Source organism: Eubalaena glacialis, chromosome 13, assembly GCF_028564815.1.
Source record: "Eubalaena glacialis isolate mEubGla1 chromosome 13, mEubGla1.1.hap2.+ XY, whole genome shotgun sequence".
In the NCBI taxonomy this organism is placed as follows: domain Eukaryota; kingdom Metazoa; phylum Chordata; class Mammalia; order Artiodactyla; family Balaenidae; genus Eubalaena; species Eubalaena glacialis.
In genome coordinates, this window is record NC_083728.1 from 28628950 (window position 1) to 28699304 (window position 70355).

General features: G+C 51.1%; 2 protein-coding genes across 2 annotated transcripts; both read right to left on the reverse strand.

The window, feature by feature from the left end:
- Positions 1-10668: 10668 nt before the first annotated feature.
- SRXN1 (sulfiredoxin 1) lies at positions 10669-17310 on the reverse strand. Its single transcript, XM_061208153.1, has 2 exons — positions 17076-17310; positions 10669-13004 (listed from the first exon to the last, which is right to left on the reverse strand). The coding sequence occupies exons 1-2, from the start codon at positions 17283-17285 to the stop codon at positions 12801-12803; spliced, it is 414 nt and encodes a 137-aa protein (XP_061064136.1). The 5' UTR covers positions 17286-17310; the 3' UTR covers positions 10669-12800.
- An 11635-nt stretch (positions 17311-28945) lies between these two features.
- Positions 28946-40526, reverse strand: SCRT2 (scratch family transcriptional repressor 2). Its single transcript, XM_061209636.1, has 2 exons — positions 40394-40526; positions 28946-29736 (listed from the first exon to the last, which is right to left on the reverse strand). The coding sequence occupies exons 1-2, from the start codon at positions 40524-40526 to the stop codon at positions 28946-28948; spliced, it is 924 nt and encodes a 307-aa protein (XP_061065619.1).
- Positions 40527-70355: the final 29829 nt, after the last annotated feature.

A 70355-nucleotide genomic window follows, 5' to 3' on the forward strand; every position in this document is an offset into this window, starting at 1 on the left:
TTATATTTGCACATAAAGAAAGATCTCTTGCTGATTTTAGAACCTTATTTCCACCTGAGATGCAATCCCTTCATGTTCACAAATAAGGAAACCGAGACCCAGAGTGGGGAAGGAACAGGTCCCCCAAATTAGAAGATGAAGCAAACCTGGAAAGCAGCCTGGGACCCCTCCACAAAAGAGTGGCCGGGTCTCCCCACTGGGGAGCCAGGCCTTCCAGAGGCTGCCCCAACGAGATGCCAGACCCAGGCTCACATCCCTGTTCTCCTTCTTAGCTCTCGTTAGGGACTACCCTGCAGCTTCCTGCTGGGCCGGGCCTTGGGAGCCCCATTGATCCTCTGACAGCCCAAGACAGATCGTCGGGGAGTGTGTATTCAGGTGCAGGCTGAGCACATGGAGGCCAGATGAGAACGGGGTGGGGGGGGTCAGGGGCCCACTTGGGTGGGGGAGAGGCCTGAGGAGGCGAGGAGAGAGGATCCCACAGACACCTGCCTCCTCTCTCCCTCCCGTTTTATCCTGCCCTCCTCGGGGCTGCTGCTCCCCCAGCCTCCTCTCACCAGGCAGGGCCGTCCAGGGGGACGGGGCAGGGCTCACCCACATCCTCTCCTCTCCCTCTGGCCTGGGTGTAGTGGAGAGAAGTTAGGATATGGAGTGAGCCCGGCTTGGTTTGATCGCAGCTCAGGCTCTCCTGTGAAAAGACAGCCTCAGTTTCCTCCAGGCAAGGAAGAGGGAACACGTTTTGCACGGCCCAGCAGGCAGTGCAGCAGGCTGGTTACCGTCTCCACAGCCGCCCCATCGGCCTCTTAGAACTCCCACTGCTCGTCCCTCTCTGGTTATGGAGACTCGCCTTCCCTCCCCAGAAGGAACATGGAACTGGGCCGGGCCTGCTGACCCAAGAGGCCTCCTGGCACAAGTCCCCTGGGGCCGCTGAGTCTTTGTGTTCGCAGCCATGGGCCAGTCTCTGCCCCTGAGGTTCAGGTGATGGGTGCTCACTCCCTGGTGAGGCGGGCCCTCAGCCCTGCCTCTTCTCCTTTCTCCTTCGCAGAAATCTGCCCCCCTGTGGCTACCAGAGGGCAGTGTGGACCCCAGAGTGGAGAAGGTCTATCTAGATGCCCCGTGACCCCCGAAAGCCCTTTAGTTGGCACGTGCATCCCAAGTGAGTACCTGAGCAGTGTGTGGTGTGCAAGGGGGTGGGGGGATCAGGGGGGACAGGCTGGAGGCGGAAGTGGACTGAGAGAGAGGGATGCCGGGAGAGGAGTGGGGCTCAGTGAGAGAAGAGGGGCTTCAGAGGAGATGTGAGTGCAGAGAGGAATGAGGATTCAGTGAAATACACAGGGACTTGGTGAGGGTGAGAGGGTCTCAGAGAGAGGCTGGGGGCACAGAGAGGAAGCTGGCGGAACAGAAGGAGACTCAGACGGGGAGTTGTAGACTGAGAGGGGAATGGGGCCTGGGGGCATGAAGGCTCAGGTAGGGGAACAAGGGACAAAGGGGAGAATCAATCTGGGGAGGGGTGGGTGCCCACCATCCACTGCAGCTCAGGGAGGAGGAGGCCGGGCCTGTGGAGGGCGGCACCAGAACAAAGCCCCGGGGAGCAGCCCGTCCTGAAGCGCGCCTTCCCAGCTGACAGACCCTGAGCTAATTATCTTTAATGAGCAGCTGGGCCCCCTTTCCTGGGATTTGCATTTGCAGTGGTAATCAGCACAGCAGCACCTCTGTGGATGGCAGCCAGGACTAGTCTTCCAGTGGGGGACGATTCCAGGAGCCGAGGTAAAGTCGCAGGAGGGGCTTCCCTGGCCTCGTGCAGGGCTGGGGAAGGTGTCATTTTGCCTCCCCTGCAGATTAGGGGATTTTGGAAGGCAATGTCCACTGGAGACAGGGGCTGGCATCAATTATCCATCTCAGCCATGGCCAGGGGTGCCGGTCTTGGGGAGGGTACCAGGGTTGTAGCCCTCACAAATCCTAGGATATTAGGCTTGGAGTCCCTTAGATAGTGCAGCTAGCCACCGTTGCAGAAATGAGGGAATGGACCAGAGAGGGGCAGTGTGTTGCTCAAGGTCACACAGTACAGCAGAAATGCTTGTGAGCCTGTCTGCGGCAGCCACTGTCCGAAGTGCGTTCCTGAATCCTCACTAGCAGCCCCATGAGTCGGTAAAAATAGTAGTCCTATTATTAACCCCATTTTACAGATGAGGACTGAGCAGTCACATAGCCTGGAGGCCTCACAGCTGGGATTTGAACCCAGTTATCCTGGCTGGTCCCTGCAAGGGTAGTAGGGCTCTCAGACCTGGGCTTCCCCTGGCCATGGGGGCTGACAGTGCCTCTCTCCCCCTCATTCCCCTCTCTGCAGGGATGCCAGTATGTTTTGTGCCCCTGGCAGGGTTGGGAGGTGAGACTTAAGTATAAATAAATAAACAGGGAGCAGATGGTGGGGGGGATGGGGGACAGGCAGGGGCAGGGCCAGGGCCTCCTACTTCTCCCTGGGAAAACATTACTGGGCCAGAGCAAATGGATTCCAGACTTAGGGCCTAAGAGCCCCCTCCTCAGCCCTGCTCTCTTGTCTGCTGGTCTGGGACCTGGCCCAGCCCTTGGGAGAAATGGTGGGCTGGGGCCCCGAATCCTAGGTTCTGCCCATCTCTCATTTCCTCTCTTCTTCCTGTGTGACCTTGAGAAAGTCATTTTACCTCTCTGTGCCTCCATTTCCCGATCTGTCAAATGAGTGGAAGGAGAATGAGTGGAAGGAGGTGGTCAAGTTGCTGCTCAAGGGCCACCTCCTCAGGGAAGCCTTCTTTGATTTCCTCGGGAAGACTTTGTTAGAGCAACAGCTTAGAGTATCAAGGAGAATATGGGTATTTGTGTCTTTCATCCCACAACAATCTATTCAACAGATATTTGCTCACAGTATACTATGTGCTGGCCACTATGCTACCCTCAAGGCTGAGAGTTTTTCTCCATAGCTCCAGCAGCTGGCCCAGAATAGCTACTAATAAACACCTGTTTTGTAAATGAATGAATGAGTGGGTGGATGAAAGTGGAGATGAGAAGCTGTGATGTTTCCCAAATATGGAAACTGCATCAGTGGGGTGATGGTGGGAGTGGACCAAAGATGATGTGGGTGAACAGCAACAAGGTATTAAATAACAAATTCACCATGAGAAAGTCATTCACTGTCTCCCAGATTTTCCAATAGGCCAAGGAGAAGTTCTCCAAGGATGCTGGTAACACCTTTCTAACACCTGTGGATCACTTGTGTGCTCTCATTCTCTCTTTCTCTCTGTCTCTCACCTGGAGATAGCTGGACCCAGAACTTCTACAGGCAATGGTATTCAGCTAGAATTTGAGAATATTGTTTTGTTTCCATTTTACTCATTTTGGTCACGTTTTATTTGTGGTAAGGGATTCTGATTTTTCATTTATGTTTGGATAGTGCTGGTGGGAATGCAAACTGGCCCTGGAGAAACTTTGGAGAAGTGCTGGCATTTTCTGATAACGTGATTGTCTGGGACCAGGCTGGTGCTGGGGGCCTGGTGTCACAAGGGAACTTGTGACAGTGATGGAAACGTTCTCTGTTTTGATTGAGGTGGTGGTTACATGGGTGTGTATATTTGTCAAAATGTGTTGCACTGTACACTTTAAATGGATGCATTTTATTGTGTGTAAATTATACCTCAATAAAGTTGATTTAAAAACACATATATTGAACATATTTAAATTTCAGTCGGCCTCCCAAGGCTGACTGAAGATGTTATGTACATAATATATATATTTAAGATATTAAGCACAGAAGCCCTGTGGGTGTGGCCAAGTCATGAAGGTTGTCCATCACACAGCACAGTTTGGGAAACATGGAGTCAGTGAATAAATGGATAGATAGAAGACAGAATAGTGAATGAATGGGTAAATGAGCAAGTGAATGAATATCTACCCCATTTATGGTAATGAGTCCATTCTCCACAGCCCCAACATATCACGTGGTCTTGATCAGGGGTTGTCCTTTCTCAGCTTGCCTAGCTCCTGTGATGGAGAGCTCACTACCTGATGACATAGCCCTTTCCAATGTCCGAACATTAGGACTATGTGAAAGACCTTTCCTCATATTAAGTTGGTCTTCCTGGTGACCCCCTGCCCTCTGTGGCTCCACAGACACATCTGCTCTCCTATCTGGGGACAACCCAAATGCCCCCTACCTCAGTCTGCTCTTCTCTTGGCTCTGCACCCCAGATGCTTAGCTGCTCTGGTTCCGCTTGCACAGAGCTTACATCATAGAAGGGCAGTAGGACAAAGAACATGTACACAGGCAAATAAACAAAATAATTACAAACTATGAAGGAAAAAAGCAAGGTGAGAATATTGGGGAAACTATGGGGGAGATGAGGGAGCAAGGGAAGGCCCTCTAAGGATTTGATATTTGAGCTGAGTCCTAAAGGATGTGAAGAAGCCAGAAGAACCAGAGGAAGGGCATTCCAGGCAGAGGCAAGAGCAAGTGCAAACGCCCTGAGGTCAGAAAGCAATTGGAAACTGTGAGGCAGCCAGCCTGGCTGGAGTGGGATGGGGGGGTGTGGGGGGGTGGGAAGGGCAGGTCATTCAGGGCATTGATGGTGAGGAGCCTGGAATTGTTTTCTAAATTCGATCCTCAAATACTTTTAAGCAAAGGGTGTTATAATATGACTTACATTTTAGTAGACAATAAATACATACAGAATTAAAAGTAACTGAAGACCCTTCCAGTTCCAGTAGTTCGGTACTTCCATAGTGATAATGATATGCCTTCAAAGGACAATGAGTGGCCTCCAGAATGGGTCTGACTAGGTTTGAATCTTGGTTCTGCCTCATCCTTGCTGTGTGACTGTGGGCAAGGGGCCTTATCCCTCTGAGCCTCAGCTTCCTCATCTGCAAAGTGGGGATAAAAGGTGTACCCACCTCATGTGGTTGTTGTGAGGATTAAATGCCTTTACATTTGGGAAGCATTTAAATAACATCGTAGGTGCTTTCATTTGTTAAATAAAACAAAAAAAGGTGAGGACACAGAGAGCAAGATGATTAATCCTTTTTCAATCTCTTCCTGTCCTGGAGAGAGTCCTGGATTGGTGGAGGTGGGGTGGGTCTCTCAAACAGTTGCTACTGAGAGCTAGAGGAAGAGAGAGAGGGAGAGAGAGAGAGGGAGGGAGATTGCACAGCCTCAGTCAGATATGGACAAAGTTAGTAACAGTGTTATATTTACACTGTTTACATTGACAGTCACATTTATTTATGTCACGTGCTACTGATTTTCCATTTAGTCCACCTATCTCAAGTTTCCTTAAAAAAATATTTGTTTGTTTAAGTAAAACAGAAGCAAATAGATTTAACAGTTCAAAAACAGTGGTCCCTGAAGGTGATACTAAGCACTCCTGTCCCAAGTGGCCCAAATTGTGAAGGAGGCTCTTGACAGAATTTTAAGAAACATTTTTCTAACTTCATCTCCTCTTTGTGCCCTTGAGGAACTGGAGGCCCTACTGTGTGTCCTGTGCTTGGCCGAGTCCCCGAGGACACCAGCAGCAGAGTGGGATTCACCCCGGGGACTGTGTCTACATTCTGGCCTGCAGTGAAGTTTCTGGAAAGGGCTGGTGGACTCTCAAATCTGGGGGTCACCAGAGTCCTCCCTCTCACTCTCATCCCTCAGATCCAGTTCCATCCGTTGGAAAATTCTGGGGCTCCATCTTCAAATTACATCCAGATTCTGATCACTTCTCTCCACCCTGATCCAATCCACCAACCATCACCTGGGGCCCTGGTGACAGAGCAGCCTCCGCTTCACCCCCTTCCCATCCCTGCTCCACTCAGCAGCCAGAGCCACCAGGTCCCTCCTCTGCTCCAAGCCTCACATGGCTCCCAGCCAAAGTCCCAGGCTGACGGTACCCACCTCTCCCACCTCATCAGCTGCCCAGCCCAGCCTTGTCCCATCCAGGCTGCCCCCACCACACTGGCTGCCTTGCTGTTTCTTGGATCCTCCAAGCAGGCTCCCACCTCAGGGCTTTTGCACGTGCTATTCCTCCTGCTTGAAACACGCTTCCCTCTGACATCCACAGGGCTTCTTTCCTCTCTGTTCAGGTCGATGCCCCCTCCTCAGAGAGGTCCAATACCTTAATGAAGTTGATATTTCCCATCTCATTCTTCTTCCCCTGCTTTTCCCTCACAGCCCTTATCACTATCGGATATTGAAGTTTACATTTTATATATATTTTGTGTGTTTTTCTTGCTCTTCTCCCCTGAGTGGACTTCAAGAGAATGAGAGTTTCCATCTGTTTAGTACTCTGATGTTCCCAGCACCTGGAGCAGTGTCTGGTGCCCAGTAGGTGCATGGGAGAATGAACGTCCAGGGAGTGTGTGAAGGGTGGGGGGCAGCCACTCCCAGCCCCCTCTGTGGCCCCTTGGTCCCCTCTCTGGGCATGGCATCCCTCTCTCCCTGCCCTCATCCCCTCAACCCTCAAGGGCAGCACAGGACAGCGAAGCTTCTCTCACAGGGGAAAGGTTTTCAGATGCAGGCAGACCCTCCTTCAACTCCTCCTCCCCCTACAAGCCCAATAGGAGCCAGCAGTTGCGGTGCCCTCCACAGAGAGTCCTCAAAAGATGGGGGGAATTGGGGCGGACACATGCTGGGTGCTCCTGGGCAAGCCAGGAACCTGCTCCCAGCCCTGTGTCCTCAACTGGAAGGAGGTAAGACCAATGAGCAATGAACAGCTCTTGGGGAGCCTATTTTACAGACAAGGAAACTGAGGCTCAAGAGGTGAATTTGTCTCCAGGACAACTGGAGCCAGGGTTCCCTTCTCTGTAAAAGGGGTATGATAACTCCTCCCTCCTAAGTTTGATGTGAGGATTAAACGAGTTCAATAAAGCCTTTAAGCCTTTAGTAGGGTCTGGCACACAGTAGGTGCTCAAGAAATGTTGGCTACTATTGCTGTCGTTCTGCGAGGTGAACGTGCTCACCAAGGTCCCATGGCCAGCAGGTGGCAAAGCCAAGATTCAAACGGAGGTCTGTCGAAAGTGACTCCCCCTCACAACCACAAAATAATAACAATAATAGTAATGGCAACAACAACAATAATAGTAACACCATCACCAGCATTTTCCACCCCATGCTGTAGCTCTAAGATTGTCAGGTGGCAGCACCTGCCCCGCGCCTACACCCGGGACCACTGGCGCCGGTGCCTCCTGCCCTCCCGCTCCCTCCCGGGGGACAGGTCGGCGGCCCGCACAATCTCCCGCTGGGGGCGCCCCCAGATCCCGCCGTCCGGGGAGCCCCCGCGGGGGAGGCGAGCCCGGCTCCGGGGCTCTGGAAGGAGCCGCGCGGCCTGGAAGACATTACACGGCTGTCGGCCGGGGGGCGTCGCGCGGAGTTCCGGAGGGGGTCCCGGCGGCAGCGCGCCGGGGGAGGGGACGGCCCCACCACAAAGCGCGCTTTGTTCTGCGCTCCCCCTGGGAGCTGGAACCAATGGATTGGCGGCAGCTGAGGTCATCTGTCAGGCAGCGCCGGGGGGTCAGGCCCGGGGAAGGGGCCGCCGGGGAGGGCGGGGCGGATGGGACGGCGGAGGGTCCGTGTGTGCGGCCGATTAACCCGGCTGCGCCCGCCAGGCCTCTGCGGCAGGTCGCTGCTACGCTTCGGGCCTCAGTTTACCCATCTGTCCAACAGGGAAGATAATTTCCTCCCTGTCCACCTGTCGGGACGACTGCATCCGGTATGGAAGTGATGATGACGGTATGATGATGATGGTGGTGGTGGTGGCCTTTCTGTAATGAGCACTCCCTGTGTTCCTGCTCGACAGAAGATCTGGAGTCGGGATGCGAACCCCAGAGGCTGCCTTGGGAACATGGGAGCAAATGTGGCTTGTCTGGGAGGCAGGGAGGGACGCCTTGCAGCCCCTATCCGGACCAGGGCAGTCAAGGCCTCTCCCTGGTTCCCAGCTTTGACCCTGGATGCCAGACTTGGCCTACCTTTTGCCAGGGCTGACAGGTGGAGCCGCCCAGACCTAGCCCAGGGAGCCTCTGGAGCTCATCCTTGGGGGCCCCCTGGTCGAGGGTAGAGCAAGGCTGCACGCCCCCACCCTCTCCAAGACAGGTGTTTTTTCTGACTGGAGACAGATCAGGGTCTGACCACTTTACCCTCATAAAACTAGATCCCATTTATTAATTCATTCACACCCCCATCTGTGTGTGCCTCAGCATTCCTGTGCATGCAATGAGACAATTAGGATTCTAACCATTTGATACAGGGACCCCTGGGGGATGAGGCCATCGAATCCCCAGAAATTGCCCGAAAGATTTGTGTGTGTGTGTCTTTCTGGAGAAAGGGCTCACGGATTTCTTTCAGATTCTCAACTGTGTTCATGACCCAAAACAGGTTAAGAAGCACCGGCTGGAGTGCAGGGATGGAAAGCTGCCCCACAAACTCTGGGAAAGGCACTTGGAGCAGCCAATCTGGAGAGCAATTTGCCAGCACCTATGCACCGGCTAGGCGGTCCCACTCCTACGTACACAGTTGAGTGAGCACAGAGTTGATGGCAGAAGGTGTTCACAGCAGCAAATAACAGTAACCCCCTAAATGGCCATTAACAGGAGAATGACTGATACTTGGTTATATACAGACCCTGGCATGCCATGCAGCAATTCAAAGAATGAGCTAGACCTATGTGGAATTTATTCATTTAACATAGTTATTGAATAACTGCTATGTGTCAGGTGGTTCTTGGCACTGGGCCTACAGTCATAGGACAGATCAAGTCCTGCCTCAAGAACTTACGTTCTAGTGGACGAGACAGTCATAAACAGAAACAGAAGATAATTTCAGGGAGTGCGATAAATGCCATGAAAAAAATAAAACAGTGCAGTGATAAAATGATGGGGTAGGGGGCTGTTTTAGACAGTATGGTCAGGAAGGCCCCTCTGAGGAAGTGACCAGAATGAGGAAGCGACCAGAATGCTCTGGGAGAAGAGCAAAGGCACTAATGAGGTGGATGGCTAAGGCGCATCGCCAGGGAAGAAATGTGATCTGCAAAAGAAAGTAAAAAAAGAAAACATTCCTTACTTATACGCACACACACATAACTAATAAGTTAGAAAAAGGTCTGGAAGGGTATATGCCAAATTCATGAAGATAATTGCCAAGAGTAGGGAGGCACTAGGACTCATGGTGCATTTTTTTTTTTTTTTTTTTTTTTACTGCAGCACTTTTATTTCCTCACAATGACGCATTGCTGGGGCCTAATGTTCTCACATGACAGTAGAAAAACAAAATCTGTTGTCATCTCTTAGAGAATTGAGAATTGCATACAAAAACCTTACATAAATTAAAAGAATGAATAAATTTACAGGTGTGAATGTACAGGGCTTACAGGGCTTCTGCTTGCTTCTCATATTTTATTTTGTTAATAATTATTTAGCATTTTGCTATCTTAATGTTTAAAAGGTGAATATATGCACATATAACTTGTGAAAATGGAACATTAAAAAAGCCTACCATGGTGAAAGGGTTGGTCCCAGGGCAGTAAGGGAAATAAGGGGTCCCTACACACTGCCTTTCACTGGACCCAAGTTCCCTGGGGCAGTAGTTTGTTTTGGGAGGGGACACGCTTTTGGATCAGGGGGACCCCAGAAGAGGCATGTAGCTCAGCCTGGAGGATCTGGAAGCTTCTTGGAGGAGGTGCCACCTTTGCTGAGCTTGAGACAATTTGGCACAGCACACCCCGTGTAGAGACCCTAGTCTCCTAAGACAGGCCTGGAGAGGCCATGATGTGTACAAGGCCACAGAGCAAGATTGGACAGGTAAGTAAATCTGAAACTCCAAACTCCCAGCCAGGTCTCCTTCTCCTACCTGAACCCTTGGCTCCTCTGGGCCGCTGATGGGCATACCTCACAGCCAGACACCCTCCATCCATCCCCTTCCCACAGCAGTTGCTCTGCCGGCTGGAGGCCCAGCCTAGCTCGGGCAGGCCAGAAAGCAGCGCCACCTGCTGGCCTAAGTGGGAAGTGCAGCGCGCAGCCTCCACGGAGAGCAACCAGCAGGTTTCACCCTTCAAAACCCAGCTCCTCTTCCTTAAGAACGACAATCCCTCCCGCTCCAAGTCTGTTCTGCAGCCTCCTCCCAGTGCCTAGCAGTATGCCTAGCACTGCCTGCTTGGGCCTTATCTGTATGAAGGGAAAGTCCTTTCAAGGAGGGGTAACCACTGTGCTACTCTACCTCAGTGGGTGCAGGTGTCTTACATGAAACAGTGGCACCTGACAGCGGCTTACAAAGCATGCCCTCAGCTTCCTCACCCTCACTACAAACCTCAGGGGTAAAGTCCATTAGACAGCTTGGAAAAAGCGCCAGGGAAGGGCCTGTCCAATTTCATATGGAATTGGTGCACAAGCTGGTTCCAGAACATGGATCTCCTGGGACCCAGCTCTTTCTTCTCCATTGGAGGTGAAGGGGCTGTCACCATATCTGAAAATAATTGATGCCATCTAGATCAGTGGTTCTCACCTTGTGGTCCCTGAACAGCAGCATCAGCATCACCTGGGAATTTGGCAGGAAAGCAAATTCTCAGGCCCCACTCCAGACCTTCTGAAACAGCAACTCTGGGGGTGTGGTCCAGCCATCTGTGCTTAGCAAACCCGTTTGAGAACCTGAACCATTGGTCTAAAGCAATTATGCCTCCCTTTTTATTAAATAAACTTTTATTTGGGAATGATTTTCAATTTACAGAAAAGTTGCAAATATAGTACAGAGAGTTCCCATATACTCTGCACCCAGACTACCCCAATGTCAACATTCGTAAAATTATCTAAAATCCAGACCTCATTCAGATTTCCAGTTTTTCCATTAAGGTCCTTTTGTTGTTGTTTTTCCAAGATCCAATCCAGGATATCACACTGCATTTATGACTACATACCTTTTAAATTCCATTGGTCACCTCAGTCATCTTTCCCTGGGACAGAGAATGGGTGGGAAAGCTGTTGTCTTCATTACTGATCAGGAGAAACTGAAGCTTGAAAACAGCAAGTGACCTAGTTCCCTTAGCAGGGCAGTGAGAGCAAGGCCCGCCTCACTCTGCACCCTTCCTCTATCTCTTCCCTTCCCCCCAGGACTCTAGGATTTCATTAGTCCCTTTGGAACGTCCCACCTGGCCTACCCATTCCCCCTAACCCACCAGTACAGATGATGAGAGATGCCCCTCCTAGAGTGGGCCCAGCCCTGGGAGAGACCACCCACTGCCCCATCACTTCCTTCCCTCTGCAGGGCCAGGACAGTGTCTAGTGTCTTAGTGACCTCAGCCTGAACAGAGCAAGGCTCTGTACAAGACAGAGAAGAACAGTGAGAAAGAAACACTGTTATTTGCTTATCCAAAGTCATCTGTGATAGGTGGAAAAAAATGCCACAAATCCTGTGTAGTTTCTCTAAGAGGTTTAGTCTGTTTCCCCAGCCCTTGAATCTAAGCCAAACTTTTGATTTGCTCTGACCAGAAGGACTTAGCAGAAGTGACGTTGTACCAATTCTGACCTAAAACTCAAAAAAGCCTTGGAGCTTCTCCTCTCTCTCCCCCTTCCGCTTCCCCTCCCTCTCCACACTCACCTCCCTCCCTCTCCCTCTCTCTTTGAGCCCTGAGGATATCATGAAAATAAGCCTGAACTAACCTGCTGGAGAGGACACATGGAGGAGAACCAAGTCACCCAGCCAATAGCCTACCTACTGCCAGACAAGTGAGTCAGGCTATCCGAGACCATCCAGCCCCTTCTAGGGTGACAGCTGATTGCATACAACCCCATGAGTGACCCTAAGCAAGATCAGCAGAACTGCCCAGCTGAGCCCAGCCCAAATTGCCAAACCAAAGAATTTTGGGCAAATAAACAACTTGTTTTTAGCTGCCAAGTTCTGGAATGGTTTGTTGCACAGCAACGGCTAACTGATACACAATTCCTCACTTCTCTCTTGGTAATGGGATTCCAATATTACTTAGGAGGCAGTGTGCCAGTTCTAGGAGATGTGATATGATTGATTTACTAAACTGTGACAACTGTGTTCCTGCCGTCTTAGCTTTCTTTGCAGCTAGGGGTGGCAACTGTACCTGGTTTGGGCCAAGGAGACCTAAGTAGAAATACACAGGGGAAGAGAGCAGGAAACAGACCTCTGAAAAAGGCCTGAATTTATGATAGAAGTTGACAGGTCCAGCTGGCTGGGCCCTTCCTCCTCCCCAACTCCGTTCTTCCTTGAACACAGTCATGATTGCTGGAGGTACAGCAGCCATCTTGTGACCATGAAGTGACATGCAATGTGGGAAAGGCCGAAAGGATCACAGAGACGTGTGCCATAACCTTGCTGAGTTGTTAAACGAATACCATTAGCCGACTGTCTCCAGAATTCATGCTATGTGGAAAAACAAACTTCTCTTTGTTTAAGCCACTGGAACCTAGGCTTTCCTTTACTTGCAGATGAATGTATTCACATGATATGATATATAGAGACAGAAATGCAAAAGGATCCTTGTTCTTGGGAATCTGGAGCCAGCAGCATGTGGCTCTCCAAACCCATCTCCTTTCTCATTTCACCCTCTCAATAATCCCTCAAGAGCAAACACACGACCCATTTTCCCTGAGGTGGGAAGTGGGGCTCCCACACTGTTCAGTCATGAGTCCAAGGTCTTACAGCTAAGAAAGAGGGTGCTTCAAGTTAGACCTGCCCCCCCAGGCACAAAGAGAATGCACCCCTGCTACACCTTTGCATGGCTCAGCCCACTGGAGGCCAGGTGTGTCTTCTGGGTTCGTGGCAGTGGTGGTAGGTGCCAAGGAGGCTGTTACTGCAAGTCCGGCGTGGAAGCGCCCAGGTACACCCTTAGGTCCGAGAGGGTGGACTGGACAAGCTTGGCAGGGATGGTCTCTCGCTGCAGCTGCTGGTAGGCCGCATAGCGGTGGCAGCCCCCAAAGGAGTAGAAGTAGTCACCACCCTGAGCCCCTTTGATCCAGAGGACGTCGATGGGGGGCACGCTGTCTGGATCCTCCTGGAGAGAAGAGGGCTCAAGGTGAATGAGCGTGGCACAGTGCTGGACAGTTTGCAAAGCAGACTTTATTAACCTGGGCTGAGCTCCTCCAGGTGCTCACACTGGCTCATGCTGGCTTATGAGAGGCAACTGTTACACAGAGGCAACTGTGAGTTGGTTGACATCACCTTGGTAGCATGAAAATCAGCCACGGTGAGAGTATTTACACCAGGGAAATGGGCAGATGCTACAAATCAGGGCTCCCCCACCCAGGTTGTTAACCATTTATCAGACCACATGTATATTATCTGTCACTGTTTTAGACTCTGGGAATAAGGTACAGACACAGCCCCTGCCTTCATGGGACTTTGCTCTAGTGGGGCAGATGGAATGGAGAAGTGAATGTTAGAGTGATAAATGCTATGAAGACAATGACGCAGGTTGACATGACAGGGATGGGGGTCCACAAGGCCTCTCAGAGGTGACAGTGGAGCAGAGACCTGAACGCAGAGAATTCCCCTGGGGAAGATAGAGAGGTGGAATCATTTAAAGAAAGAGCCTGACTGCCAGGTTCAAATCTCAGGTCTGACACTTAATTGCTCTGTGACCTTTGGCAATTCTTATTTGTGCCTCAGTTGCCCCATCTATCAAACGGGGATGAAGATGACACACCCACCTCATAGAACTGTTGGGTTTAGTGAGTTAATAGACATAAACTGCTTCAAACAACACTTGGCACATGGAACGTGCTCAATAATACACACTGTGTATTACCCGTGGGAAGGGCATTCCAGGCAGAGCGAACAGCAAATGCAAAAGGTCTAAGGCCAGAACAAGCTCACTGTATTGCAGGCATGGCAAGGAGGCCAGTGTGATCAGAGTGGACTCGGGGGATTGAGAAGTAGAAGAGGTCAGAAAGGTAGCAGGGGGTAGGCCCTGGAGCGTTTTATTTATCTTATTTTTTTCTTCTAGTTTTATTGAGATATAATCGACATACAGCACTGTACAAGCTTCAGGTGTACAACATAATGATGTGACTTACGTACATCATGAAGTGATGACTACAGTAAGTTTAGTGAACACCTGTCATCTCATATAGATACAAAATTAAAGAAATGGAAAAAAAATGTTTTCCTTGTGATGAAAACGCTTAGGATTTTACTCTCTCAACAACTTTCATATATAATGTACAGCGGTGTTCATTATGTTTATCATGTTGTACATTACATCCCTAATACTTATTTATCTTATAACAGAAGTTAGTACCTTTTGACCACCTTCATACACTTCTCCCTCTCCTTACCCTTCTCCCCCCAGTCAATCACAAAGCTGGTCTCTTTTCCTAAGAGTTTGTTTGTTTATTTGTTTTTGAAATATAATTGACCTACAATACTATGTTAGTTCCTGGTACACAACACAGTGATTGGATATTTCTATACATTTCAAAACGATCACCATGATTAAGTCTAGTTAATCCTCTGTCACTATACAAAGATACTACATAGTTATTGACTATATTCCCCACACTGTACATTTCATACCCATGACTCATTTACTTTATAACTGAAAGTTTATACCTCTTAGGCACTGGAGTGTTTTAAACAGGGGAGGGTGACATGATCTGAAGAACATTCTAAAAAGTTGTCCTGGGAAAGCAGGCTTGGTGAAGTGGACAAAGGCAAAAGCAGGGAAGACAGAGGCGAGGCCTCAGCAGGTATTCACCAGAAGTGGCTGTCCTGGGTGAGGGCATGGAGGGGTCAGGGAGAGGTAGACAGGTTTGGGACATGTTTAGGGGGAAGATCCCAGGGGAGGGGTGAATGTGAGGAGAAGAGAAAGAGGAGAATATAAGTTGACTTCCTGTTACGGGCCTGAGCATCTAGATGGAGAATGGGTGGTCCTCTACATAGGGAAAGCCTGGGGCAGGGAGGGATGGGGTAGGGGGGAGACCGAATCAAGTGTGAGCTGCTAGAAGACCTCCCACCACTGGCTCTCGGGTGGTCTCTTATTAGGCTGCTTTGATGGATTCATTATTCCATTTATCCTAGAAATGATTAGTAAGCAGTAAGACCCAGCAGTTATAAGCTGGGGCTCTTGAACCAGGCACACCTGAATTTGAATCTCAGCTCCTACACAGAGCAGTGGGGCAGGGGGTGGGGGGAGTGTGGGCGGGGGTGGTAAGCAAGTGGCCTTGACACTGGGCATTGTTCTTCATCTGCAAAATGGGAACAGACACCCTGCAGACTGCTGATGAAATCAGGGAGCTGATGCAAGTGAGGCGCGGAGCACAGCTTGCCCGGCAGTGGAGCAGCAAAGAGAGGCAGCTGTGCCAGGCAGGCCTTGTGCTGGGCACCAGGGGTGTGATGATGGGTGGGCAGAATAATGGCCCCCAAAGACATCCATGTCCTAATCCCTGGAGCCTGTGAATATGTTACTCACGTGGCATAGGAACTTTGCAGATGGAATTAAGTTAAGGATCTTGAGATGGGGAGATTATCCTGGGTTATCCAGACAGGCCAAATGTAATCACCAGAGACCTTAAACGTGGAAGAGAGAGGAACAAGAGGAGGTCTGATGTTGCTGGCTTTGAAGACGGAGGAGAGAGGTCATGAACCAAAAATGTGGGTGGCCTCTAGAAGCTGGGAAAGACAAGGAAATGGATTCTCCCCTAGAGCCTCCAGAAAAGAATGCAGCCCCGCTGATACCTTGATTTTAGCCTAGCGAGACCCATTTTGGACTTCTGAACTATAGAACTATAAAATAATAAAATCTGTCTTTGTTTTAAGCCACTAAGTTTCTGGTGTTCGTTACAGTAGCCATTGAAAGCTAATACATATGGTAACCAAAGAGAGGCCTGGTTTTTGCCTCACAGAGCATATCGTTCTGGCTTGGAAGACAGGTGTCTGAGGCCATTACAAGCCAGTAGGATCAGAGGTATGCTGGTGGGCACGCAGGTGGCTGGGGGCCCACAGGAGGCCCCTAACCCAGCAGGGGCTGTCAGGGAAGACACTGACACTGACAGAAAGAGCAAGGAGTTAGAAACATTAAAGAGATGAAAGAGTTTTACTGGCAGGGGAAAAGCTTGTGCAAAGGCCCAGGGTGAGAGAGTGCATCCCTGGCCAGATCCATCACAAACAGCCAGGCACCGTGTTAGTGTTATGGAAACAGTCAAGACAGGACAAAATCCCTGCTCCTGTGGAGTTCACAAGAGAGGCAGAGGAGAGACAATAAAACACAAACAAATGTGTAATATAACTCAGGTGGACATAAGTGCTTCAAGGAGAAATACCTCAGGTTAGGGGGAGAGCTATAGAGGCCTGGGCTGACGGGAGGCGGGCACCTGACCCAAACGAGGGAGCAAGCCCTGTGGCTACCTGGGAAGCAGTTCCAGGCAGTGGGAACAGCAGTGTAAACTCTAGGACTGAAAGACAATCGGGCTAGCAGTAGAGGTGTTTGGTAGGTCACACATGGCCACCTTCCAAGGGTCTGGGGGAGGGGGACAAGATGCCATGCAGGCCTAACCTGACACACATGTCCCCTCCTTCCCCCAAATTTTCTGCCAGGATCACCCCAGCCTTCTTGAGCACCCTCTCTGTGATGCAGCTGACTCCGTCCTCCCCCATTTCCAGTTCAAACAAGGCCCTCCCAGCAGACAGGACACCCCCAATCCCACTGCCACTGCCTGAAGTGACCACATAGGTTATCTCAGGACAAGGTGGTGGCCATGCATCTGGGCACTGGGGACAGGCTGTGCCACTTTCTAAAGTGCCTGACCTTGGACAAGTTGCTTGAGTCCTCTTGTGTCTCATTTCCTCGTCTGTAAGAGGAACAGTAGTGGTATCTACCTCATAGGGTTGGCATGAAGAAGCTCAGGCACTTAAAACAGCTCCTGGCCACTTCAAGTACTATATAGGAGTCAGGATCGTTATTTTAATCATCTCCTCCAATATCGAGGCCCAGAGAGGCCCAGCCACTTGCTCAAGGTCACACAGCAAATGCCGTGCTCCGGCTGAGACTGAACCAGTCCCGTCTCGCGTCCAGCGCGACCTCCCTCCTTCGAAGCCCTCCTAGCGGCCGGCTTCCCCGGGGCCTCACCCGAATCGTGTCCACGAGGCTCTGCACCTTGGCTGGGTCCAGCACAGACGGCAGCGGCCGGATGAGCACGCTGAGAGGCACGTTGTGCACCGCGGTGATACAGCCCGAGTGGATGCTGCCGCCCTGCGCGCCGCCGCTCTGCCCAGCTCCCTCGGGCGCCCCCCGGCCAGCTCCGGCTCTGCCCAGAGCTCCTCCCGCGCGGAGACCCATCGCGCAGCCGCCGCCGCCTGCGCGGTCTGGGGACGCGCCGCCTCCTCTCAGGTCTTTAACACCGGTCGGGCCGTACCATTCCGCGCGGGCGGCGGGGGACGCAGCCGCACAGAGCCTCTCTCCCCTGGCCCCACAGTGGTCTGGCCCACCCCCGAGCGCCCCTGCGGGACCTTCGTTCGGTTCTCCCGGCGTTGCGGGACGCGTGCGGAGCTCCGGCTCTCCGCTGGGGGGCGCTTCGCCGCCTCCCCTCTGCCGCGCGGCGTCCCGGGAGTGGAAGCGCCCGGGGAGGCTGACTCAGGGTGAGTCTGCAGGTCGTGGGGCGGGAGGGGCGCGGGTGGCGCACAGTTCGGGGTTGACTCAGGGTCATGGGTGGGGGGGGCGGGGACACGGGTTGGAGGGGGCTGGACCTGCCCAGCGAGGGTGAGTCGGCAAAACCTGGCTCTTGGCTGCCCAGCCTTTGGATCCCTAGTGGTAATAGTCGTGGAGGTGATAATAATACCAATGACATTCGAAATACTACGAATCTGCTGAATCTGGTGCTGTGTCAGGCACTGTTCTAAACACTTTGCATGTACATTAACTTATTTAAACCTCAAAACAACCCTTCAAGCTAGGTATGATTATTATTCCCATTTTACAGATGAGGAAACTGAGGCACAGCGAGGTTTTTTTTTTTTTTTTTTTTTTTTTTTTTTTTTTTTTTTAAGTGATTTGCCCAAGGTCATGGAGCTAGTAAGTGGCTGAACCAGGGTTCAAATCCAGGCAGTCAGGCTCCAGAGTGCTCTCTCTCTCTCTACCCACCGCTGGTTGCCTCAGTTCAGCAAAAGTAACTGTAACAAGGACCCTTTTGGAATCATGTTGACAGTGTGTGGGCACTGCCCTGGAGTTCCACAATAATAGTCTCGTTGCATCCTCACAGCGCCACTAGGAAGTAGGTGTGATTGTTGAAGCACTTGTCCAAGATAGGGCCGCTGAAAATGAAAGTCAGATTATCTGAGCTCAGAGTCCCAGGCCACTAAACACCTGCTTACAGATGAGGACACCAAAGCTGCAAGGGGTGGTGGTGATGACTTAGGTCCAAACATGCTGGCTACCACCCCCACTCTTCTGTTTAAAACTCTCCATCCCCTTGAGCCCAGGTGCAGCACCCAGTGTCCTCTGGAGCCAGAGGGAGGTAGGCTCCTGGTTTAAATCTCAGGTGTTTATCAGCATCTATGGCAACATTACGGCTTTGGCACAGATTGACCTGGGTTCAGATCCCATCTGGCCACTCACTAGCTGTGTGGTCTCAGGCAAGTTCCTTAACCTCTCTGAGCATCAGCCTTCTGTAAAATGGTTGTGAGGAGATTGTGAGGACACTCAGAGATAATGGCTGATAGAGGGCAGGGTTGGGGGTAAATCAGTGCTTACATAGTGGTAATCAAGGAAGGTGACTGGGGTACTTCCCTGGCCTTCCAGTGGTTAAGACTCTGCAGTTCCAATGCAAGGGGCGTGGGTTCGATCCCTGGTCAGGGAACTAAGATCCTACATGCTGCGCGGTGAGGCCAAAAAAAAAAAGGAAGATGACTGGTTTCATTACAGACACCCAGAGTGCTGAAGAAGAGGCCGTGTTGACTGAGAGCACCAGGAAAGGTTCCCTGGAGGGGTGGTATTCACACTGGAAAATGGCTTGGTCCTGGAGAGTGAGAGGGAAGAAGCAGGTGATGGTTTAGGGTAGGATCTGGAATCACTTGAATGGCATGGATTTAAATCCTGGCTGCATCACCAACTAGCTGTGTGACGTGTGTGTGTGTGTGTGTGTGTGTGTGTGTGTTTTTGTGTGTGTGTGTGTGGTGGGGTACTCAACTTCTTTGTGCCTCGGTTTCTTCTCTCAATTGCCAGGGAGAGTAAATGAGAATAACACATAAAGTGTTTAGAAAGATACCTGGCATATAAAAGGTAGCTGAATAAAAGGTAGATAGGAGGGATATTCCAGCTAAACAGCTTGAGCAAAAGCGGGGAGGTGGCACAGCCCCAGACCTGGCTGAAGACAGGCAAGTCTGGTTTGGTGGTTCTTCTCACCCTGGTTGTCACATGCATGGGGAATGCATACTCGCCTTCTCAGCTGGAGAAAAACCAGAGAAGTTATCCCTGGGGGCGGGCTGGGTGGCTGTTGTACCGGCCAGTTGCGGACACTTTCTGAAGCCTCTGCAAAATGGGGTAATGCTGCCCATCACTCAAAGTTGTTGAGTGTGATTTGGGAAGAAGCACATAATAAGTGCTCTGTGAATTGTGCAATACCCCATTTTGCTGTTGAAGATCATTCATGTTGGGTTTTTAATCTCTTGCAAACCTTGGAATGCTGAGGCCATTATGAATTTGGCTTGAACCTTTCTCTTTCTGCAGTTCCACAATATAACCCCTCTGAGCATCTAAACCATACTTTGTTTCAGGATGTAGAGCTAAGACCCACACCTCAGTCCCAGAATTACTGAGAATTAGAGAATTTCAAGAGGGAAATTGTCCCTCTTAGAACCACTTCCTAATTTCAGAAAGTAAGAAGAGGCAGGGGGAACAGCTTCTGGGATGGAAAAATGGAGATTTGTCCTGAATCTCTCATCATGGTATGCCCAGTGAGACCCCCACTCCTGGCAACAAATTCTGTATGTTGAGAGACCTATGATTCAACTCAAAATGGCTTAAGCATTAAGAAGACTTGTATTTCCACATAATTAAGATGTCTGGAGGTAGACATATCCAAGATTGGCGAAGAGGTAGTTGAACAATGTCAGGTTCTTTCCAGCTTTTTGTACCATCATCCTCCATATTCTGGTTTTTATACTCAGCCTTGCCCCTCTTGGTCCCAAGATGGTAGCTGTAGCTCCAAGCATCACATACAACAGCTTTCAAAGGTGGAAGTTAGGACATCGACATCCCTTTGTGCCTCTTTTTAAGAGTGAAGAAAGCTTTAGTAACCATCCTCTACCTCCCCACCCCCCTGCCCAGGAGCCTTTTCCTCATGTCTCATTGGCAAGATTATATCACATTTCCATGCCTAAACCAATCCCTGGCAAGGGGAGTGGAATTACCCGGATTGGCTTAGCTTAATTGGCATTCACCTCTGTGCTCAAGAGGGTTTACCCTCCCCTGAAGTTCATGGCCTCTGATCCCTGAACAGAACTGGCAAGGCCTGGTGCTACAACCTAGTTTTCCTGTATGGTTCTTGAGCAGACCCCATGGAGGGGGAGAATTGAAGGGAAAGAGGACCTGCCCAATCAGCGGTTCTATTATATCGGCCCATTTGTCCCTAAACCAATGAGATGGAGACTTAAGCCTCGTGTTGGGATTAAGATGAGGTCCCTTCCACTGGGGCTAATGTAAGCCTGGGACTGGAAGCTGGAGAAATTCTGGGATCTACACAATATCCTTTTGTTTTAGTTTGGATTCTCCTAAAAGTAGACCCTGAGACTAGGACTTGTGTGCAGGTAGTTATATTTGGGAGCTGCTCTAGTTATTATCACTGTAACATAAACTGATCCAAAATGTAGTGACATAAAACAACCATTTTATTATCCTCACAGATTCTGTGGGTCAGTTATTCAGACAGGGCACAGTGGGAACTGGTTGTCTCTTCTCTGAAATGTCTGGGCCATCAGCTGGGAGGTGACTCAATAGCTCGGGGTGACTTGATGGCTGAGGCTGGAATCATCTGGAGGTGACTTCACTTACACATGCATTGGACCATCCTGCCTATCAGCCAGAACACCTCCACGGGGCCTCTCCATGTGCCCTGGGCTTGCTCATAGCATGGCGGCTGGCTTCCAAGAATGAGTGTCACGAGAGAACCTGGCAGAAGCTTCATGGCCTTTTCCAGTCTAGTCTTGGAAGTCATATTGGCATCATTTCTGTGGCATTCTGTTTGTGGGAGCTGTCACAACACCACCACTCCCCCCCACCAGGCTCAAGGGAAGGTACAGAGATTCCATCTCTTGATGGGAGGAGTAGCACGGTTCTAAAAGAGCTTGTTTCCACCAGGGAGATATTGTTGTGACCATCTTTGGAAGACAGTCTGCTGTAGGAGGTGATCCCAGGAAGGACTGGGGAAGGGAGAAATGCCAATACAGGGGATTCTGATGAGCAGGTTAACATGGTGGTTAAGTGGGGCTTACTCTTGCTGGAGACTCTGAGAGGAAGCATCATGCATCAGAATCATCCCTCTGACCGCCAGGGGGGCTGTGTATTTTTATCCACTGACTCCTGTCCCTCACTGGTTGAGGGTGGCCTCAGGATGTTAAGCCATTGCCATTTGTGGGCTGCTCTATACTCGGACTGAGCAAGCACCTGAGGACCTGGAGGAAGCTTCCTGCTTCAGAGGTGGCCCAAGGGAATAAGGGGCAGGACATCGATAAATGCCTTTTCTGTCCAAACCAGCCAGAGTCCATGTTTATGGTTTGCAACCAAAGGCCCTAGTTACCTGCTCTCCCCGTCCTGCTCCTGGGCTCCCTACTCTTCCCCTTCCCTTTCATTTTTGACAAAGAATCTTATACATCAGGTAATCAGGTATGCAGAGGACTTTCCTGAGTGTTTGGAAAGAGGAAAGGATTTCTGTGCCACAAAAGGAACATTAAATCTTATATTTCTCTACCCCTAAAATGCTCTTGTCCATTTCTACGGCTTGGCTTACAGAATTCTGCCATGTTGCTTGGTCCCATTCTCACTTTCTGTTTTCTCCTCCATCTCCTCTTTGTCCCCTCTACCAATCACTAAGTTCCTGTTCTTATTTTATGCAGAAAGTTTGCCTTTTTCTTCTGCAGCTTTGGTACCTGCTGAGCATCTCCTTGGGGCCTTGGGGTGGCTTCACACTTTAACTGCTTCTCCTCATAGTCACAAGATGACTGCCAGTGCCAACTGGGGCAGCCTCCTTCTTTGTTCCTGTCAGTCAGCTCAGGCTGCTATAACAAAATACCTTAGACTGGCTGGCTTAAACAACAGACATTTATTTATCACAATTCTACAGGCTGGAAGTCTGAGATCAAGGTGCTGGCAGATTTGGTATCTGGAGAGAGCCCACTTCATGGTTCATAGATGGCCATCTTCTTGCTGTGTTCTCACACGGTGGAAGGGGTGAGAGAGCTCTCTGGGGTCTCTTCTTATAAGGGCACTGATCCTATTCACGAGAGCTCCATCCTTATGACCTAATCACCTCCCCAAAGTCCCACCTCCAAATGCCATCACGTTGGGTGTTAGTCTTCAACCTATGAATTTTAGGGGGACATAAACATTCAGGCTATAGTAGTTCACATCCAGGAGAAGAGAGAGAGAACCTCTCCCATAGCGAGATGGAATTAAAGCTTTTCTCTTTGGTCTGATTGAGCTAGCTCGAATCACATGACTACCCGGGATTAATAATATTCTCCAGGAACATACCATGTTCCGAGCTGCTTAAGTATGGGTGCTGGAACCTGTCTCCCACTGGGATGACTATGATTGGCTTGGAGGAGACCAATCAGCAACACCCCTGGGGTCAGCCTCCTTTGAGGCCCCGGATGGGTTAAGTGATGGGTGGATGTCTGAACAAATGTGAGCTTTGTCGATGAGGAAAGGGCAGAGCAAAGACCTGGGTGTCAGTGGCACAGCCCCTTGGCCCACCTTTGATTTCAACTGAAGTTGTGGTGGGAAGGTCCGTGCAAACCCAGACTCACCTAGCACCACTGGCTTCCCAGCTCAAGCTTGCAGTGTCTTCCATATTTTCCATCCCTGTGAGAGTCTCCCAGAGGTGTTGGCTGATGGGGACAGGAGCTGGTGAATAAAAGCCAGTCTTCCATTGTCATAGGTGGAAAATTGTGAGAAGCATGCCAGACCATTTGGACCTTTCTGGACCCTTCTCAGAGAATAGCAGTACCCAGCCCCATTGCTGCAGCAACAACCCCACTGACACACCCTCTGTCTCATTCTTCTTGCCCCCTCACTCCTGCTTCCTGGAATCACCTCCCAAATAAACCACTTGCACTCAAGCCTTTGCTACTGGGGAGCCAAAGCTAAGGCAAAGGGGGAATTTCATGGGTCATCCCCAATAGTTCTGCACCTTGCCTGGGTTAAAATTACACACATCTTATTAGACATGTGACCTTGGGCCAAGCACCTGTCTGTGCCTTGGTTTCTTAACCTTCAAAATGGCCATGATAATGGCACCTAATTTGTAGAGTTGTTGAGAGAATGAAAAGAGGTGATGTAGGTAAAGTCCTTAGAACAGTGCCCAACACACTGTAAGTGCTCAATAAATATGACCTGTTTGATTACATTTTAAATTAATAATAGATCTCGAAGGTCTCTCTGTGTCTGCACTTCTAGACTAGTGTCAATGTATTTGCCCAGACCCTTGCTTGCAAGTGAAGAAAGCCAATGTGAATTAGCTTAATGAAAATGGAACACTTGGTTATGCCCTTGACTGTGGGGTGAAGGTGGGCCTCAGGGAAAAGTGGGTTCAGAGACTTTTTTCTGTCGCTTGGCAGAGGGATTACTTCCACATAACAGGAACGTGGCTGTCAACAGGGATTATATTTGGCTTTTAGTAAGAGAAGCCTGACAAGAGAGGCTTAAAACACCCTAATGTGTTTCCTCTCATGAAAGAGAAGCTGGAAGTAGGAAGTCCAGGGCTGGGGTGACTGCTCCACCGTCACTAGGGGCACGGGTCCTTTCTGTCAACTCCATCATTGTAGAGTAAGGTGTTTATTCTCAGCGTCACCTCCTGGTTCAAGACTGCTGCTGAAGTGCCAGCCTGGAAGAAGGTGGACAAATGGAAAGGCAAAGGATATGACCCCCCCTCCTTTTTAGGGTGCTGTCTCAGAAGTTCCACATAACACTTTCCCTTGCATGTCATTGACCAGAACTTGGTCACATGGCCACCACTGGCTGCAAGGGCAGCTGGGATATGTAGTCTTCATTCAATGTGGCAATGTGCTCAGCTAACAATGGAGTTCTCTTACTAAGGAGGGAGAGAATGTATGCTGATAAGTAGCTAGCAATCTGAGCCACAGCTCTCAAGTTACAGGTCTTATGACTCAGAGAGAGGGAGAGAGGAAATTTCCAAGTTCTAGTCAGATGCTCACATCTGAACCAATCATCTATGGCTATGAGGGACAAAGACTTTTTTTTTAAAGTCTTTGTGTAGTTCATTAAAAAAATAATTACTGGTTATCTGCTATTGGCTAGGTACTGCACTAGACCCAGGAAATTTAATGATAAGCAAAAAGACACTGTCAGTCCCTTTCTCTTGAAGCTTGTAATCTAATGGGGGAGACAGAGAATAACCAAATAATCACACTGATTAAAGGGAAAGTGTGCATTGACGGTAAGTGCTGTGAACCAAGATCATGTGGTCCTTGGGGAAGTGATCATCCAGCTGAGAGATGAAGGATGAAAAGGCAATAACTAGTCAACAGTGGTGGTAATGGTAGTGCAAAGGGAGTATGTTACTGGTGGTGAGAACAGCTTATGCAAAGCCCCTGTGGTAGGAGGGAGCAAAATTGCTAAACAGAGGTGGCTGGAACTCAAAGAGCAAAGGGGCTCATGGCTGAAGGTTCAGCTGGAGTGATGGAAAGAGTCAGATCAGTTAGGTCTTTGAAAGCTGGTTCCTCTCCCCCCTCCCCCCACACACAGTGGGAAGTCATTGAAGCATTCAAACAGGGAAGAAGAATGGGAGTGACATGATCAGATCTGCATTTTTTAAAAGATCCCTGTGGTCACTGTGGAGAGAGGGAGGGAGGTGGTGGAGGTAGAATGGATCCAGAGAGACCAGTGAGAAGGCTGGTCCAGTTGTCCAGGTAAGAGATGATGGTAGCTATGGACTAGGGTGGAGACTGAGAAGACGAAGAGGAAAAATAAACAGAACCTGATGGATTGGATGGAAGGGTAGGGGAGACAGATGCAGGAGAGAACCAAATCATGGCTTCAGACTTGGGCTGGGCTATGGGACTTTTGGGATATCCATGTGGCAGTGGTTTGCAGGCAGATTTGCAGCTCAGAGAGGAGGTCAGAAATGAAAATGTAAATGTAAATTACATTACATTTATCACAAATGTAAATTTGCGAGTCATCTGCATGTGGGTGAAGACTGAAGCCATGGGTGTGATGAGATTGCCTCATGAGAATACACAGTGAGAAGAGGAGTCTGGGAGAGAACCCTGAGGAGCACAAACCACGACAGAAGAAGGAACAGGAAGTGGGTTCCTTCCTTGGGCGTAGGAAGGTGAGGCTGCAAAGATGCTGGATGGAGCAGCCAGACAGGGCAGAGGAGAGCCGGAGTTGCATCCTAGAGGGCTTCCTTTGAGAGGACTGTGAAAAGCAGACTGGATGATATGCTAATTGAGGTGCTCTGGGCTGCAGGTAACAGGGACACGGGCTTTCGTATCTCTGCTCTGCTGTCTAGGCTGTGGGCTTCGTGCTAGGGCTGGTTCCCTTTAAGGTCACAAGATGACATATTAGATGTTTATAAAATGTTGATCTAGAGTGGGTTCTGTTCCCTGGACCTGAAACAAATGTAATTGATGCAACAGCCAATTAGGGGCAGTGTGTAGCTACGGAGAACTGCGGGTGGATGGCTAGGGAAGGCATCAGGTGCCTGGGCCCCTCAAACCCGCTTTGGAAACTTTATAGGGGATTTCCACACTGCTGTCATTGCTGGAGACACCTGGCACATAGCCCAGGATGCAGCCAGCCTGTCCAGAGGTGTGTGAAAGGAAAGATGGACAGGTTCTAAAAGTGCAAGGAATGCCCTGGCAGTCCAGTGGTTAGGACTCTGTGCTCTCACCGTTGAGGGCCTGGGTTCGATCCCTGGTCTGGAACTAAGATCCCACAAGCCGTGCAGCGTGGCCAAAAAAAAAAAAAAAAAAAAAAAGCTGAGTGCACTGCCTACAAAAGGAAGAAAACCGAAAGGTGGCCCAAGGGGAGATGGAGTTCCAGCCTACACCCCCAAGCCCCCAGCCTGGCATCGGGCCCTCAAAGCACACAGCCCCCTACCCCCACCCCGTGAGTCTGTGCTGGGGGTTGGAGTTAAGCGGCATGGTGCTAGTAGTCCCCAGGGAAGTTTTTAGTAAGGCAAGGGCAGAATTCGTATTTTGAAAGATCACCAAGCCAGCTGGCAAGGAGGATGGACTGGTTGTCCACTGTCTTCCTGAACGGTTTTGGTGACAGGTAGCTCACAGGCTCTAGGGGCAGCTCATTGTTTTCGGACAATGTTGCCTGCTGAGCCAAAGTCAACCTTTTTGCATGCATGCACTTGCTGCTTGTATGACCACTAGGGCTGGCCAGAACCCCCCGACCCAGAGCAGCAGAGGGTGAAGTGGGGAAGGATGTAGGGGTTGTAAACTGGCTGTCAAGGGACGAATCTGACCCACGGTTGTATTTGTTTGGCAGGTGCAGTTAATTTGAATTGCAATTCTTTAAGGTGAGACACGCTGTTTCCTGTCAGTCACAGGCACAACCATCCCCTAATGTCTTAGGGCAACCTACTTCATTCCCTTATGTTATTAATCTGGGTCTTGAACCCTTTCAGTTTGCATCCCCAGTATTTGAGGACTGTTTAGGACTGAGGATGCCTGGGACCTTGTGGATGTCAAGGGACCCCTGGAACTGTGTGACTGCTGGTGGCAGCTACAGGCTCTTGAGACTACAGGGAGGGAAATTGAGTGGAAAAAAATCCAGCTGCCTCTCAGATGCCCCCCACCCCAAACCCGTCCCCATCACAAGGTCTAGAAGCACTGGTGAGTGGCCAAAGTCCCTTTAATATCCCTGAATTGCCTTACAGGTAATACTGCTGGAGGCGAGGAAGGGATGGGGGTCTGGGGTAGGAGATGGGGGAGGAGGAAGGAGGGAGAGCGCCAAGCGCTCATACAAAATATGGCCAGAAGGCTTAGCATGCATGGAAAATTATTGCTGTCGGAAGTTCCTATTTACAGGATCAACACCCTCCGTAATTGATTCTGCAACCCCTCTCCCTTCCCGCATCCCTGCCGCCTCGCTTCCCCGGGTGGGCCTGGAGCGGAGAAGCCCTCGAGAAGTGCCCCTGCTCCAGGGGTCCCTCCAGCCTCCACCCTCCACCCTCCTTTGCGGCTCAGGGGAGAGGGGGAGGGTCGGAGAGTCCGGGACTCCTGCCCCGGAGCTGAGCGCCTAGAGATGGGACAGAGGCGTGTGCTTAAAGCAGAGGGGGCCAGGGTCCGCGAGCGTGGAGGTGTGTGCTTCGGTCCTCGCCCGGGCATGCAAAAGCGCGGCGGGGGAGGTAGTGGCGGCCAATGCGGGGCAGCTGGCAGCCCCGGCCCCTCTGCCCGGGAGAGTTGCATAGACGTGGCCGGGAGGGAGCGCTCCTCCCGTGGAGCGGAGCGGGCCGGAGGCCCCAGCGGGTCCGGGGCTCAGTCGGTCCCTGGAACCTGGGGTCCCTCGAGAAGAGGCATAAATAGAAAACACATCGAGGAGGCTCCTCCCTCCGGTCTCCCTGGAGTGGAAACAGAAGGCTCAGGAGGATGGGGACCTGCCCCATGACTGGGCCTCCTGATGTCTCCCATCCCCCAGTTGAGGGTCATCAGGCTATCCCTCCCATTCTCGCGCCCTCTTCCCCAGCAAGTTCAGGCTCTGATGAGGGTGGGGCTTCTCCCTCACTCCCTGAAATGGGGGGTGTTGGGGTGGCGGACAGCCCCCTATGGCCTTTGCTGTCCCTCTCCTTGCTTGGCTCCCTGACCTCCCAGTCCAGCTGGGAAAGCCAGACCATCCCTGGTGAGGCCAAGAGATTAAATAGAATAATAAATAGATAAATCAATAAATACACAAATAAACTGGAGAGGCCCAGCCGGATGGGGACGAAGGGCATTTGTGAGGTGCCCCAGACCTCACCCCAACGAGTAAGGAGGGGTACCTGTAGTCCTGTGGGTGGGGAAAGTGCTCAGAGAATCTGGGGAGAGGCTGTCCTGGGGTGAGAGAAGGGCTACATTAGGGGGCAGGGCCCTGAACTGCCCCTCAAGTCTGCCCCAGGTCAGGTGAACTCAGAGGGGTGAGAGCTGCTAGTGGAATGAGGGGTCTGGAGAGAGTAAGGGTGGGAATGGGTGAGAAGGCCCCCCAAGGATGAGGAAGGTGGGGTGGTGGTGGTGTGTGAATGGCTGGACCTAAGGCCGAGGTGAGGAGGGGATCAGGGACAGAGTGGGGACTCCAAGAGGAGTGAAGATTAGATCCCTCAGGCCTGTGTCCTGGTGTGGATGGAGCATCCATTGCAGGTGTGAGAGTCAAAGGGGGGTTTAGGCCTTACACTGGGGGCTCCAGTAGAGAACCGGTCTGAGACTCAGCTCAGAAATGAGAGGAAAGGTCTGCAAGTTAGAAGGGGAGAGGTGCAGAGTCTGGGGTGGGGGAGGGGAGAAAATTCCGGCTCTAGGGCCCGGGAAAGGTGCGGACCTGGTGCCTGAGTTGGGAGCCTTGAGGGCGTGGACAAGGGGTCAAGGTCCGAATCTTGGTAGCCGGTAAGGACGATGTGGGTAGGGATGTACTGGGGAAGGCAGTGCCGGAAGCGAGTTCTGGGTTAGGGGCTGGAGAGAAAAGTTCCGGTCTGGGAGCGGGGTACCCGCGAGGGGCGTGGGCAGGGGAACGCAGCTGGGGGACGCTGAGGGCGCAGGTGGGGGGCCCCGGGAACGGCGGGAGGCTCAGCTGGCGAGGCCGGCGGGGGGCGGCGGGGGCGGCTCGGCCCCCTTGACGCAGGCGGCCTCGCAGTGCTTGTGGAGGTAGGACTTGAGCGCGAAGGTCTTGTCGCACTGGCGGCAGCGGTAGTGCTTGAAGGCCGAGTGCGTCTGCATGTGCGCGCGCAAGTTGGAGCGGTCGGCGAAGGCCTTGCCGCAGTGCGCGCAGCCGAACGGCTTCTCGCCCGTGTGCGAGCGCATGTGGCCCTGCAGCAGCCAGGGCCGCGAGAAGGCCTTGCCGCACACGCCGCACTTGTGGCGCAGGTTGTGCGTGAGCACGTGCATGGCCAGCGCAGGCATGGACACGTACGCCTTGCCGCACGTCGGGCACTTGCGCGCCAGCTGGCTGTCCAGGCTGCGGTGCGTCTGCTTGTGGCGGCTCAGGTTCGACGACGTAGCGTACGTCTTGCCGCACTCGGCGCACGCGTGCCGGTGCCCGCCGCCCGCCGGCGCCCCCGCGCGTCCCGCGCGTACCCCGGCGCTTCCGGCGTCCGCCGCGCCCCCGGCATCCCCACCGCCCCCGCCGCGCCGCCGCCGCGAGCGCCCGTCCGAGATGAAGAAGGCGTCCATGGAGTAACTGTCGGTCACGGCCGCCTCCCCGCGGAAGTAGCGCGCCGACAGGCTGGACTGCGGGCTCTCGGGGTCGCTGTACTCCTCCGGCGCCGCCGGCGGGTACGCGGGCTCGGCCGGCGCCAGGTCCAGGCCCGGCTTCTGGTCCGCATCGTAGCTGCTAGGGGGCAGGCAGTGCGGGGCGTAACCTGGAGGGGGCGAGACGGGAGCGGGGAAGGTGAGGCGCCCGGGAGGCGTCCCCGTGGCCGCTGTAGGGAAGTGACGGCTGCTTGTACAATAGCAGTCGCTGTCCTGCACCTGTGCTCTGGGGGTCAGGCTGCCCGAGTTCGGATCCTTACTCCGTGGGCCGCAATAAAAATCACCCCACCCCACCCTCGTGGAGCGCGGTGAGGTCAAGTTCTACTGGCTTTGTGTTAACTGTCAAGTGTTCACGGCCACGCAAGGAAGGTATTATTATTGCATCCACTTTACAGATAGAGAAACTGAGGCGTATAGTCTAAGCCCACAGCTAGTAATTGACGGAGCCAGGATCCAAACCTTGGCAGCCTGACGCTAAAGTCCAGGCTTTCTTTATTCCAGCAACATTCTGCCAGTTCCAGTGCTAGGACTTACCTGAATCTCAGTTTCCTCATCTGCAAAATGGAGCTTATGATCGGACACTCCTTCCCAGGGTCTTTGGAAGGACTGAGTAAAGTGATGAGAAGAACGATGCATTAAGCACTTCTTGTGCGCCAAGCTCTGCCGCCATGCTTTACACATGTTAACTCATTTAATCATCACAGACCCTATGAAGTAGATCCTGTTATAATCCCCATTTTACATATAAGGAAATTGAGAGAGAGAGAGAACACACAGTAATTGCTATATAAATGTTAGCTATTATAATTATGCTTTTTACTTGCTTGAAAAAGCGACTTCACTGAAGATTATTTAATTGTCTGCTTCCCCCACCAGGCTGTGAGCTTCCCGGGTGGGATCTGTGTGCCTGGCTCAAAGGAGGTGTGCAAGGAATATATGTTGTATGAAAGAATCACAATCCTGTTAGACCCACCTCCCAGGGTTGCTGGGGGATTTAAAAGAGGTCACATATGTGGCATGTAATAGATGCTCCAAGAAGGGAACTTCCTTGTACTTGCTCCCAAGCCTGTTTTGCTCCCTGATCCACTAGAAGCCTTCTGGAGTCCCCCTGTGAGATTCGTTTCCCCACCACCACCACGCCCCTCGCTCCTCTCTAGAGTTGGACCAGAAATCCTTTCCATTTTGGGATACAGTGACTGGTGGGTGAGGGGGCCAGGGCACTCGACAGGGGCTTTCCAAGGGCAGGGGCCACCCTGATTTGTCTCTGCCTCCCTGGGCCTTGTGTGGTCCCAGCACCCTCCTTGAAGTCCCTGGGGCCTGGGCTCCCAGGAGAGTTTCTGTTGTAAGCAGGGAACTGGATTCAGAGCTTTCGTCCCCTTAAACAGCCTGCCTGATTCAGCCTTCGTGCTTTTGCCTCTCATATGGCATTTTGGGATGATCACAGGGTTAAGTCTGTGTGCAGACTGTCCCACAACCTGGAAAGCAATGGTGTACCCTTTCTTTCCCTCTGTCTCTTCAGCTGCCCACACAGGGCCCTCTGAACACAGAAATGATTGGGGATTGCGGGGGTGGAGGACTCAGTAGGGAGTGGCACTGTAGTCAGATGCAGAGAGGGCACTGGTGGTGGCAGTTTTATAATGGGGGATGCTCAGCCTCTCAGCACCCCATCTTCCCCTCCTGTCTGCCTTTGGTCTGGAGGTACCCCTACCTCCCACTCCAGGAATCAGGCCTGGTACTAAAGCCCCCAAATGTTCAGGGAGTATTGTTTCAGACTGAGTTGAATACCTGTTGGGCATGCCCAGACTCCCTCTTTGTCCTTCTATATTTCTTCCCCGTGTAATTACTGATGATAATGATAATAGCTGATATTTACTGAGCACTTACTAAGTGCCAGGCTCTGTGCTAAGTGCTTCACTCCCATCACCTTGTTGAATCATCACAAAAATACCTGTTACAGGTAAGGAAACTGAGGTTCAGAGTGGTAGTGGTACTTGTTCCACCACTACCACTTGCTCAAGTGGTAGTGGTGGAACAAGAGTTGGAACCCACTGCACTGCTCCCCTTGTTTTCCACATGCTGGGAGGTCCCTGAGGAAGGGGCCATGGCTGGGTTGTTCACCTCCTATCCCCAGTGCCCCAGCTAGTGGACACTTGATAAGTATTTGTGAAATGGGTGGTGAATGGGAGATAAAGATTTGCCAGGCCAGCCTCAATCCCCGGCCCAGCAGGGTCTGCCACAGACCATTCTGTCTACTTGGTCTTGGGACAACTTGATTCCCAACACTGACTGTAGCTGGGTGACCTGGAGCAAGTCGTGCCTCTTTCTGCATCTCTGCTCCTTTCTCTGGGTATGGGGATAGTGTAGAATGCATTTGGAGGGGGTCACTGATCATGTGGCCAGTGCCTTGCATGTGCTGTTATTAAGGAAGGATGGCATATTGGTTAAGAGCACAATTTTGGCACCAGACTGCCTGGATTGAGTTCCAGTTTTACTATTCCCAGTTGTGTGATCTTGGACAAACTGACCTCTCTGTGCCTCTGTTTCCCCAGCTGTGAAATGGAAAATAAAAGCACCTAACTCACACAGTTTGCAGTACAGAGTCCGTGAATAAGCAAACAATAAGTGAAAAGTGAACAAATAGTAACCAACACTCCTGGAACACTTATATGTCAGGTACTATTTAAAGGCTCTACACACGAATGCATCCCACCCTCATGACTCTGAGGTTGGTACCATCTTACAGATGAGGAAACTGAGGCATAAGGTAGTTAGGTAACATGCCCAAGGTTGCACAGCTAGTAACTTAGAGACAGGATTCCAACCCAGTGCCTGGCACATGTTGGCTATTATTATGAATAATAATAACAATCTCCCCAGATGGGTTTCTGTGCTGCAATTTTCTCGGCATCTGCACAGACACATTTTGCAGCTCCAACCTGGGCCACTGTTTCCTCACCCAAGATGTGTAATTTCTGGCTCATGGTCTGGTGAGAAAAATTCTGGTGACCCACGTTGGTAGGAGCTCAATGGACCGGGCAGTCCTCGCTGCAGCAGGGCCCTCTTTCCGTGGTGCCCTCTGGTGGTGGCCTGCAGTACTGCAGCACCTTTCTCTTGTCGCTTGGGATCTCTATATATTGTAGAAATAGGGGCGCCTCAAACAAAGGCTCCTCCTCAGCTTAGGGACAGATGTGGAATTGCCTTCCAGACAGGAACTGTGGGGCTAGACATGATGGCCAGCAGCTGCGGAGTTTGGTATGGGTTGTGGGGTGGGAGTGGAGGGTTGTATGAGAATTTATGTGGTCATGTTGGCAGAGGTGGTTCTAACTTACTTTGTGACCTTGGTCAGGTTGCTTAACCTTTCTGGACTCTGCCTCTACTAGAAGAAGGTTGACTGGAATGCTCTAAAAACACTGTTTGCATCGTGGCTGAATAGACCCCTCAATGATGCCCATTGTCCTGTCCCCCATCCCCCAACCCCCGTCAACTCCACCTCATTCTCAGATCCACAGACCTCTCCCTACCTATGTGACCTTGGGCAAGTTATTTAACCTTTTTGTGCCACATCTGTATAAAGGAACTCATAATAGGATTGAATGAATTAATGGTGTAAAATACTTAGTACAATGCCTGGCACACAGTAGCCTCTCAAGCTGTTATTTTATTGTCATTATTATTGTCCCTACATCTCCTAGTGATACCTTCTAATCCGCTAGAGAGTGAAGGGGACACACATGGGTATCGTAGGCTGCTGTGTGACCTTGGGCAAACCACCTCACCTCTCTGGGCCTCAACCCTGGAGAATCCTTTAGGACACTATAGGCAATGCTCTTCTGACTCTCTGCATGGAACTCAGACAAGTTTTGGGTGCCTTCCTCTGCCTTACAGGTGACTGTAGAAGGCTGAGCTGCCTGTCCCCCAGCCAACAGGGTGAGAGAGGCCTCTCTTGTTTGGGTCCAGATAGAGGCAGAGAGGGCCAGGGACTCAGAGAGAAGAGACTTGGCTCTCATCCTGGCTCTTTTACTCATACTCCAGCTGTGTGACCATGGGCAAGTCACAAAGCCTCTCTGGGCTCCAGTGCCCCATTTGAGGGATAGGGAACAGAGCCACTCCTGCGATGTGGGACTATAGGGAAGGCTCAGAAACACTTCGGAGATGTAGAGATGTCATGTACATGTCACCTGAGAATGACTTTTGGTTTTCCCTGCTTAAGAGTCTTGATATTTTAGACTGAAGGTCCAGAATACATTTTTTAAAAATTCTGCAAGGGAATTTTATGAGAAATCAGGTGCTGGGTGCTTTGCAGACATTGTCTCTTCCAATTGTCTGATCCCTTGGGGTGAGGGTGGAGGCATCTCTGAGAAGTACTTCTGCTCCTACTGCTTCCAGCTACCCCTGCGCCCTCTCCGTGTGCCAGGCACTGCACCAAGCCCAGAGGCCCAGAGAGGGGAGAGGAGTTGCCAAGGTCACTGGAGGAGGAGTAAGGCTCAAAACCCTCCAGAGTCTGTGTTTTTTTCCAAAACCCCTGAGCAGGCATGGAGACCTGCTAGGGGAGGGAAGATTTTCAATTGGTGGGAGGAAAGGGTGGTGGGTTTCTTCAAATACTACCACCCAGCTGGCCTGTGTCTGATGGGATGATGGGGAATTGGGGGTGGGGAGAAGCTATTCTTCTAGAAAATGCACCAGCCCTTTGTAAATTTTTGTAAATGATCAATAAAAGTAATGACTAACACTTATTGAGCACTTACTATGTGCAAGGCACCCTGCTTGGTGCTTTATGCACATTAGCTTGTGTCTAAGGGAATGTGGTGGTCACTTGCTCCGGTGCCCTAGTTCTGCAGAAGCTGAAGCCCAGAGAGGGGCCTTGACCAGATCACAAAGCAAGTTCACACCAGAGCTAGGCTGACCTCCTGACTCCCAGGCCAGTGTTCTTTTTCCCAGTCTCTCTCAGATTCCCAGTGTTGCAAACTTCCTCCAGGGAATTTCCAGCCCAAATCCCACTTCCCTGTCTCAAGATGAGCAGAAGAGAGGGGCCTAGTAATGGGCCAGCTTCCCAGGTGGCCCACTTTCCTGAGGAGGGCCAGGCCCTGCTAGGTGGGGGGGCTGGAGGGGCTGCTGCATGAGTATATTTAGAGCTGTGTCTTGCTGTGCCAGGGCCTCGGGCCTCGAGAATCAGCTCCAGCCAGCTGAGCAGAAAGCCAGGTCTGTCAGCAGCAAAGCAGGATAAAAATAGTTTCTCCTGTCTGCTCACAGAGCTGGGCAAAGGGGCTGGTACCTCCCCCTCCCCTTATTATAGCATCTTTGTTAGCGGTTCCCTGGGCACTGGACCAGAAATGACACCCACCTCCTCCAAGGGCCTGGCAGCTGGTACACCTGCCCACTGGGGAGGGGGGGGTCCCTGAGTCCAGATGAGTGGTGGGCAGAGTGAGGTCTGGCCCAACATAACCAGGGCTGTAGGGTGCGGGGCTCGTGCCCACTGACTCAGACCCAGGGAGTGTTGAGAGGATTCCAGGGCCCCTCCCCACCATCCCTCCCTCCTGAAATCCCCCATATTCTGGTTTTTCCTGACTGTGACCCAATTCCCGTGGCCCACAGGGAGGTCTACAGCTCTGTAGGAATCGATAGGAAAGGTTTTTCAAGGGGTTGTGGGGATAGGCATGGCGGCTGAGGGTCTGGAGTTGCCCAGCACTGGTTGGTGGGGCAGCCTCCTGCTCCCTCCAGGGTGCCCCTGGGGCCCTTTCTGGGCCTCCTCGAGACTGGCTGTCATGCACAATGCACATTGTCTCTCCAGGCCCCCTGCTTTTCTGCCCTACCCTCTCTGTGCCCCAGAAGGTGCCCATGCCAACTTCCCTTCCTAGCCAAAGGCTGGCAGTGGACACTCCATCCCAGGGGAGACCACAGCTGGAAGGAGGCCAAGAGTTCTGGGGGGCTCATCTCTCTCAGCAGCGTCTCGCATGCCCCCCAGAGGGCCTCCAGGCTGTGGGGATCCCTGGAACATGTAGATGAAGCACCCACCAGGGAGGGGTGATGCGGTCTGTCATTTATGCCCTTGTCATCTCGGGCAAGTAATCTCTCTGGCCTCAGGTTTGCCTCTGGCAGTTGAAGCTAACCTTCCTCAGCACTCTGCTGTTACTGCCATTTGCCCACTGTGTGTGTGTGTGTGTGTGTGTGTGTGTGAGATGGGGATGTATAAATTGCTGTGCTGCCATAGGGACTTGATGTACTCTCCCGTCCTCTCTCAGAAGCCACAAACTGAGACTGTCCAAAGAGTGGACACTCAGTCTGGGCCCCTCATGTCCCCCTTGTGACCCCAGGCTTTAAGGGGGACCAGGGGCCCCAGATTCAGTATCCCACATGGACCCTGTTGTTCCACATTCCCAGTGACTAAGTCTTAGGAAAATCAGATTTTGGGGTCCCTAGAAGGTCAGAGCTGAAAGAGATCAAGTTTGACTGCTTTTTTCCGTAAGAGAGAAACTGAGGCTCGGGTAAGGGAAGATTAGTTCAGAGCCACAGAGAAAGCTGATGGTGGCTCTAAGACTTGAACCAGCCAGCCTTGAGAGTAGACCTGGACATGACCTTGGACTAGAAATTGGATCTGGATCCTGATCCTGGAGCCTGAACATTGACCCGGACATGGATTGAAACTTGAACTTGGACATGGATTTGTTCTGAATTTTGGAGTGGACCTGTAACCTGGGACATTGACCTTGGACCTAGACTTCAGACCTTGTCCTAGACCTAAGGTTGAACATGGACATTGGACCTGGACATTAGACTGGACGTTGGTCATGGACTTTGAACCTGGACCTCTGACATGTCTCTGATCTTGACCTTGGACCTGGACCAAGACCAAGATGCCCGGGGCAGAACACTCATATGGGCCTGCTGTGTGTCCTTGGGCACCTCCTCAGCCATCTCTGGGCTCCCTCTGCCAAGGGATTGGAGCTACCCTTTTGCATCCCTGCTCCCCAAATGGGCTTTCTGAAGTGTGGGGTAGATGTGTGGCAATTGGGGACTTTCAGCCAGGTTCCCAGGCCTGGCCTGGAGCGACTCCCCGGCGCCATCAGAGGGGGTAAGCAGAAGCGGGTGCTGGTATATTGTGGTCAACTAGATAAGCCTATGGGCAGAAGTAGGAGCACTTCCTCAGCTGCTGGGGAGGCTTAATGTAGCTGCAGAGGGCAGACAAGTGCGTTATTGGATTGGCATTGATCCCTCATCTGCCTGGGTCAGATGCACTCTGAAGGAGTATGGGGGCAGGATGGGGTGGGGGTGCAGAGGAAGGAGGACCTGGCATCCAGCTGGACTTCAGAGTTAGGGTGTGAGGAGAGGTAGACGCGCCAGGGGCAGTGAAGATGTCCACTGGTCCATGGAGACCACTGCTATGCAGATGGATGGGCAGCAGCCTACCCTGAGATGGCTGAATCCCTAGCATTCCCCAGGATGGGGGCCTAGGCCTGTGAAGGGGTGGGCTTGGTAGAGTTGCAGGGCGAGGTTCTCAGGGGGTTAGGAGGATGTGAGTTGGCATCTCACCGAGAGACTGAATCTGTGCTCAGAATCACCCAGGGGAGAGGAGGGGAAGGGAAGGCTCCATGGAGGCAGAAAGCAGTGGAGGAGCAAGAGGAGCAGGAGGGAGAGAAAAGAGGCATCGCACTGGAGCGGATGGTGAAATCAGATCTGCTCTCCCTTCTTTGGGGAGCTCTGCAGAGAGACCTGGAACTTTCCGCATTTGTGGGGCTTCTCCTTCCCTATTTAGGGGTTCTGTGCATTCAGGGGGAGCCTGGAGCCCAGATGCACCTGCCACACCCTCTGGCCAGCCCATGGAGGCTGAGAAGGAAGGGAGTAAGGAAGCAAAGAAGAGCGTTGCTGGTGTGTGTGTGTGTGTGTGTGTAGGAGGAGGAGGAGGAGTCCTCCAGGAATTCTCCAGCACTCCCAGCCTTTCCCTGAGCTGGGGGTACACTCTTTAATTAGGGGTCCTGCATCTTCATCAGTTAGGAGCCTGTGGTTCCCCTGACCTCCACATTCATAGGCTCCCTTCCCCAGATTCCCCTCCCACCAGTCTCATCCTGACTCTGCAGCCGTTGCTGCAGCAATGGCTTGTAAGAGGATCTTTCTAATAACTGGAACTATCTCCAGCCCCAGGCCCTCCCCCTTCCCTCCCTCCTTTCTCCTCCCCCCTCCTTCTCTCCCTCACTCTCCTCACCTCCCCCCCTCCCCTCTTTCTCCTTGTTTACCCAGCACACTTACACACGCTGAGAGAGAAAAACGTCAGCTCAGCAATTTTTCACACTTCCCTCAAATGCTCAGCAAGGTTATTTCCGGCAGAACGGAGACAACGGACCACTAGGAGCCAGCAGGCTCTCTGAGGACCCCCAGCACCCCTTCCCACCCGTGGAGTGAGGGAGCCTTCACTTCCCAATCTGGCCACACCCCAAGGGTGGAAGAGGCCCCCGATAACAGAACAAGGCAGACCCTGTGTTTCCTGGCCATACCAGAGCTTGAAGGGTCACCCCCTGGTCTCCAACACTAACCATTTACTGCAGACACTGCCAGGGCACCCAGGTCAGGGTGCCTGTCCTCAGCATGGGGCAGCCTGCAGAGACTGAAGCCAAGAAAAACGCCTGGCCTCAGAAACTCTGCCACCCTCAGCCAGACATCAGATGGCAAATGGAGCCCTACAGAAACCCTGACAATGCCCCCCTGCATTCTTTTAGACCCTCATCCAGTCATCTCCACTGCCTCCCAACCCAAACTTGACCTTCACAGAAGCTGAGCTTGTCAAAGTTGGAAGGATACTTAGATCATGCCATCCAAACTCTCACTGCTGAGGAGGCGGAGGACCAGAGAAGGGAAGGCACTTGCCCAAGGTCACAGAGCAAGTCAGAGATCTAAAGCCCAGGCCTCCCAGAGTTCCAGACCAGATATCGGACTATCAGGACAGCCTCAGGATTCCCCAGAGGGAGCTGGTCTGGAGCCCTTTGGGGAAAGGGCCAAGGACAGGGATGGTTCTAGGGTATCAAAGCTGGTAGAACATCCCTGCTGATGGCTTTGCCCTTACCCTGCTTCCCACCATTCACTCGGGGGCTCCTTTCAAAGCTTTTTTGGACTGAATTCAAGGCAAGGCGTTCCTGCCTCCCTCCTGAGGAACAGTCTGCAGTTTTGGCTGTGCATGAGAAATTCTCTGGGCTTCTCTAGGTTTTCTCAGCTGGCCTGGGACAGGACCAAGGGGGACTCAGCGGGCAGAAGCCCAGGGCTTTGTGTCAGTTCCCCAAGGGATCCACATCCCAGGCTTGCAGGCATTTCCATTTCTACCCAGGTCCCCAGCCCTGGCATGGCCCCAGGTCCACCCTCTGTCCTGCCAGCACTCAGATAAGCCCAGCCATATCCCTGGGCTTCAGTCCTTAACCCCAAGAGGTCCTGGGGTCAAGAAAAGAGGACAGTAGAATATGAGACATGTGGGCAAAGAAAAAGGGAGGTTGATTCTCTTGGGGATCTGGGGGAGGCCAGGAGATGAGGGGCTGTAGCTGTATCCCTGATCACTCCCTAATTTCTTTGACCTTGATGAGGTCACAGAGCCTTTTACCCAGCGCCCTCTTGCTACCTGGCTTGGCAGAGTGATGGAATGTGGGTGAAGTGCTTGGAAATCCCTGAGGCAGAAGCTCCCACCCTCCTGCCTTTGCCATCTCAGCTTCCCCCCTCTTCTTCAGTGCTTTCTTCTCTCCTTTTTCTCTCCTCTCCTCTCCCCGTCTCTCTCTCTCTCTCTCACACACACACACCCCCCAAAGCTGATGCCACATGTGATGTCAGATTTCTTACTGCCAAAGGGATGCCCCCGCTCCAGACACCTGTCCTGGTGGGGACCATCAGAGGAGAACCCCTTTGTGATCCCCTTCATGGGGGATGGGGTCCACAGAAGCAGTCTCTGATTTTTCTCCACACCCTCCAGAGATCACCCCCTTCTGGGCCTGAATGACCTCTGTTGTCCCCCAAACCCTTGTCCCTACAGGCACTTGCTCTGAAAAGAAATAGAGTGTGTTGGGGGTAGGGGACTGACGAAAAACAGCAGGGCTGGCTCTGGAGGGGAGTGAGAAACTGGAGGGGGAGGGAGTGCAGCCCAGGAAACCAGGAGCCACTTTGGGGGAACTCCTCCTAGAAATTTCCTCTTCCTCTCAGTCCCCAGGATAGGCCCAGCCTTTGGCAGGCATGCGGCTGAGGGTAACAAAAGAGTTGCTGAGAGAGGGGGCCGAGAACACTTGTCTGGCATCGCCAGGGGGAGTAGGCTTGAAGGGAAAGAGGGTGCCCCCAGCTACCCCCAGGGAACCAACCCTATTTCCCCAGGGATTGGTAGTCCAGGCCGGTTTACCTTCCCCATCAAGGAAGCACTCTCGGGGAACCAGACTCCTTCCCTCAACCACGGAGAGGGGACCCTCAGATTGCCTTATGCATTAGCCCCCCAGCACTAGCCCTTCATGGGCACCTCTCTCTCTCCATTCTCTCACCACCCCTCACTCTGGCACCAATCTAGGGCCACAACTTTCAAAGTCTGGGCTGGCGCTCGATGGCGGGATGGGCCGACCCTGCGACTTTCCCTTTGTACGGACCTGGCCCTTGCCCCGCCCGCCCAGCCCTTGGGAAGCCCGGGAGGCGCACACGGCCAGGGTCATCTTCTCCCGGGGTTCCCTACCGCGCGCACCCCTCCTCGTGGCCCGAGTTGGGGAGGGCCCGAACTCCCCTGCCCTCTTCTCCCCCACCCCCCCGCCGGGTCCCACTCACCGTTGTCCTCGGGCGGCCCCCGGGCGCCAGGCAGCACGTAGGCGGTCTCCAAGGGGTGATAGGTGGGGGCCGGCACCCCGCTGCACTGGAAGCCGTCCCCTTTGATCTTCTTTACCAGGAAGGAGCGGGGCATGGTGCGACTGGCGGGGGGCTCGGCGGGGGCACTAGCGAGGGGCCCCGGTGGGGGGAGGCGGTCAGCCGGGCGCGATTGGCTGGCTGTGCGGGGTTTCAGCACTGGACAGCTCCCAGCGGGCGGGCGGGCGGGCGGCCGAGCGGAGCCGGCACCGGTGGCGGCGGCCCCGGCTCTGGCTCTGGCTCTCGCTCGGGCTTGGCGGCGGCGGCGCGCAGACAGGCGATCGCTGGAGCTGTGCTCAGCACTCCGGCTGCCGGCTTTATATGGGACGCAGGCTGGAGGAGATCAGGTGGTCCCCTAGCAATGGAACTGTTCAGCGCTCTAATCCATCAAATGTCCCCCAGGACAATCGCTCCGCACACGTTCCCCTGAACCGGCGGCGGTGGGGGCAGGCCAGGCTCAGGGAGCAGCGGGCAGGCAGGAGGGGAGAAAGTGAGGGTGAGAAAGGCGCAGAGATATAGAGAGACGGAGAAAGGGGGGGAGGGAGACAAGGGGGAGAGAGAGAGAAGAGATACATAGAGAAAGACAGAGACATACAGAGAAAGAGAGACACACACACTGAAAGAGGTAGAAATAGGAGCAGAGAGACCAAGATAAGGACAAAAAGACACAAGAGAGAAACAGAGAGAGAGAAGAAAGGCAGAGATGGAGAGAAGTAGCAACACACACACCCACGGGAGAAAAAGAGAGCTCCGGATACACAAAAACAAAGCACCCCAGGGATGCAAAGAAAGGGAAAGAAAAGTGCAAGACAGAGAGAGAAAGAGAGGGGAGAGGAGGTAGAGTGGTCTGAGCAGGCGGGGTTCAGGCACATGGGAACAGGGAAGGGAATGCAAAGAAAAGAGTGTGAGCTCGCCAGCGGCGATCCTCCTGCCTCCAGCCCTCTCCCTGTCCCCCAATTTTGAAGGGGCTAGTTTGGACACTCAGCTGTTAACTAGGGGAAGTCATCCCCCCACCCCAGCTTGGCCTCCCACTGAAGCCCCCTGTTGGGTTTGGGGTTTAACTTTCTTCTTCCAGAACTGATGGGGGGAGCAAGTCCCTGATGCCGATGCCCAGCCCCGCTCAGCCAGTCCTGTTCCGGTGCCTAGCTCAGGCGCGCGCTGCAAGAGGAAGTGAAAATCGTCCTGTAATTAATTTCCCTGCTGCCAGGGGGGTGGTGGTTTTGACACATCCGAGGCTGTGTCTTTCCCTGAAGCGGGGAGCAGACAATAGAGACACGTGGACTGGGAAGGGAGAGGGGGAAAGGGAGGGGGAGTGGGGCTCCCGCTGGAACTCTTCGCAGGTCAGCTCCTTTGTCTCCAGGAGGATCTGAGCAGACCCCCCCCACCCCCACCCCCACCCCAATCCAGCCAAAACCTAGGGGAGCTCCCATATCTGGGCAGGACCAAGGAGCAGTAGAATGCAACCCCCTGACCAGAGAGGCTGCTTGGTAAAGTGCCATGGTGGTGGGCCGGCTTCAGCAAGTATGGGATGTTCAGAGCACAAGAGTCCCGGAATCAGACTCTAGGAATGCCAAGATCTCATTGGTTAACAGCATTCTGCTTATGGGATGCCAGGCTGATGCAGTGGGTATGTGCTTTGGGGACTGGGTCATCCAATACCAGTTGGGAGACTAAGACCCATGGAGGCTAAGAGAGGCCATGGAGGTGCCCAAGGTCCCATAGTGAGTCAGCAAAAATTTCCAGAGACCGCCCCCCACCCCCCGCCGGCTTTTGGGCCCTCACACAGTCTTTCAGGTGTCGCTTAGAAACCTCGGAATGAAATTTGGGCCCCTGATCTTGCCAAGGCCCTGAATGATCTGGGGGACCCTGCCCATCTTCTCAGCCATATTGCCCCATATTTTGCCCTCTGGGACTTTTTTTAACCTCAGTCACAGAGGGCTGAGGTGCTCACACCCCCTGATTCATGGCACACCCAGTATTCCCTACTCCAGCCACACAAGCTGACTTCTAGTCTTGCAGGCTTCCTGCTCTCTCTTGGCCTCCACACTGGTTCCTCTGTTCAGAGGAACCCTCCATTTCACCCTAGTTCACCCCTACTTGTCCTCAGGGCATAGTTGAGGCATCACTTCCTCTGTGAAGTGCCCCTGACTTCCTACATGGTAGGGCCAGCTTGCCCATTGGCCTCTGAGCTTTGTGACTCTGTCCTGTGTTTGGCTCAGCATACTCTTACAGGATGCAGTAGGGTATCCCAGCTCCCCTACTTACTAGCCATGAGATCTTGGGCAAGTTATTCAACTTCTTTGTGCCTCAGTTTCCCATTTTATAAAATGGGAATAATAATTGTTAGTTCAGGGGTTGTTGGGAGCATTACAAGAATTGCTGTTTGCAGAAGGGCTTGGAATGGTGCCTGACATATAGTACATGCTCATTCCATGTGGATTCTATATGTACAGTTGCACCTGGAGCACCCAGGGTTCATCTAACACATGTTTGTGGGGTTCTGTGGAATAAGTGGTGACCTAGACAGTCCTAGCCCCTCGTCTCCTTGGAGGTGACATTCAAGGGACATAAAACTGGGTGGGATGGAGAGTGCTGGTACCTAGACAGGGTGGCCAGCAAGGGTCACCTGGAAGAGGTGACATCGAAGCAGAGACGTGAGTGATGAGATGGAGCCAGCCATGGGAGGAGCCAGGGAAAGAGTGCTTCAGACAGAGGCTCCACAAGTTCAAAGGCTCTGAGGCAAAAATGAGCTTGGGCCAGTTCAGGAACAGCAAGGAGTGGAAGGAGATGAGGTCAGGAAGTTGGCAGGGCCAGAACCCAGAAGGTGCTCAATAAATCATATGAGTGAATGACTGTGGGGTGAGAGTCAGCCTTAAAAGGTGGACATATTGGTTGGAGAATTAACTTTTCACTGCTCACATAGAGGAAGTTGTTGATAGTTATTCGTGGTGTAGTCATATTTTTGAGTTTGTTCTGGGTACTGGGATCTCCGTCCCCTAGGGGTGCCTAGTCCAGTGAGGTAAATAAGACAAGTCGGTGCCCATGAGCTCAGCTCCTCTACCTGCTTGATGATTCTATCATTCCTACCTCTTCCATAAGAGATGGTAAAACTGGGCCCAGAGAGCTTCACAGGACACTGAGGGTCCACAGTGACTTAGGGACAGAACTGGGGCTGGACTCTCCCTCACCAGGTGGGCAGGGTGGAGAGGTAATCCCCCCTTGAATTGACAGATGGAGGTGATGTATCCAAGGTCCCATAGCTCACTAGTGTCAGGTTGAAGATCAGATGCCAAGTCTCTGACCTCCAGCTGGTAGGTGGTATCAGCACCTTTAGCAGATAAGAAGAAACCCTCAGCCCAGAAGGTGAAGTTCAAAAATACCTACGGTGTCGGGTGTCCTTAAGCATGGATGAAATACACAACTTCTGGCATGGTTTCAGCACTGGGACACCATGGAGGGCCTTCTGTCTCCCAAACCTCCCCCAACACCAGCTCACTGGTTCAGAAAGTCCACTTTCTGGAATTCATTTTTCCAAGTCACATCAAATTAAGGAAAGAATTTTTTTCCCAGGGATGCTTGCTGTACCATCATAGACTGGAATAAAACCCCCAAGTTGGAGACAATGAGGAGGGGCTGTGAAGAAGACATCCCCTGGATGGAATATTCTGCAGCCATTAAAAATTATCATATGGGGGAAGACCTCATGGAATTATATTCAGTGAAAGATGCAGAATCTTGAAATCTCTCACAGCATGTTTACAACTATGGACCAAAGTAAAAATAAACATGCACAGAAAAGTGAAAGAAGGGTGGTGGAACTACGGATGTTTCTCCACCTTCTTTTTGTGTTTTCCTAAAGACCATAAAATGTTTCAGTTCAAGAAACATTTATCTTGAGTACTTGCTAACGACTCCCTTACTTCTGAAGAGAAGAAATGATAAAGTTTCGTAAAACATGTCAGGATATTCATTCTTCTGACTTCTGGGAAGATAGCATTGCCGATGGCAAATTTCCCCAACGACAACAATAATTATTATTATATCAACAGTGGCTCCGCATGCCTGGCACTGTTCTAAACATCTACCCTTCACAGAAGCTGGCCTTGCCAGGGGCTTTCGATAGAGGGATTTGGAATCAGCCTGTTTTCAGTTCAAATCCATGCTCTGCCATTTCCCAGCTCTGTGATTCTCTGTACTTCCCTTTCCTCGTCTGTAACATGGAGATTTTAATAGGAACTATCTCCAATGTTTCAGTGATGATTAAATGATAATGTACCTGTAAAGTGTTTAGAGCAGTGCCTGGCACAGAGTAACCTGACTTGATAATTGTTGACTATTTTTTGTTTACATTTCGTCACTAACCTAAGCCTCACCATGACCTCATGGGAGAAAGCTCTGTTATCAGCCCGATCGACAGACCTGGGTGAAATGACTGGCTCAAGGCCATATGGTTACTGTGCGGAGGAGCTGGGGAGGGTCTGACATCTATGTGGTCCACTGCCTGCCTCCCCAGGAGTCCCAGTCTTGTCATAATGGGTTTAGCTGGTGAGGGCTGCAGGCTCGGCCCTCCCTAGTCTGCTCTGATATCCCTCAGATTTCAACCCTGCCCTGCCCATCACTAAGGAGGGCAGCTACTAGTGTCTGGGTGTGAATCTCAGTGCTGTGTAACCCCAGGTGGTTGGCAGAGCCGCCCTGAACCTCACTCTGCATATCTGTAAAGAGGGGACCAGACATCACATTTGCAGGCTTTGCTCCATAGTGTTAGGAAGAAGCACTGCTCTGGGAGTCAGGAGACTGATTCTAGGCTCGCCTCTGCGATCTCTGCTCCCTCTTCTGGGCTCCAGCTTTCTGGTCTGTTGAATGGGCATGGGACAAGATGGTCCCTGAGCTGCTGTCCAGAGCCGATAATGGATTCTGTATGAATTCCAAGGAGGAGAGTGGCCACAAATGCATCCACTCCACGCTGATGGGGCTCTTTCTCTGGTAAGCTTCACTTACTCTGCCTGTTTCTCCAGTGTATTTCCCCAGGCCCTCCTCTTCTGAGCCAAAGGAAAGAGGGTAGGAAAAGCCTGAAACTGACTCTTCACGGCTCTGTACACCACGACTCAGAGACGACTTGCCCAAGGCCATGTGGGGGGCCTCTGGAATCTGACAGCTGCTGTGTTCTCTCTCTGGTCATTTTGGTCCTCGGAAGCAGATTTGAAAACAGAGATGGAAGTGCAGGAGATTTATTGGGGACAACACCTGCAAGAAAAAGAGGTGTGCCTTCAAACCAGGGTGCAGGTCTGACACCTGTGAAAGGAGAGGTGGGAGACAGGGAGATCGGGTAAGAGGAGCCCCAGGCCGTGGTGCAGCTTGAAGGAGGACTGGCCAACCCTACAGGGAGCTCCAGCCCCAAGATCTCCTGCAGAGGAGTCCCATGCTGGGCAGAATGTCCAGGCCCTGGTTCCCCACCGTGCCCAGTCATCAGCGGGGTGTCCTGGAAGGAGGTGGCCTCAGCTCAGACACTGTGGCCGATTGAGAGGGCGCTGCAGTGGGAGGCTGTCAAGGACTGCAGTCCGAGTGGCAGGCACCTCCCCACAGCCACCACATGTTTTTCTTTATTCATTTAATAAACACTTACAGCTCTGGGCTGCATGCCAGGTACTCATCTACACACCTTACAAATATCGCCTTAGTTAATCCTCACACTCGCCTTCTGACTCGTCAGTATCGTCAGCCCCATTTTCAGGAGAGGAAGCTGATCCCAGAGAGGTTAAGAAACTTGTTCAAGGTTTTACAGCCAGTAGGTGGTGAGCCATGGGTCCAACCCAGAGAGTCTGCGCCAGAGGCTGTGCTTTCACCACTCTGCCACCCTGCCTCCTCTCCAGCTGCAAGGGCCCTGGCCACGATTTCTGGGAACCGTTCCATGTTCATTCCTCATTGGCTCAGGAGCTTAGAGCCTCGACAGACTTCAGGAAGGGGCCAGTTGGGGGTGTGTCAGAGTCCCAGACCCTGCCGGAGCTTCTCCTCTGTTCCCTCAAAGCCTCCCACCTCAAGGCCTTGGCATATACTGTTTCTGCTGCCAAGAGCACGCTTTCCTTCCCTCTTTGCCTAGTTAACCCCTCCTCCCATCACTCCCCTGCTTGACTCCAAGATCTAGCCCAGGACAGAGATGATATGTGGTGGGAAGGAGCATGTTCTAAAGTCTCAGATGAGGGACTTCTCTGGTGGTCCCATGGCAAAGAATCCGCCTTCCAATGCAGGAGATGCGGGTTCCATATCTGGTCAGGGAGCTAAGATCCCACAGGCCGCGGGGCAACTAAGCCCGTGCGCCACAACTACTGAGTTCGCGCGCCTCAACGAGAGAGCCTGCGTGCCGCAAACTACAGAGCCCACGTGCTCGGGAGCCCGCGCCACAACTAGAGAGGCCCAGGCGCCGCAAAGAAAAGATCCCGTGTGCCTCGACTAAGACCCGACACAGCCAAGAATAAAAATAAATAAATAAATAAATAAATTAAAGTCCCAGATGATAATAATACTAGCTGACATTTATTGAGCACTTACTATGTGCCAGGAGCCAAATCCAACCCTTTATGTGGATTACCTCATTTAACCATCACAGCAACCTTCGACGTGGGGCCTGCTGCTATCCCCATTTTACAGATGAGGAAACCAAAGCTCAGAGAGGCAAGGTGACTTGCCCAAGGGGACCCAGCTAGGTGTCAGGATTCAAACCATGATCTTAAACCATATAATCCCTCTTTCTAAGAGGGGCAAAGGTGCCAAAGGGGGTCTCCCTCCCCCGCTCCCCCAGGGCTGAATGCCCCTTAAGTGGGGGGTGGGGGCCCATATCTGCTCCATTCACTGCCACACCTTATCACCTACACAGTGCTGGGCAAATAATAAGTGCTCAACAAATATATATCTTGAATGAATGAATAAACTAATGAGTGTAAAACCTCCTTGTGACACCCCCCCCCACTCACCTTGGTCCCCTTTGGCCTGAGCTTAGGTTAATTTGTCAACCCTCAAGGTTTTCCTCTGCGTTGGGGGATAACTGAGTCCCTTCCCTGACTACCACAGTCCTTGACCTTCCCACATTAAAGTGTCTTTCCTTCCAAGTTCCTGAACCCTGACAAGGTCACCCCTTAAGCAGCTCCCTGAAACCTCTAGAAAGGACTGGTTGCAGGAATCTGATTACTGGGCTCCCTGCTGGGTCAGGGGGACTTGGGACAAGCCCCCAGCATGGGTCAGGGATGGAGTGGCTAAACAGCCTTTCACATTCAAGCAAGTGAGATAGTTCAGAGTTTGGGCCTGGGTCACCCTGAGCCAAGCTTTAATCCCAGCTGTGCCTCTTCAAGCTGTATAACTTCAGGCAAGTCACTTAACCTCTCTCTGCCTCTGTGTCACCTCTATAAACTGAGGCCAATGATAGCACCTACTAAATAAGGCTCTATGAGGCCTGGAGAATAATCAGCCCTCGATAAATAGAAGCTGTACTTGAACAGCCTTCAGCATATCAGCATCATTCCCTGCCCATCCCTGTTTGTCAGTTGGGGAAACTGAGGCACAGAACAAGCAAGTGCCTTCTTTGGAATTTTCAGGCTCCTGCCTGCCAGATCAAGGCTGGCTCCCTCACCCCACCATGGCCTCTCCTGCCTCCCTCTCTTACCCACCAGCCAAGCTGAGAACCATCCCTGACAGATGCTGAGATGGTTGTGGAAGCTGCAGAGTTGGTGTTTCCCGGCTCCTAGGGCTCCTGGCGCAGAGGAATCAACCCCTCTCTGCACCCCCAGCTCTGCCTCCTGCTCCTGCCTCTGCTCATATACCAGCTGGGACCCATCAGATTCAGGAAAAAGCCAAGAGGTGGCCCAGGTGCATGGAAGCAGGAGGTTGTCAATATTGACCTGTGCCTGACCCCAGACTAGTGGACAAATTCCTGAGGAGTCAGAACACCCACATGCCTCCAGTGCACACCTTCCCAGCCTCCCCTCTTTCTCACCCCAGCTGTAGAGGGGCAGGGGAGCAGAGGGGTTAAAAGCGTGGATGGCCTGGGTTCAGATCCCTCCTCTGCTACTTACTGATGAGTTATCTACCCTGGGCAACTTACCTATCTTCTTTGTACCTCAGTTTCTTCAGTTGTCAAATGGGGATGCCGATACTAATGGTACCTCCCCCGCAGAGCAGGTGGGAATTGAGTGAGGTGTTTAGGACGCCAGTTCACACACAGTTGGTGCTCAGTAACATCAGCCATTTTGAGCTTGGAGTCCACTCTCTTCCCATTGACCTCTTGGACCTTTCAGCCCAAAGGAGCGTCTCCTCTGTGATTCCTATTGCTCTAACGGTCAAGGCTCTGCCGTGAAATCCCACTGGCCTGGTGTATAGTAGGGGCTCATTAAAAGGTCTGCTTGGCTGTGATACGGCATGATCTCATGGAATCTTCATGAATACTTTTGGAGGTAGACAGTATGATGATACCCATTTTATAAAGGACCACATGGGCACAGAGAAGTTAGGAAATTGCCCCAAGGCTCACAACCAGTAAGTCTGCAGATACTTACTGAGCACCTACTCTGTGCCAGGCACTGTGCTCAGAGCTGGGGACGCAGCAGTGAACAGGACAAAGACCTGCTGTCATGCAGCTCACGTCCATCCTACTGTGCCGACAGATAATAACAAATACATAGATAGGCCAGCTTCCTGTCTACAAAATGCCAGGGAGACAAGTGACATGGGGCAGAGATAGAATGGGGTGGGGCTGTTTTAGTTGGGGTGGTTAAGGAAGACCTCTCTGAGGAGATGACGTCTGTATAGAGTCCAGGATGCAGCAGATGCTTGGTTGGGACACACGGAATCCACGCTAGCGTTGCTGTGGCAGGTGCAGTCTGGAATCCTAGAGATCCCAGGACTGGTGGAACTTAGATCCCACTTGCCCAGGTTGGCTTCGAAGTGGATAATGATTACCCCTGCCCCAGCTGGCCCACCTCTGTGAAGCAGTTAAAAGAACAAGGCAAATGACTTGGATTCTCTGAGGCTCACTTTTCTTATCTGTAAAATGGGCACTGACAAGCACAGCACACACTCAGGAGAGAGGAGATGCTTAACAGAGACAATCCAAGGAAAGTGCCAAGCATAGAGCCAGACGCAGAAGAAGCACCTGGTCCTTGGTGGCTGGAGTGGACAGGTGACCTTCCTTTCAACTGCCCAGAACCTTCCAACACCCTTGCCTGATGAGTCCCCTCCTCCCACTAGCAGGGTCCATACTGATCTCCCACTTTCTCTGCAGCTGGGGCAGCCATGTGGCCCAGCCTAGCCCCATGCCGTACTGGCTAGAGTGTGGCAGCCTCTACACTGAGTGTCCAAAAGCAGCAGGGACAAAGGTCCAGGTGTCAGCATCCAGGGCTGGTGTCAGCAGCATGAGCTCTGGCCTTGGGGCCCCATTAGCAGGGATGTCTCCCTCTGGCCAGGCCTTTGACCTAATTTTTTGTTTTCTTTTGTTTTTGCGTATGAAGCCTCCATCCTGATGTCTGAGCCTCTCGGAGATTTTTCAAGCATGTTTGCTGCCATGGATCCTTGATGACTCAGCAGCCCATGCCATTGTCTGGAAACTCCAGTAGTAATATTTTTCTCAGACTGAGTGGAATACCACAGATTCCAACCTTCTGGTGCAGGATGGCCCCTCGGGGGTATGCAGACACCCAGTTCTTTCCACTGTCCTCACTCCAAGGGCAGGGGCCTGGGGCTGCTCACACTGGTGTTCCCAACTCCTAGCACAGCGTGACTCAGGGGAAAGTCTCAGTAACATGTTCATGGTCTGAACAGATAAGTGGTACAGGATATGGTTTCCACACCTGCGCATTCGTGGTTACTTCCCCGAACCATGTTCCAGTTTTCTGATGTTTTTCTGAAAGTGTAGGGCCCAGAACGGAGCACAGGACTCCAGAAATATATGAGCAGAGCTGAGCAGAAAGGGACTGTCACCTCTTCACTCTAGATATTGGACTTCTAATAACTTGTCCAGACATTTCATAAGCTTTTTGGTGACTGTTTGCCCTGGTGACATACATTAAGCTATGATCAAGTGTTCTGTTTTTATGCCCCTTCCCTGTACTGTTGCTAAACCTCATTTTACTACCCCTTCTCCCTTAATCTCATTCTGACGATGGCATTGTCCCCTTCCCCGCCCCCAGGAATGGCAAGTTGATTACAGCTCAAGAGCCCACTTTGGTTGGTAGCCATAGCCCAAAGCATAGTGTTGAGATAGATTCTAGAACTGAGCTTGGGCTCAGTGTGAAAGACTGCTGTAATTGATTAATGATGTCTGCCAGGATATAGGAAGGGAAGTGCTAATTTATTTGAGATGTACTTGTCATTCCCCATCACAGGTGCTTCTAACCTGGGGACCATAGAAAGAATTCAGGAGGCCCACCATTAACTTGGATAGGGAAAGGATTGTGCCTTTAATTTCACTAGCCTCTTTCTGAAATTTATCACTCCTTCAATGATGAATGCAGGCCACAGACCATAGTGGCATTAGCAGGACCTGTAAATTGTCACTAATAGAAATCACAGATATTTTCTTGTCACATTACAGATGTTCCAGATATCTTGAAATACCGTATATGCTCATAATGACTTGAAAATTACAACAGTTATTTGCTAAATCTTGTGTTATAATATATAATAAAGAAGCACATGTATTACTGTAATGCAGATTTGTTTTTAATATTTTGATAATTGTTTCAATATAATTGGTTTCCTTTGTAATGCTATATATTTTATTTTATTAATTTAAAAACATTATTTTGAGAAAGGGTCCATAGGCTTCATCAGATATCAAAGCGTTCTATGAACTCTGGCCCATCAGGTTTTAGGAGCTCCCTGCCTGCCACCTTTCCAAGTTCCCTCCCGTATCCTGGGTCTGCGAGGGGAGCAGGAGGGTGAGATGAAGTCCTTCAGGCCAGGAGAAGCTGACCACACAGCCAGCTCCTGGGTCATCCGCCCTCAGGTGCTGCAGGAGGTGAAGGACCAGTAGAGGTGGTGGGAGGTGATGTAGGAAGTGAAGGAGAAAAGGTGGTGCCGCTGACTTCCGGGCCAAGGCTGGGCTACCCCGTGACAGAGCGGAGAAGTTGGTGTTTCCCATGGTGATGTGAGGGAAGGGGTCTGAGCCTGACCTCCTAGAGGTTGGAGGGAAGCTTTAGCCACAGAGAGGTCCCAGATCATCCTCCCTTATGAGCTCAGAGGCCCTGGACTGCAGGAGCCAACAGCCTGGGAGGTAGGAGGCCTGTGACACAGGGGAAAGGGGGCCCAAACCCCTTCATCCAGCGCAGGCAGCTTACCAGTCATCACCTCATTCATTCACTTATTCATTCATTCACTCACTCACGTTTACTTAGTGCCTAGTAAGTGGCCTGGTAATGTGCCAGGACCTGGGCTGGGCAGTAGGCAAAGGGATGTGTGTGAGGCTCAGTCCTCCCTTCACAAGACACAAGCAAAGACAATGACAACGTAAAGGCTTGATGCTTTGATGAGAGAAAGTCCATGAGGTCCCTCACCCAGCCCAGAGGGATCAGGGAAGTCTCTCCGGAGGAAGTGATCTCTCAGATGAGTAGGAATTAACAAGGTCTGTGGGTGCTCAGGAAGGGAGGAGGCAGCAAATGCAAAGGAGCTGGGAAAGAAAGAGGACACAGGGGACTTGCCAGGCATTCAGTGTGGAGGTGGAAGTGGTGAGAGATGGCTGGAAGGTTCATGCAGGAAGCCTGGAAGCCGTGCTTGGACAGTTCCCTGGCTGTGGTGAGGAAGGGATGAGGGCCCCTGCTGCCCCATCTGTCAGTGGCACTGAGCTGTGACTTCAGTGGCCTGGAGAAGTTCAAGGTCACCGTCTGGGGTGGGGGAAGTGGAGGAGGTAGGGACCATCTCACCAGGGCTGGCAAAGGCCAACTGGGAAGCTGGGGCCGATGCCTTCCCCTCACGGCAGCCTCCACGAAGGTCCTTCTGCTGCGAAGGCCTGAGCGGGCCCTGTTCCTTTATTTATGGGCTGTGTGAGCAATTTGCTCCTTGCTGGCCGGCTGGCTGGGTGTGTGATGTGGGGATTACTCATGCCCCAGTTGTGGTCCGGTCTCTGCAGGCTGCGGGGTAATGAGTGAGGTAATTAAGTGTAAAAGACAGGAGCGGGCAGGGGAGGGCTGAGGGGGCCGAGCAGTCACTGGTTCTTTTCAGGAGCAGGGGAGTGAGATAATGTAGGATAATAGCTCAGCCAGGCCCTGCCCAGGCAGCCCGGCCTGTGCCGAGAGGTGCCCCCCAAATGGCCAAGATAATTCAGCTTTTTCAGGGAAAATGGGGGGGCTTGGGCAGGGCCTGGCTCCCGGGGACAGCTGTATGGAAATGACAGCGCCTCTCCTTGGTCCTGTCCTGTGTTGGCTGAGGGTGGGGAGCCAGCGCCTTTGGCTGGGGGCGAGGCTGAGAAGAAGAGGCTAGGACCAGGAAGGTAGATGAGTCAAGATGAAGGGGCCATGTGGCGCTGGAAGACTGAGTTGTGTGCGGGGAGAGAAGAGATGTATTGAGAGCAGCAGGTGAGGCTGTTGGTGGCTCCAGAGTCTGACTAACTCACTGGGTAGGAACTGTGGCTTTGTCATTGGCTAGCTGTGTGACCAGCCTCGCTGTGTTCCCTCTCTGGGCCTCAAGGCTCTCATCTGTAAAGTGGGGGCGTCCAAACAGTCCCTACCTCACAGGGGAGTTTGGAGGATTGGCAAGATGACGCACAGCACCTAGCACATAGTGAGTGGTCCGTACATGCTTGAGACAGTCAAGTCCACAACCAGAGGGCATTAGTCATTCATTCATTTATTGAACACATATGTATTGAGTGCCTAATATAGTCTGATGGTTCCTGGTGCTGGGAAAATAGCAGTGAATAGAACAGAGTCCCTTTCCTCTGGGAGCTGCTGTTCTAAGAGGGGAGATATACCATTAATCATTAAACACATAAACATATAAGGTCATACCAATGATCCCACTTCTGAAAACTTATTCTATGGATGTGTTTGGACACATGTGAAATGAATACATTCAAGGTTACTTATTGCAGTCTTGTTCAGCCTAACAAAACCTCAGATGCAATCTAAATGTCTATTATACGTGAACTGATTAAATAAAGTATAGAATAGCCAGAGGAAGAGTATACAGCCACAAAAAGGGTGAGGTCGCTTTTTATGTACTGATACAGAAAGATCTCCAAGATGTATTGACAAATAAGAAAAGGAATGTGAGGAATACTTTGAGTAAAAGAGGGGGAAATAAAAATATTTTAATATTGGCTTGTGATAACAAACGAATAATACTTGTTACCTGTGGACAGGAGCAGGATTGGAATGAGAGGGGTGGGAGGGAGACTTTTCATTATGTACTTTTCTATAGTTTTAATTTTTGTACTGGTTCAAGAATTTTTTAAACATTCAGCTTTCTCTTTCCTCCCTCCTCCTTTTCTTTTCCAGTATTTGTTGGAGGTGGTGGGCAGGGCATGGGACCAAGCAGGGAAGGCAGCTGAGTGAGCATGGGTCAGAGTAGGGAATTACAAATATGAAAATGGGAAAGACTAGTGTGAACCCTGTGGTACTGTGATGGAGTTGGAGGGATCAGTGTGAACTCATGGCTTTTGACATGTATAGACAGGTAAGCATAGATGTAAGTGTGTGTGTGTGTGTGTGTGCACACGTGCGTGTCATACAGGTGTTTCTTAGCTCTGTCCACAAAGAGAGGCTAGGAGCCCTAATACTCATGTAGCAATGAGTACTCCTAACACAAAATCTTGATTTCTAAATGTAGCATCCTCCACCGAAAGGAACCAGGAGTCCTTGGGAAAATGACTGACTAGAGGGCTGGGCCAGGGAAAGTACACAGTGAGCCTGGAACATCTACTTGTGCTATAAAATAAGTAGAAGTGTTTAAGTAATGCTGGGGACGTGTCAAAAGAGTCTAGGAGCTACTGGCCAAATCTGGGACAATTTGAGCATCAGAATAAATGATGACAGTAACAGATTACAACACATTGAATAAAAATAGGGCTCTGTGAACCTACACTGATATACATACATATACATATATATACATACACACATATATAGCATGCATGGAGGAAGAGAAAGCTCTTTCTTACAGTAGAACATCCAATAATAAATATAGAAGGAAGGATGGAAACATTATGGTAATAATTGAGAGGTAACATTTTTACCAAACTCAGGTTCGGCTGCTCCTCACTCAAGAATCCAATACTGTGGGCTTCCCTGGTGGCGCAGTGGTTGAGAATCTGCCTGCCAATGCAGGGGACACGGGTTCAAGCCCTGGTCTGGGAAGATCCCACAAGCTGCGGAGCAACTGGGTCCGTGAGCCACAACTACTGAGCCTGCGCGTCTGGAGCCTGTGCTCCGCAACAAGGGAGGCCGCGACAGTGAGAGGCCCGCGCACCGCGATGAAGAGTGGCCCCCGCTTGCCACGACTAGAGAAAGCCCTCGCACAGAAACGAAGACCCAACACAGCCAGAAATAAATAAATAAATAAATAAAAATTAAAAAAAAAAAAAAAGAATCCAATACTGAGACAAGTGTTGGGTAAATGGAAAGATAGCTTTACTGAGGAAGCCGGCAACTCTGGGGAGAATGTGGACTCATGTCCCAAAGAACCAACTTCCCGTTGCTGATCAAGAGCTTTTAAAGGGGAGTTTCAGGGGTGCACAGGAAGTGGGGGGGTGGTTACATGCAGAACAGCACAGTCAGCTGCCACAGTCATCTTGAAATTGGTCACGCAGTGGTCTGATTAGGGTCATCTTGATGGTTTTAAGTGCAGTTAATCTTCAGCTCCAGGGTTGGTTGTTCCCATTTCCTTGAAGCCAGTTCTTGGAGTTGTGCGAGATGGAGCAGCTTATGTTATGGCTGCAGTCTGGTCATCACGTAGTTAACTTCTTCCGCCTGGTGGGGGTTTCAGTATGTGCAAAATAACTCAGTGGATATGGCCCAGAATATTATCTACAGCCCTTGAGGAGGAACTAAAGGTCCTTGACTTCGTTTAATGGCTAAACTATCATTATTTTGTCTTGTTTGACTATTTCCTTTGCTTCTGCATTTTCTCATTTCTCTGACTAAATTTATTCTTTGGCTAAAGTTTTTCTACAGACAAGAGGCAAGCGGAGGACACTGGTGGGAGGTGCTGTCCTGGGAAGGCCCCATAGTGTCCTGCTCTGTTACCACATCACCTGTCATGGGACAAACTGGTAGGATGCACAGAGCACAAACTCACTTCTGGGATGTTCTTGCCAAAGATGCAAAACCTAAATCTAATCATGAGGAGCCATTGGATAAACTCCAGCTGAGGAACATTCTACAAAATAACTGGCCTGTAATCTTGGTAAATGTCAAGATAATGAAAGACAAGAAAAAACTGAGGGACTGTTCCAGATGAAAGGAGATGAAAGAGATAAGACAACTAAGTACAATAAGTATTTCTGGATGGATCTTTTTGTTTATTGTAAAAGATTATTATTGGGACAATTGACAATATTTGACCTGGGTCTGAAGATGGATGGTAGTAATGTATCAGTGTCAGTATCCTGGTTTTGATGATTTTATTGTGATGCTGTAGGAGAATTTCCTTGTTTGTAGGAAATACAGTCTAAAATATTTGGGGGTAAAGGGGAATGGGGTCAGCAACCGACTGTCAAATGGTTCAGAAAAAAATCTCTCTATATAAAGAGAGAATGATAAAAGCAAACGTGTTTAAATGCCAACATTTGGGGATTCTGGGTGAAGGATGTATGGACATTCTTGGTACAATGTTTCCAACTCTTCCATAAGTTTAAAATTATTTCAAAATAATAAGTTTTTTTAAAAAAAGTCATTCAGATGAAGTGGAAACCATATATCAGGTAGTGATAAGTGATCTATAGAAAAATTAAATGGGCAGGGGAATAGCAAATGGAGAGGCGGTGCTATTCTAGATCCGTGGTCAGTCAGGCCTCTCTAGGAAGGGACTTCTGAGCAGAGACCTGAGTGAAGGGAGGGAGAGAGCCCTGTGAATATGGGGGACAGCCTTCCGGGCTGAGGAACCCATCAGAGAAAAGGCACAGAGTGGAGCCAGTTTGGCATGTGTATTGGTTTCTGTTACCATGTAACAACCACAAACTTAGTGGCTTAAAACAGTTCTGTGAGTCACAAGTCTGGCACAGTCAACTATGCCATATAACCTAACTTAATCATGGGAGTGAACTCCATCATAGCCACAGGCCAGGGCATTATCCTGGATATGCACACCTTGGGGGCCTGGAAATCGTGAGCGCCATCTTAGAATTCTTCCTACCATAGTGGGGGTTGAGGAACAAGGAAGCCAGTGGGGCTGTACAAGAGTGAGCAAAGGGGTGAGGGGTAGGAGAGAGCAGAGTATCTCAGGCAGAGAGACACAAGTATACCATACAGCCCAATGGGAGACTGAGGTCCAGAAACTGCCCTTGTGCATTTTTGCTTCTGAGTAAGGGGAGGGTCATGCCAATTCCCCATGGAAATAAAGAGCAGCTCTGGGGTGGAACCCAACAGATGATTTCAATCAAAGGAATATGCCTAGTGTAGCCCTTGGGGAATCAGTGTGCTTCTGGGTATGGGTGATAAAGAGCTCTGCTCTATGCCTTTGACCTGGCAGGCGCAATGCAAGGAGCCACAGGGTCCCGAAACCGAAAAAAGTTTGGAAAAGGCTGGAAAAATATTTTTTAAAACTTTCCAAAATTCAAAGCAATGAGGTTTAATTAAGTGTCTACAAAGTAGCATAATGTCAACTGGTGATCAACCACAGATTCAAATCACCTAACAGTTATATATGTGTTATATTTAACATGACTACATTTTGTTTCCATTTTTAAATTACTGTATTTATTTTCCCATAGGATCACATGCAGTGTACACAATAAAAAGGTACAGAAGGGGATGGAGTGAAAAGGAAGTCTCTCTCCTACCCATGACCCCCGGCCACCCCTCCTCTTCCCCCTGAGGCCAGTTTCCTGGGCTCAGAGGTATTTTCTGCATACAAGTGAATACGCATACATACGCTTTACAAGGGTAGATGCTCTGCCTGCTTTCTTCCCCTTGGCAATGTGTCTTAGAGATGCTCCCGATGACCTCGTATGGAGCTGCCCATTCTTTTGTACAGCAGCTGGGCAGTCTGTTATTTGGATGAACATTGGCTGTGAGCCAGCTCTGCCTGCAACCCTACCAGTTCTTCTCCCAGCACCCTAAGCACTCTTGGCCTCTCCCTGGCCCCTGGGAGGGTCACTGAAACTCCAGCTCATCCCACTACTTCCACTCAGATGATGAGTGTGGGATCTGCTTGCCCAGTTGCTGCCCAACAAGGCTGGGTCACACCACCCAGAAGTGTGTAAGAGTTAAGGCCCCAGCCCCAGGGCAAATGTTGTCCAAAGAAAGTCAGAAGGCAGGGTGGAAGGGAGAAGAATTTATCAGGTGCCCCAGGGCAGGAGGCTGAGGGCTCAGTCCTGCCAATCTGAATATCATTGCCCACCTCTCCTGTGCACAGTTTCTCTAGAATGTCTCCAGGAATGGGATTGCTGGGTTGTAGAATATGCAAAATAATGCCAAGTTGTTCTCCAAATTTGTTGTACAAATTGACTCCCCTAAAACCAGTGTGAAGGAGTTTTCCTTATTCCACATAAGTGATCATATTTGGATTGGTCCAGCTTTTTAAGTTTTGCCAGTCTAGTGGACAGGAATTGAGCTTTTACTTTGGATTTCCCTAATTACTAAGAGGTTGAGTATCTTTTCATATGCTTACTGGCTGTTCATGTTTTCTATTTTCTATGTCTGTTCAAATCTTCAGCCTACTTTTCTTTTTGACTGTTTGTCTTTGTCTTGTTGATTTGTAGGAACTCTTTATATATTTTGGATACTAATCTTTTTTTTAATAAATTTATTTATTTATTTTTGGCTGGGTTGGGTCTTCGTTGCTGCACGTGGGCTTTCTCTAGTTGCGGCAAGCGGGGGTTACTCTTCGTTGAGGTGTGCGGGCTTCTCATTGCGGTGGCTTCTCTTTGTTGTGGAGCATGGGCTCTAGGTGCACGGGCTTCAGTAGTTGTGGCACATGGGCTCAGTAGTTGTGGCGCATGGCTTAGTTGCTCCATGACATGCGGGATCTTCCCAGACCAGGGCTCGAACCCGTGTCCCCTGCATTGGCAGGCAGATTCTTATCCACTGTGCCAGCAGGGAAGTCCCTTGGATACTAATCTTTGTCAGGTTGTTACAGACATTTCCCAGTTTGTGTCTTATCTTTACAGTTTTTTATGGTGAACTTTGAACAGAGGCTTAATTCTAATGTAGATTAGTTTATTAATATTTGCCTTTTATGGTTTGGACTTTGGTTTCTTGTTTAAGACATCGTTTTTCCCCCAGTATTTATTTATTTATTTATTTGGCTGCATTGGATCTTAGTTGCGGCCCCCGGGATCTTTTAGTTGCAGCATGCGGACTCTTTGTTGCAGCATGTGAATTCTTAGTTGCGGCATGTGGGATCTAGTTCCCTGACCAGGGATCGAACCGGGCCCCCTGCATTGGGTGCGTGGAGTCTTAGCCACTGGACCACCAGGGAAGTCCCTGTTTAAGAAATCTGCTCTAACTTAAATCCATCCCAATCTTTCTACAGTGCATATGTACATATATTAAAAATGAGACATATTGTATGTCCTATTTTGTAGCTACTTTTCTACTTAACAATATAGTGTGAACATTTTCCCATGTCTAAAATTCTACAAGGGTTGTTGGTAAATGGTTGCATAGTTTTCTATTGTATGGGATATACTATGTTATTTACTGAATCCCCTGTGCATGAACATTTACATTTTCAACTTTTCACTATTATCAACAAAGTTGCCAAGAACATCCTGCAGCTGTTGTGGTCCACATTCATGATGATTTCTTGTAGATACAGTCCTAGTAGAGAAATTGCCCATTCAATTAAAGGTTTCTGATCCATTGTACCAAATTTGACAGAGGTCTCACTTTTGATTCCCTTCCCAGAAACAACATGACATTGTATTAAACTGCCTTTCCCAGGAGTCTAGAAGCAGCTAAGTGGATGAATGGCACCGGGTAGGGGGTCCTGGAGACTGTGTTTTGAGCAGGAGCAGTTAGTAGGCGTGCTCAGTTGCGGGCATGGAGAGGGTCCCTCTGGGGGAATTTTACCCCCTCTCTTTCTTCCCACTCCCCCACAGTAAGATGCCTTTATTAGGTGGTGTTGAGCAAAAAGGGCCAAGAAATGCCTAGTGAGACCGGCTTGGGTGATGATTCTCTGCTAACTAATTGTATTTTTTTTTTTTTTTTTTTTTTGGCCGAGCTGCGCTGCGTGCGGGATCTTAATTCCCCCACCAGGGATCGAACCCGCGCCTCCTGCAGTGGAAGCGCGGAGTCCTAACCACTGGACTGCCAGGGAATTCCATAACTAATTGTATTTTGAACGGTGTGAGTGGCTGCCTCAACTAGCCCCTCTGTGTGTAGAGGACTGGAAACAGTGTCTCTTAACAGCTGCTGCCACCGTGGCAGGGCAAGCAAGGTTCTCCTGAAATGTTTGTCCAGTGAATGAAGGAATAAAAAAATGTCCCCCAGAGAACTCTCAGCTTGAGAGCTTGAAAACCTTAGATCAGAACTCCAATCTTGCTGGGAGTATCAAACTTTTAATAGTTAACTATTTATTTTAGCAAATATCAACATATATTTAAAAAAAAACACTAATTGATACTAATTTTTGTTTATGGCGGTGGTGTAAAGTTTCCCATTAGCATGAATTGGCTTTATTTTTTAAAAAAATGAGGCAACTTAGAGAAAAATATTAAGTAAATTGTATGAAATACGGGGACATCCCTGGTGGTCCAGTGGTTGAGACTTCACCTTCCAATGCAGGGGGTGCAGGTTCGATCCCTGGTCGGGGAGCTAAGATCCCACGTGCCTTGCAGCCAAAAAACCAAAAACCATAAAAGAGAAGCAATATTGTAACAAATTCAATAAAGGCTTTACAAAAATTTTTTTAAAAATTGTATGAAATACAGACAGAGTGCAAATGGGGAGGTGCAAAGGCGGGGGAGGTGGTATGATTATGTCAAAACTTTGAGAAACTCTGCCTTAATGGAAACCCCTTCCTTCGAAGAAGTCTAAGACATGGCTGGGTTGCGTCAGCGAATAGTAGGGCCTCAGGATTGTAGGGATGGCTCTGGGTGGATCCAGGAGATGCAGACATCCCATTCGGGGGAGGGACGAGCCGTTCTTCAAGGTATTGAAAGTGTATTTAGGGACTAAAAAAGTGTCTTTCCCTCTTTATGTCACTTGACACTTGTAGCAACTTTGTACAGTTTCAGGCTATGGAGGAGGTCACCCCATCACTTTACAGGGAGAAACTGAGGCCTGGAGGGAAGCAGCAATCTGCTTGCGCTCATGGGGTGAGTAAACGGGAGAGGAGGACTAGGCCCCAGTGGCGGGTTTGGAATTTGTGAAGAAGTGTGTCAGGACTTGGACCTCTGGGACCAGGACACCCACAGCCCTTTTATGATAACAGTAACAACAACCATCACCATTTATTTTATTTTATTTTATTTTTTTAAAGGATGAATCTAAGGTAGAAGTCCTTAAGCTTGTATGTGCATTAGAATCACCTGAAGAGCTGGTAAAGAGATTCCCAGATAATACCCTTTGAGGCTCTGATTTTGAAAGGATGGGGAAAGGACAGAAATCTACTTTTTTTTTTTTTTTTAATTACTTGATTTATTTATTTATGGCTGTGTTGTGTCTTCATTTCTGTGCGAGGGCTTTCTCTAGTTGTGGCAAGTGGGGGCCACTCTTCATCACGGTGCGCGGGCCTCTCACTATCGCAGCGGCCTCTTTTGTTGCGGAGCACAGGCTCCAGACGCGCAGGCTCAGTAATTGTGGCTCACGGGCCTAGTTGCTCCGCGGCATGTGGGAATCTTCCCAGACCAGGGCTCGAACCGGTGTCCCCTGCATTGGCAGGCAGATTCTCAACCACTGCGCCACCAGGGAAGCCCCCAGCATTTATTGAGTGCCTGTTGTGTGCTGGCTCTCTGCTAAGCAACCTTGGCCATCTCCATGAATTCTTTACATTCACCCTATGGCGTGGGATCTGTCATCTCCCAGAAAGTGTTGAGGGAGAAGTTATCAATTCGTGGTGCCTGCTCTTGTAGAAACTTGAATTCCAAGAAGGGAAATGGAGACAGAAAATAACCACGGAAAGACATAAATGAATGAGATAACTTCACGAAACGATAACTGCTATGAAGAAAATCAACAGGGCAATGTGGCAATGGTCTCTGGAGGTAGGGAAGGCACTGTTCCATATGAGGCCATGAGGGGAGGCTTCTCTGAGGAGGTGACATTAAAGCTGGAGCCAGGAATGTACTGGATTTGACCCTGGGCCATTCGAGAGTCCTACTCATGACCTCAAACCTATGCCACCTCTGTCTCATGTGGATCGCAGATGCTGCTGCCATTGATGCCTTGCTCCCTTGTTAAATGTGCTGGAGTCATGGCTTATGGGTGGGAGTGTCTGGGACCTAGGAATGGAAGGATGATAAGACACCTGAGCCGAAAGAGCTCTTACCCATGGGGCTGCCCTGTCCAGTTCCAAGGGCTCTATGTTCTCAGCCTCAGAGGAGTTGTACAACACCTGAAGGTCTCTCTAGGTGATCCTTCTGGCCAGAGGGGTGACCAAGTCCCAAAGAGGAGATGGGCCCTGCTTACAGTTGTGCAACTGCTGGGCTCAGTGCTGCCCAGTTGGGAGCTAAGAGGCTGCCTTACACCAGAAAGAGGGGGTACCTGTTTCTAATTCACACAAAGGAATGCTGTGGGTTAGTGGCAGCCCTGAGCCCTGTGAGCTATGATGGTAGAGATTGGCCTCCATGTCGCCTGCCCTTCTCCTCTCTGCTTTGAGGCTTTGTCCCTGCCAACCCAGGAGGGCAGTGGGTAGGACATCATCACTATTTGAGGATTGCAGTCCTTGATTACAGTGAGGGGGGCCTTCTCAGGCCCATCACAGACCTTGTGGGGCAGTGAAGAAGAAGGGCTAAGACTCTCTGGGGTCTTCGTGGAGCTGACAGGCTGAGGAGTGGGTAGGGCCTGGGGCGGGGGTAGCCCAGGAGGGCCTTATCTCCTCTGGGCCAGTGTCAGCTCATGTCCCCAGCCTGCAGTACAGGCTGGAGCTGCCAGCCTGAGACTAGGGACCCCAGTGAATTTGCATTTATATTGGAGACTTCTGTTTCTCGGGCCTGGGGGGAGGAGGGTGGCCTCCGTGGTCGGCTGAGCAAGAGGCGGAGAGGAGGGGCCTCCAGCCCTGTCCTGCCAGGGGCACGGGAAGTGGCTGGTGGGCTGGGCCTGCCTGGCCGAGGAACAGTGGCACAGAAGGTTCTCTGGGCACAAGGCCGGCCCCGACAGCCTGCCGGTCCACCCTCCCAGCCGCTTGCCAACGTCAGCTGGGAGTTGGCTCCGCCCCATGGGCCTGGGAGAAAGGTCAGAGGCCTGTGCCAGCAAGGGACTGGGCGAGGCAGAGGCACTCCTGGGACTGGGCGCAACTGTGTCGTCCTGTCCCACCCTCTTCTCAGCCTGTGAAGTGGTTTCAGCCAAGAAAACCAGGGCTCAGAGGTGCTGAACAATTAGTCCAAGGTGATCCGGCCTGTAATCCGGTGCCCCATGAAGCTGCCTCCTAGTAACACTCACGATACTCATGTGCTCTGGGAGACACCCTCTGACTTTGGGGCAGAGAGGAGTTGACACCCCTGTTGTATCTGATTTTTGGAGAGTCGAAGGAACTCATCACAGACTTATGACACCCTTAGGACTGGCTTCGTGATGGCTCGGGAGTCATGTTTCACTTTATGAAGAAGTCCATGGTCATGACCAGGTTCAGACCAGGTTGACCCCTGACTTTGGGGGATGTAGCTTCTCCCTGTGAGATTTCATAATGGGGAAGGAATGACAGGAAGGAGAGAAGGAGGGAGGGATGAAGAGAGGGAAGCATGGAAGGAAGGCATGAAAGAAGGGATAGAAGGAAAGAAGGAAGAATGGAAGGAGGGGTAGATGGAAATAAGGAGGGAAGGAGGGAAAAAAGAGTAGTTGAGAAGAAAAGTCAAGGCCAGAGGGCACTGGGGAGAGCTGTCTCAGCCCCGGCAGTGTGCTGTTGCCCCATGGACCCAGAGCTGCGGCAAGTCCCCTCTCCATTCTCCTGCTCCTTCTGCTACAGCGGAGGCCTCCCGACTGCCAGTGGCAGGCTGCGTCCTGCTCCAGGCGGGGGACCAGTGACCGCCTGCTGGGTGCTCCAGGGAGCAGAGGTCAGGGCCCTGCTGTGATCTTGGGGCTCAGCTCTGGTGCCCCAGGCTTTACCTTCATCCATTAGTGCTTTGCTGCCTCTGGACGGGGGTTCTGCCTTGCTCTTTGGGCTCTCTTCTCTCCCTCCCTCCCCCATCCCTCCAGACGGAGGTCTTGGCCCCATTCCCCCAGCCTGTGACTGTGGGCTTGCAGCTGACAAACCTCCTGGTCCTGGCTCTCCATCCAGCAGCACGAGCCCTCCCTGTCTGTCACCAAACAGTCAGGATGGCCCCTTCCACCTGGCAGGCTGGCTATTGCCCAGCTTCGTCTTGGGAAATGAGGACCAGCTCTGACAACCTGCTGCCTAGGTTCAAATCCTGGCTGTGCCTCTCTCTAGCTGTGTGGTCTTGGGCAAGACCCTTTGCTTTTCTGAGCCTCTGGCTGCTTGTCAATAAATGGGCGTAATGCTAGGAACTGCCTTTTAGACCACTGTGTGGATTATATAAGATCATGCATGGAAAGTGCTTGGCTCTGTGCCTGGCATCTAGTAAGCACTCAATACCTATTAGCTCTTATTATCTAAACTCTATCTTTCAGCCTAGTGGGGATGTTAGGTTCCAAGGACCTCTTCCTGTGCCTCCTCCATTAACCTTTTTTATGTCTAGTGTCACATGACTGTTTCAACACATACAGGATTGAACCCTGCCACTTTTATACTACTGCCACTTTTCCCAGCTAACATTTAATGAGTGCTTATTACGCATTGTTCAAGCATTTTAAAATATGGCTCCAAATTCCTTGACACTCCTCCTGTCAAGTGGTGGGGTCTATGTGCCCTCCAGTGATAGTTTCTAGAAATAAAATGTGGCAGAAGTGACACTGTGTGACTTCTGAGGATAGGTCAGATGTGGCCTATCACTCGTGCTTGGGTCTCAGGGGACGCTCTCGGAACCCAGCTGCTATGCTGTGAGGAAGCCCTGGACCCAAGGAGAGGCCACACGTAGCTATTCTGGCCAATAGCCTCAGTTGAGCTAGGCTTGGCTGCCAGACATGTAAGGGAAGACACCTTTAGATGATTCCAGTGCCCGGCCTTCAACTCTTTCCAGCTGAGGCCCCAGATATTGTAGAATGGCAGGAAGCCATCTCTAATGTGCTCTGTCTGAATTCTTGAGCCATAATAATCTGTGAGCTTAAAAACTGGTTAACAACACTGTGTTTGGGGTGGGTTGTTACTCAACAGTGAATAACTGGAATCCCTGCACTGACTCAGGAAATAGTTGTTATAATCATCTCCATTTCATAGAGGAGGAAACTAAGACCTGAGACACTTTAGCGAGTTGCCCAAAGTCACAGAGCACATAAGAGAGGGGATTTGTCCTCATGAATCTGACTCAAAGCTGCACACCATCCTCCAGGATGTGGGCCAGAGAGGGGACTGTATGTCAGTTTGAGGGCCCAGTGGGGCCACAGGAGGGCACTGTGGTAGAATTTGTGAGATCGGGAAAGGGCACTAAGAGGCTCTCTTGGGTGCCGCGTGGAGAGGGGTGAGAAGGGGCTGGAGGTGGCCATCAGGATGGGCAATGCCATCCTGCCATTGTCCACTGTCCGCTCTCTGCCCTGCCTCTCAGAGCTGTGAAAACCGTAGTAGGAGCCCTGGTCTTAGGCCTTCATGAGCTCTGCACCTGTCAGAGCTTGGCCCAGCCAGGGATGCCCACTAATTGGGCTGACCTGGGCTGTGCCTTCGGACAGGCAGAGCTGGGCAGCAAAGGCCAGGGGCTTCAGGGCCAGTATGAGCAGAAAAAAGACCCAGGTGAGTCCTCTGCCCTGTACACCTCAAGATGGGCTACAGCGCTCCAAGATCACCTGTGCCAACTGCATCCGTTTTGGAGCTGGCTGTGAGTGACAGAGAGCTCCAAAGAAGAGTGACTTAAAGAAGAAAAACACCGATTTCTCTTTCTTACAAACAGTCTGGAGGCAGGCAGTCCTAAGCTAGCAAGATGGCACTTTGATCCCCAGGAACGCAGGCTCCTTCTATCTTATTGTTCTACACTCCTCAACACCTCATGGCCCAGAATAGCTGCTCATTCTCCAGCCATCATGTTTACATTCCAGCCAGAGGGAAGGGGGAAGAGGCAAAGAATACTCCCCCTCTCTTTAAGGACCTCTCCCAGAAATTGCACGTGGTACTCTAATTCCTCTTGGCCAGGATGGAGACACATGGCCACACGTAACTGCAAGAGGCTAGGAAGTATGGTCTCTATTCTGGTGTCCATGTGTCCAGCTATGTCTAGGGGTTCTAATACTAAGGGAAAGGGAGATAATGGACACGGGGAGCCACCAGCAATGCCAGCCATACCTGGCAACCTGGCAGCTAGAGTGAGTGTTTTTAAAGTCAGATCAGATCATTTTATTCCGCTGCTTTAAAGCATCCTGTAGCTCCCACTGCTCCCACTATAAAGGCTAACTTCCCATCCAGCCCTCAGGGCTGCCTGCTCTCATCCTGACCCACCTCTGCTGCCTCACCCTCCCCAACCCACCCCCAACACTGAACTCAAACCACACCCACACCCACCCTCACTCTAAGTCTCCTTTGTGCTCTGATTATTTGGAAAAGTCCCTACTATGTGCCAGGTACATACATAACATTTTCTCATCTTAATCCTCGCAATTGCCCTGTGAGGTTGGTACTATTAGGACCCCCTTTTACAGATGAAAAATACAGAAACATGCTGGGTGGAGCCATGTCGTGATCTCCTTGCTGCACTGCCTTGCTGATGAGAAATGACATCACATCTGTGGGCAAGGCACACAACACTCTCCCTTCTATCGTCTTGTGCAGTCCTCACAGCTACTGTGTCCCTTTTGCAAATGAGGAAATGGAGGCTCAGAGAGGGACAGTGACTCCTCCAAGGTCACACAGCCAGGTAGTAGCCATGTCCTGATTGGAATCCAGGTTTGCCTGCCCCTTGCCTCCTGGCAGCTGCCCCATCTGCCTCCCTGGGGGAGGAGTGAGGACGGACCACACTCTGCCCACCATGGTCCTGGTGAAAGTGGCAGGGATTCCAAAGTCCAGCCTTTGGATGAGGAAACTGAAGCCCCCAGAGGGAAGGAACTTGCCCCGGGTCCTACACACCATCAAGGGCATTGCTGGCAAGGGACCCAGGTCCCCTGACTTCCAGTGCAGGGATCTTACACACTTAGCTCATTCATGCACAAATATTTATTGAGCACCTACTCTGTGCCTGGCACTGTGCTAGCCTTTGGGAATCACAGCAAAGAAGAAAACAGGCATAAATCCCTGCCCCCCATGGAGCTGATGTTCTAGGGCAGAGTTGGGGAGGGGGAGACTGAAAACAACGAAATAAATCTTCAGCAGCAACTGTCTTCCCTCTTTATTTCTTTCCTTCAACAAATATTTATTGAGAACCATATTTCTATAAGACAGACACGGTCCTGACTCTCCTGGAGTGACAGTCTAGTGGTGGAGACAGGCACTAAATAAGGAGACACATAAATAAACAAGATAAATTCAGATTGTAATAATGGTGGAGAAGACATCAAGGTTAAGTGCTAGGGAGTGAGTGGGGGTAGGTGGTGAGAGCTTTAGAGGGTGTGGTCAGAGAAGGCCTCTCCGAGGTAGCAAGGAAGCTACTGGAGCTGGGACCTGAAGGGTGTGAAGCAGCCAAGCAGGGTGTTCCAGGTGGAGGGAACAGCAAGCGCAGAGGTGCGGAGGTAGGACTGAGCTTGGGGGTGTGCGAGGAACTGAGAGAAGGCCAGGGTAGCTGGAGCAAGGTGAGAGGAGGCAGGTCAGACGGGGAGGTTGGCAGGAGGGAGGGCACTTCAGAAGGGCCAGGGTGCCATCCAGGGGCCCTGAATAGAGAGAGGGATGACTAGATCCCCAGGGGGCACCGCTCAGGGAAGCCAGTCATCCCTACATCTGGGAGTTTCCCAGCCAGACCCCTGAGGGGTGGGGGCCGAGCACCTGCTGACCTGGTACTGCCTGCCTCTGCAGAGATAAAACCCCCCAGCTCCCTGCAGTGGAGCCCCCTGGGCAGTTCCTCCACCTGCACAGCCAGCCAGGGCACCGTGTGCTGGCTCTGATGGGCACACCTGGTACTCTCACTAGCCTGCTGTCTGTCCTGATTTAGGGGCTCATCCTGGCTGGTTTCAGGGCCTGTTCCCTGAGGTCCACCAGCTGGGACGAGGCTGGCTGAGGAGGAGGAAGCAGGCTCTGGTAGTGGCCAGGGTAGGAAGCATGCCTCAACCTGGCAAGCCCATTGGACCAAGAGAGAAGGAGTCCTGAGCATCTTTGAAACCCCAGGCCTCCCTTCTTTGTTCATCCTTCCCCAGATGGCAAAGAGCCTGGGGCTCGGGCAGGAAGCAAGGTTCAAGTGCCAGTTTAGCTGTGATGCTTAGAAATTCCTAATCTCCCTCTCTGGGCCTCAGTATCCTCACCTGTATAATGGAAGGGTTGACTTGGCTAAATTCATGGTGTGGACTCTAGAGCCAGACTGTCTGAATCTTCACTTTACCATGTAGTTGCTGTTTGAACCTAGCTAAGTTACTTTCAGTACCTCAGTTTACCCATCTATAAAATGGGGGTATAATAATAGCACCTATTTCAAGGGTTGTTTGAAGATTGAGTTATGTGTACCTGGTGCTTAGAATCGTGCTTGTCCCATGGTAAGTGCTATATTTAACTCTGATTGTTACTATTATTCAGATCTTTAGAGAACGTTGTAGTGGAAAGACTCAGTGGAGATAACTGAGTGCGTTTGTTTGCAAACTTTTTGGTCTTTGTTTTTAACAAGAAGCTCTGCATTGCTCAAGTGAAATTTTACTCAGAGGCCCAGCTGTTCAAGGGGATAGAGGGAGGGGGCGCCTGCCCCACCTGCTCCCCCTGTCTCTGTGTCTGCAGCCCCCAAGGGGACTACTGGAGCATAATATGAAAACTCCTGCTCAGTTTTTCTCCTTCAGCTCACAGGCAGGGAAACTGAGACTCAGGAGAGGGACAGGGACCAGCCCAGGCCCCACAGGGAGTGAGTGGCTCAGCCTAGCCTAGAACCCAGATCTCCTGGTTTTCTCAACGCAAGACAAGGGGCAGGGGCTGGGAGAAAAGCAAAGACCAGAAGCCACTTAGGGGACTGGGTGCATTGTGGCGTCAAGTCATTAGCATGCAAATGGATGCAAATGGATGCAAAACAGCATGTTTTATGCTAATATGTAGAGTCGAGAGCTACGACATTTTTGGTAATAGGGCAGCAGCCCTGGTCCCTGGGCATTGCCCAACACGCATCCCTTTTTTCTTTCTTTCTTTCATTATTATGATCAGGCCCATAAATCTTGGTTTGGCTGTAATCCCGCCCCTTCTCGCCTGCAAGCCTGGCTCTTGTCACCCTCAACGGCTTCCTCCCCAGTCCCCTGGCACAGCCTGGGCCCAGAGACAGGCCTGGGCAGTGGGTCAGAGAACAAGAACTCAGGAGCCATCAGTCAGCTCCAAGGGGTGAGCCCGTCCTGGAAGCTGCTTCTTGAGGAGGGGGTCTTGGTAGGAGTCTGATGGGGCTTGGGGCCATGGCCGCCACTTCTCTGTGCCAACTGGCCTGTGGGCACCTGGGACATGTCTGCCAGGCCTTCCCACAGCCGGCCCTAACCCCAAGTTTGGCACTTCCCCTGAGCTCCCATGGCCACTGCAGCTTCCGTGCCATTGTCTGTTTGGGGCTGGCTGGCCTTGCAGGATGAGCCACTCCAGGAGGGCAGGGCCTGCTCCTTTTCTTGTCAGGATGCCCAGGTTCTGGACGTGTTTGGTGTTTGAGGACTGAAGCAATACACAGAGATCTGGCTGTGCACCTGGGTGAGCTCGTAGTTTCTGAAACCATGCAGCTTGAATTCAAATCCTGATACCTCTGCTTTCTGAGAAAATACTAGCACTCATAGCTAACAGTAATGATGCACCTACTATGTTCCAGGTGCTTTGCTTTGTGCTTACTGTTTATGCTCTCACTGATAATAGTATCCTATAAGGTGGGTATTATTATGGCTCCCACTGTATGGAGGAGATGTCAAATGACTTGCCCAAGGTCACAACCCCAGGGGAATGACTAAAGGGGCATTTCTACTTACTGAGGATGAGCGCCTCACAAGACAGTGGCTCTAAGCCACTCAGCAAAGCTGCTGTTAAAGGAAACCAGAGCTTCTACCTGTGCCATCCATCAGCCAACCTTTAGACAGTGTTAAACTTTACCTGCTCCCTGTGCTCTTAGAAAACATGAATGGTTAAGAAATCCCCCCAACCTTTTGTTTTTTGCAATCCCTCTACCCTTTTGTGTTCCGGTAAATGGCTCACAGCAAGCCACCACCTTCCCCATAAGACTTAGGTAAGACTCTGTCCATATTTCTCATGGCTCCCATAAGACTGGAGATGACTCCCTTGTTTGTCTGTGACCTTTCCCCTTTTGTCTGAACCTGCTAAGGCCAGACAAAGACCCCCCACCTTCCCATTCTTTGTCTCATGGTTGATTAGCTGAGATTAGAACTGTTTGTGCCATCTGAAACTAGACACA

What these genes read in the sequence shown, in the direction of transcription:
- SCRT2 (XM_061209636.1), bottom strand. Translation starts at nt 40,526, where the DNA reads ATGCCCCGCTCCTTCCTGGTAAAGAAGATCAAAGGGGACGGCTTCCAG. An exon ending in GGGGCCGCCCGAGGACAACG is followed by an intron (nt 29,737 to 40,393) that starts GTGAGTGGGACC and finishes CGCCCCCTCCAG; the next exon opens with GTTACGCCCCGCACTGCCTG.
- SRXN1 (XM_061208153.1), bottom strand. Translation starts at nt 17,285, where the DNA reads ATGGGTCTCCGCGCGGGAGGAGCTCTGGGCAGAGCCGGAGCTGGCCGG. An exon ending in GCCTCGTGGACACGATTCGG is followed by an intron (nt 13,005 to 17,075) that starts GTGAGGCCCCGG and finishes TCTTCTCTCCAG; the next exon opens with GAGGATCCAGACAGCGTGCC.